General features: G+C 37.0%; 1 non-coding gene and 1 pseudogene across 1 annotated transcript; both read left to right on the top strand.

Moving 5' to 3' along the window:
* Window positions 1-5777: 5777 nt before the first annotated feature.
* LOC142521509 (small nucleolar RNA R71) lies at window positions 5778-5886 on the top strand. The gene has a single exon (XR_012814221.1). It is a non-coding gene; the product is annotated as a small nucleolar RNA R71 (small nucleolar RNA).
* Window positions 5887-22720: 16834 nt separating this feature from the next.
* LOC142507971 (uncharacterized) lies at window positions 22721-57960 on the top strand (annotated as a pseudogene).
* The last annotated feature ends 14129 nt before the right edge of the window (window positions 57961-72089 follow it).

Below are 72089 nucleotides of genomic sequence, written 5' to 3'. Positions count from 1 at the left end.
GAATTTTTCTCTCAGCCAATATCTTTCCAAGATTATTCGCTTCTTCTACAAACACTTCATTTTTTCAAGGACTCGACCCACAAAATACACAAATATTTTTCAATGTTTGTGCAGAGGATCCAGCCATGTTTTTACTTTCTTTTCTTTGTCTGCGAAAATAGAGAGAAAGATGAGAGATTTTGTAGGGGTAATATGTTATCATGACAAAACTATGGGTCACAGCTGTAAACAGAATAAATAGTAAAAACAATAATGATACACATGCATATAAACAGTAGTGTGATTGTGGCTCACAATTTTCCTCTGGTTTTACGTCCAGAAACGGCTTCAACGCCTTCTATGAGTCGAGGATATGCTTCCCATCCAATTTTCTTATAAATTGGCAAACAGAGTCTTTTTTAGTCGGATTCCCAAGACTATGCCGCTCATCTTGGAATTGTTTCCATAAACGGAGAAGTTCAATATGCACATGTCCACTAGAATGCGTCTCAAAAGTCAATAAGATGTTATCTAAAAACTCCTTACTCAGCCGATTCTTAATGAAACCAATTTTATCTTATCTGTTATTGGAAACACATCCCAAAGATCTGCATCGTTTGTCACAAGTCCATCTTGCACACTTATGACAAAACCCTAAACTTTTGGCCCTTCGTTTTTTCGCATAAGTGCTTTTTCCTAATCCAGGCAAATACCGAATGAGCAATGATTGTGGAACTTCTCCTCCTAAACGGACCTTAGCTTCTATTACAAGACGAATATCTTCTGGAATTCCTTTTTGCATTAGAAATCTCAATCTTTCACACCTTCCTGCATAAATTTTTCTTAGAACATTTTCAGAAATAGAGGGAAAATATTTTCAAATTTTTGAGAGAATTTCATCCATTTTGAAAAGAAAAGAAATGATTTTTTTATTTTTTTATTTTTGCATCAGCAATTGTGGGAAACTGATTTAACTGACGACGAGAGTCACGAAGTACCGTTATCCGCCATTTAACCGAGAAAATAAAAAGATTAAGGAAACCTGAAATAAAAACAAACAAAATTAAATTCAACATAAAAATTTAAGGATCAGAAAGGGAAATAAACTTTTCTTGAAAGATTTCATTTTTTAAAAGTGGTTTAAGCCTCTGTCCATTTACTTTAAAAATATCACCATTTTTAGGATTTTCAATATCCACAGCTCCATAAGTATACACATGCTTTACAACATATGGGCCTGTCCATCCTGATCGTAATTTTCCTAGGAATATGTGAAGTCGAGAATTATAAAGCAAAACTTTTTTACCAATCTCAAAAGATTTTCTAAGAATTGTTTTATCATGAAATGATTTGATTTTTGCTTTATAAATCCTTTAATTCTCATACGCGTCATTTCTGAGTTCATCAAGTTCATTAAGTTGCAATTTACGCAATTTGTTGGCATCATCCATGCTTGAATTTAAAGTTTTGATCGCCCAATCAGCTTTATGTTCCAATTCCATAGAAAAATGACAATGTTTTCCATAAACCAACCTATAGGGAGACATATTCAATGATGTTTTAAAAGCTGTTCAATATGCCCAAAGTGCATCATTAAGTCGCAGAGACCAATCTTTTCTATTTGAGTTAACAGTTTTTTCCAAATTTTGCTTTATCTCCCTATTAGCTAATTCAACTTGTCCATTTGTTTGAGGAAGATAAGGAGTAGTTACTTTATGAGTAATGCCATATTTTTTCATTAATGAAGCAAATGGTTTATTAACAAAGTGAGTTCCCTCATCACTTATCATGGCTCGAGGAATTCCAAATCTACTAAAAATATTTTCTTTTGAAAATTTGATGACGATTTTATGATCATTTGTTCGACATGGAATTACCTCTATCCATTTGGAAACATAATCAACTGCAACTAAAATATAAAAGTATCCAAACGACGGTGGAAAAGGTCCCATAAAATCAATTCCCCAACAGTCAAAGATTTCAATTTCAATGATAGGATTCAAAGGCATCATGTTTCTTTTTGAAATCGCACCCAATTTTTGACAATTTTCACAGATCTTGCAGATTTCGTGGGTGCTTTTAAACAAAGTGGGCCAATAAAATCCATACTGCAAGATTTTTGCAGCCGTTTTCTTTGAAGAAAAATGTCCTCCGCATGCTTCTGAATGACAAAATTTAATGACACTTATTACCTCATTGTCGGGTATGCAACGTCCAAAAATTTGATCCGGACAATACTTGAACAGATACAGATCATCCCAATAAAAGTTTTTTACCTCATTCAAAAATTTTCTTTTATCTTGAGAACTCCATTGCGGTGACATTTTTCCTGTCACAAGAAAATTTACTATGTTAGCAAACCAATGTGTAGTAGTAACTGAAAATAGATGTTCATCAGGAAAATTATCGTTAATTGGTGTCATTTCACAAGATGATCATGTTACTAGTCTCGATAAATGATCGGCTACGACATTCTCGGTTCCTTTTTTATCTTTGATCACAATGTCAAATTCTTGGAGCAACAAAATCCATCGTATCAGTCGTGGCTTTGCATCCTGTTTGGTCAACAAATATCTAATAGCAGAATGATCAGTAAACACAATAGTCGTTGATCCAATCAAATAAGAACGAAATTTATCTAATGCAAATATTACAGCTAGTAGTTCTTTTTCAGTTGTTGAGTAATTCATTTGAGCATTGTTTAAAGTTCTACTTGCATAATATATCACATAAGGCTTACCGTTTCTTCTTTGACCCAATACTGCACCGACTGCATAATCACTCGCATCGCACATGATTTCAAATGGTAAAGACCAATCAGGAGGTTGCATGATAGGAGCTGATGTTAAATGTCGAATGATTTTATCAAAAGCATTTTGACATTCTTGAGTCCACTCAAATGCAGTGTCTTTTGTTAAGAGGTTACAAATGGGTTTAGAGATTAAACTAAAGTCCTTTATAAACCTCCTATAAAATCCAGCATGTCCCAAAAATGAGCGAATTTCTTTAATGGTTTTTGGAGAGGGTAAATTGGCAATGACATCAACTTTTGCTTTATCAACTTCAATTCCATGAGATGACACGACATGTCCCAAAACAATTCCAGAAGTAATCATGTAATGACATTTTTCCCAATTTAAAATAAGACCTTTTTCCTCGCATCTTTTTAAAACTTTTTTCAAATTTTCAAGACAATTATCAAATGTATTCCCTAAGACAGTTAAATCATCCATGAAAATTTCCAAACAATTTTCAACCATGTCGCAAAAAATGCTTAGCATACATCTTTGAAATGTTGCTGGGGCATTGCATAATCCAAATGGAATCTTTCTAAATGTAAATGTTCTAAAAGGATATGTGAATGTAGTTTTATCTTGATCTTCGAGTGCAATGGGAATTTGATAATAACCTGAATATCCATCAAGAAAACAGTAGTATGGATGACTTGCTACTCTTTCTAAAATTTGATCCAAAAATGGTAATGGAAAATGATCTTTTCTAGTGGCGTCATTTAATTTTCTATAATCAATACACATCCGCCAACTAGATGAGACTCGACTTGTTAACAATTCACCTTTTTCATTTTTTATCATTGTGATGCCAGATTTTTTGGAACTACTTGTGTTGGGCTTACCCACTTACTATCAGAAATAGGGTAGATAATCCCAACATCAAGTAGTTTGAGAACTTCAGTTTTCACAACATCTTTCATGTGTGGATTTAATCTTCTTTGTGGTTGTTGAGATGTTTTAGCATTTTCTTCTAAATGAATTTTGTGTGTGCAAATTAGTGGATTAATGCCCTTGAGATCTTTTAGTGTCCAACCAATTGCATTTTTATGTCTTTTAAGCATATCAACTAATTTACCTTCTTGATCACTTTCTAGTTTGGAAGAAATTACCACCGGATATGTTTCATCTTCTCCAAGAAATGCATACTTCAATTCTTCTAGCAAGGGTTTTAACTCCAATATGGGTGGTTCGTCTTTGTTATCATATTTTGCATCAAATTCTTTCTCTGATCCTGGTAACGAGTGATACCTGATAAAATCATCAAGATCAATTTCAATATTTTTTTTAACAGTTTCAATTGAACAAATATCTAATTGATCACGAGTACTCCCTTCTTGAATGTTTTCTTCCACAAGAGTTTCAATAAGATTTTCATCTTCACTTTCATCGCCTTTGTCATTTAGTTGCTTACAAAGATTAAAAACATTGAGCTCCAAGGTCATGTTACCAAATGACAACTTTATTATTCCATTCCTGCAATTTATAAGAGCATTAGAAGTTGCTAAAAATGTACGACCCAGAATTACAGGAATTGCATTACAAGCTTCGATAGGTTGTGTATCTAAAACTATGAAATCGACAAGATATACAAAGTTATCAACTTGGACCAATACGTCTTCTACCATACCTCTTAGCACTTTAACAGATCTATCGGCAAGTAAAAGTGTTACAGAAGTAGATTTTAACTCACCTAGATTGAGTTCTTGATAAACTTAATATGGAAGTAAATTCACACTAGCTCCAAAATCAAGCAAGGCTTTTTTAATCTTTCGTTCTCCAATAATACATGAAATAGTAGGACAACCAGGGTCTTTGTATTTCAAAGTATTAATATTTTGAATGATTGCACTTACTTGTTCGGCTAAAAATGCTTTCTTTTTCACATTCAATTTTCTTTCACCGTGCACAAGTCTTTCAAAAATTTGGCATATGATGGTACCTGTTTTATTGCATCTAATAAAGGAATATTAACTTTTACTTGTTTAAAAATATCATATATATCAGAATTCAAATTTAATTTTTTTGTATTTTTCAATGCATGAAAGAATGGTGGTGACACTGTCTGTTGAACCTCCTCTTCGCAAGTTATGGGTTCCACTTCCTTACCCTTTGGAGTTGATTTATCATCATCTTCACAAGGTTCAAGAATGGATTTTTCCACAACCTTACCACTTCAAAGGGTAATAACAGATTTTACCTGATCCATCGATTGAGTTCCAGAAGTTCCAGTTTGTGAATGATGATCCTTGGGATTAGGCAGAGGTTGTGAAGGAAATTTACCTTTTTCATGAACATTAAATGCAGATGCAAATTTAGCAAGAGTATCTTTCAAATTTTTCATGGTTTGATCAGTTTGAATATTGATAGACTCTTGCTTTGCAATGAAAGAATTCAATGTATCTTCCAAATTTCTTTTAGGTGGAGGAACATAAGGTGCATAATTTTGAAAATTTTGTTGATTTTGGAAATGTGGTTGTGAAAATTGTGCAGCATTATCATTCCTTCAACTAATTTGGATGATTTCGCCAACCTGGATTGTAATTTTGAGAAAATCGTTCAAAATTTGGCCTTTTGAAATTGTTCAAAACATTGGCTTGTTCATGGAGACATTCTTTAAAAGAGGGCAAAGTGGGACAATCTTTTCTAAAATGATCAATTGTATCATAGATGTGACACACAATTTCTTGTACAGATTTTAATTGACCATTCTTTTTCAATTCAAGTGCCTCTACTTTTCTTGCCAAAGAAGTAAATCTAGCTTGGAGATCATGTTCATCTTTGAGAGTGTACATACCTCCACCAGATGTAGGAGATTGAATCTTGTTTGATGGTTCGATTGTACCTATAGTGTCCCAATTTTGAGCATTTTCAGCTAATGAATCGAGATACTCAATTGCCTCGTTTGGATCTTTATCTTCAAATGTTCCATTACACATAAATTCAACCATTTGCCTATCTTTAGGTGTTAAGCCTTCATAAAATTGAGAAACAACTCTCCAAATTTCAAAACCATGATGTGGACAAAGATTAAGCAATTCTTTGTATCTATCCCAACATTGATAAAAAGTTTCTCCTTGTTTTTGAGTGAAAGTGATGATTTTCCTTTTGAAAGAATTTGTTCTATGAGATGGAAAAAACTTTTTCAAAAATTGTTGTTGCAATTCATCCCAAGTTCGAATGGATCCCGATCTAAGATTTTGTAGCCAAGTTTTAGCTTTATTTTTTAAAGAAAAAGGAAAAAGCTTAAGTCGAATGGTGTTCATGCTACAATTTAGATCATTATATGTGTTGCACACTTCTTCAAACTCTCGTAAATGCATGTATGGATTTTCAGAATCTAAGCCATGAAAATTGGGTAAAAGTTGGATAGTACCAGGCTTAAAATTGAAATGAGATGCATCAGGGGAAAAACTAGACATGAAGGTGCACTAGTACGTGTAGGATTCATGTGATCTCTAAGTGTTCTTCGTATATCATGATCATGTTGAGATTGAATTTCATCTTCATTTTCTTGGATGGGTTCTTCCGCCATGTTTTGTAAAAATAAAGGGTTATTTCGAATGAGTCGACCACTAAGTGTACGTGACCAAATGCTCATGCAAATGCAAATGCAAGAGAATAAAAACACACAAAAGCAATAAAAATTCAAATAAAGAAAAATAAAATATAAACAAAATTAAATAGACTTGAAATTAAATTATGCTTCCCCGGCAACGGCGCCAAAAACTTGTTGCGACTTTGATTGTTGCACTCCCAAGAGCAGGTTGTCCACAAGTAGTATAATTCGATGAGTTCGTGTAGAACCCGTAAATCAGTAGACGTATAAGCCATGCATAATTCTAGATTTTTAAATTTAATTGACTTCATTGCATGATTATTTTAAATGCATTTGTTTGAAGTTAATTATTTATTATTTCAGTTCAGCAGTTTGATTTTTAGCATTTCAGTTATTTCAGTGAGGCCGGACTGGAGTTGGAGTTTTGAGATAGAATTTAAGATTTGAGAAATATTTCCAGAAGTTAATTTAGCTAGCAAGTAAGTTCATTTAAGTTAAAAAGAAGTTTAAGGAATTATTTAAGTTAGTTGAGGATTTTAATTTAATTATTTGAGGTGATTAAGAAATGAACTCATTTAAGTTATTAAATTAATGGGTTAGCTCACTAAATTAATTAAAGGATTAGTAAGGCTTTCAAGGATTATTAGTTGACTAGATAACAATATTTCCCCTTCATTTTATTGCAATTTTCGGCCCCCATAGTTGCTAGACAATTTAATTGCCAACTCATCAACCTTTTGACCATTTCTTTGCATGTAAGTTGTAGGATAATTCTAGGATTTTTGGGAGCACAATTTAATTAATTAATGGACATATCCTAGACTAGAAAATAAGCAAAATTTCGGCCACCACCTCCTAGAAGCATCCACCAACTCATTTGATATCAATTCAAAATTCAAATTCAAAAGGGGAGTGGACTTGGTCTTGATATGATCCTATTTTTGTGCACCCTTCTCCTCACCTTCATAACCACTCAATCCCTCTCCCTCTCCACCGAAATACCTCACCATTCAGATCCATTTTCAGTGTAAAAATCGTGAGTCTTAGCTAGAGGGAAGGCAAGAAAAAAATCGAGAACTAGAAAGAGCAAGAGAAGCGCTCCACCTCCTCCGTGCCGCGTCGTCGTTGTTTCGTTCGTTTTCTTTCAAAACGAAACCAGGCATGTCTAGATTTCTTTCAAACCTCAATCAAGTCATATTATCATTTATTTTTCAGTACATGATCATGTTTTAGCAAGCAAAAACCGAGATACATGTCAAAATATTTTGGAACACACATGCAGAATTTCGGCCCTTCCCTTGACAAGCTTCACGTTTTTCTGAGTTTTGATGGTTTCAGGTATTGGATCGACTCCAGGCTCCCAAGGCGGCTTGTATACATGTAGTAGGATGCATTAGGACCATGTTGGTCCATTCAAACCAGCCCCATGCTTGCTGGAAATTCAGAATGACAGCAAGTTCCCCATAAGTGCAGAAATGTGATTCGAAATTTCAGTTTTGTGTCAAGGGTTGTGGATCTGATCTTGGCTGCCCCAAGGGCCTTTAGCCATGGTTGGATCACTTCCCTAGCATTTCTAAGACGTGACTAAGTTGCCCTTTTGGTGGCTTGGTCCATGGCTCATCGGTTTTTAAATAATCAACAAGAACAGCCCCTTTCCCCATTCGGCCCTTCCATTTTTCAGCATTTGGTTTCGTTTCTTTTGTTGCTTGGTGTGGATCTTGGTTGGCCTATGGCCCTTAGCCACGGTTCATATCATGCTCCTAGATGTCTAGATCGTGCCATGGTCAATCAAATGGCCACTGGAACGACGCAAGACATCGATCATAGCATAAACACCACACACGCATGCATGTTGCTCTCGGTTGGACCCTTCGGGTAAGATATGGTGTGATGCGGATTGTGGCTGGCCTAGGGCCCTTAGCCATGGTTCAAATCATTCCTTGGGATGTTGGTAAGAGTCTCTGGTCGGTGGTTCACGCCCCAATGGCCGGTAGCCTCGAAAACGACACAAGGAAAAACAAGTGCGCAGCTGCTGTATTTTTGACAGCAAGTATGCTGCTGTTCAGAAGCGTCGTTTGAGTTCTTGGTTGGCTTTTAGCCCATGGCCTTGGACTGGACAGTGCCTCATTGAGTTGGGAAGGTCATGTTTTTGACCGTTCGTCATTTGGATCATTTTTGAGGTCGTACGAGAATTTACGGTGCAATGTGCCAAATTGACTCTCGAAAGAGCGTTTCGTGTTTTGGCCTCCATTTCACCTAGATTTCGACCCTATCATTTTAGGAGCATTATTTTATGATTTTTCAGCGTATTTTAATCATGACTATACGTCGGTTCAGTATCGGTTCAGGTTGGCTCGGAGTCATGATTAAATGCGAAGTCATTAGGCGTCATAGTCGCATCTTTTGAACGTAAATTGCATAGTTGGTCATGTTTAAGCATTTGCATATTTTTCATGGCACAGTTAGGTTGCAGCGAGCCTGGGAACGATCCAATCCAATCCAGTTGGTAAAATTACGGGACATTTTCATTACGCCAGTTAATTATTTTACGTGCATTAAACAGAAAATGATTATTTTTGAGATTTATGCGATATGGCTTGTGGTTCATTCACTATGTGGGAGTGTTATTTTATACGGTCGCCAGTGACCGATCAGTTCAGTATGGTACCACCCGGTCGCCAGTGACCGGCCAGCTCAGATCAGTTTCAGCCTCCCCGGTAGCCAGTTACCGATCAGTTCAGCTTAGTGCAGTGGCCACAGGCGTAGAACATAATCTCAACAGAAAATTTTATCAGTTATTTCAGTACAGGCTCCAAGGAGCAAATATTTTTACAGTGATTTCCAGTTCAGTTATGCACGTATTATAATTGCTCAGTACAGATTATTTTCAGTATGCCTCAGGACAGGATATTTTATCTCATGCATATTTTAAATTCAGAATTTTTACTCGTTACCTGCGATTTATGCATGCTGAGTCTTTAGGCTCACTAGACTTGATTGTTGTAGGTACTGATGAGGCCAGGGCCGAGGGCGGGGACCAGTGAGCCAGCTTGGGTCGGCAGTAGTGGCACCCGAGGACCTCAGAGCAGCAGTTGTTATTTTCTTCGCAAACAATTTTTATCAGTTGTTGGATATTTTTAAATCGTTGTTGTTGGCAAAACTTTGATTTTCTTCCGCTGCAATATTTTGAAATATTGAACTTGATTCACCAGTGATTTTATGAATGAGGCCATTTAAGTTCTTTTAAAAAGAAAATCTTTAATTTTCCGCAAATTTCCAAGCAAGTAGTTCGAGGGCCCTTCACAGTTCGAATATCGTATCCACGAGGAAGCTAAGGTAATTACAAGTCCACTACAATGTCTTTTTATTTATTTTTTCTTTTAGTTGTTTGAATCTTTAATTGGTAATTTTTAATTGTTTAAATTTTAATTAAGTAGTTGAGATTAAAGGATCCACTCTTGGTATTTTAATAAAGTTAATATTAACGAACATTATTGAAATTCACTTAATAAAATGGTTCCAATATATTAAATAATCATATTTATATTATGTTATATATTATTATCTTATAAGTATATAATATATACCAAAACTTATAAATGTTGTCAAGTATTTATTGTGCTATATATATATTTGTAAACACTAAATCAAGGTTCCCACTTTAAATGGTTGGTAAAACCAAACTAACATTTAAATGGTACCAAAAAATTAATATTATGATATATTTATATATAGTAAATCAAGGTTCCCACTTTAAATGGTTGGTAAAACCAAACAAACATTTAAATGGTTCCAAGTAATTTAATATTATGATATATTCATATATAGTAAATCAAGACATCCACTTTAAATGGTTAGTAATACCAAACTAACATTTAAATGGTTCCAAGAATTTAGTGTAACATATAGCAACAATAAATCAAAACTCCCACTTATAAGTAGGGTATAAAAATGCTTAAAGAAATAAATATAACATAAACAATAAATAATGATTAAATAATATAAAACATTGATTCTTACCTTTTCGTAACCTTATTATCATGCCAAGAGTTTCACCTTTTCATCTCAACTTTAGGAAGTTAGCTATTCATTATTCAAAGTGTAAAACTTTGAATATGAAATTAACATGCTAATTATATTTAAAAGAAGAAATAAAGGAAAAATATAGAAAGAAATATTATGAACTCAAAGGTTTGTTCATAGAATGAGGGATTATCTCAATACATTACAATGCACCCCTATTTATAGCTAAATTTGGGGAGACAACCACAAATAAAATATTATTTTTTTACACATAAGTCTTCATTGGTGTTCCAAGATATTATATTATATTACATATCACTTTTGAAAATCTTCTTCTCCGAATTTGCTTCTTCACATAAAAAGAAACATGTGGATAATTGAGTTGTCTAGTTGTGGTATTTTTTTCAAACCATTTGACCAAGTAATTTGAGAGATATGGTCAAAATACTAGAGCATGGTAAAACTGTCACTCCTTTGATAACTTTATTTGTTGCTAAATTTGATCCTAATTGTGAGAGGATTTTCATCTCATGCTTGCCACCAATATTGTAGATATTAACATCAACTTTCTACAGGTCCAAGAATCATCTTAATCCCATTTGCAACGCCAAGTTTATTCTTGTTTTATCGAACCTGTAAAAAATAGTAAAAACTTGTAATTACACAACAACTTATATTTTATACAATTTATTATAAAACATATAATATTTAAACATTTAATAAAACAAAAACTATATATTTATATTATAAAACATTTAATTAATGTACAATTTTTATGTTTATCAAACAACATATAATATCACAAGCACTAGAATTTGAGTTTTTACTTGTACCTTGATATTCATATTTGCTAGCTTCAACTCTCGACTCATTCTTTGGCCTAGCAATGATTTTCTCTCCCCGGTTGCTATACCCACTACTCTCCTCACATCCCCTATCATCATCACGATGCAAATACAACGATCTATTCCCTCCAAATCTTCTACGTCGCATATCCTCATCATATTGCCTATCATGTATTTCCTCTTCTTCACACCTCCTATATTTTTTTCGTAGAGGCTTAAACTCCTTCTCCCACATTTTATCCAACCCTCCTAACATTAATTGAAATTGACGATCGTCAATCATTATACCTACAAGAAAAGGTTAGTATAAAACAATAAAAGATAAGTTTTCTCACCACGAATCCACACTGATCACTCCAATGGAAATTCACTCGAATCTCTTTTTTTTTTTCTCTTTATTTTTTCTCACTACAAAATACTCACCGGTCACTCCAAAGAAATAACGCTCGCACTCAAGTGTTTTCACTCGAATTTAATAGTTCTTTCAAAATTTGTGCTCAAGCTTTGTACTTGTATGTCAAACTAACAAGATTCAACTCGTGGACACTTGCAACTGTCTCACTTGGACTGCACAAAACCAAGAACGCTAGAATAACGCAAATCTGATAACAGAACAAAGGATAACACGGATCTGAAAACAGAAACGAAAGTATAACACAAATCTGAAAACAGAACAAAATTTTAGGAAGATCTGAAAATAAAAAATGAAAGGATAACACAGATCTGATAATAGAACGGATTTTGTTTTTTTTTTTATTTTTAGACAGATCTGAAAATAGCAACGAAAGGATAACACATATCTGAGAACAAAACGAAATTTTAAACAGATCTGAAAATAGCAACGATAACTTACTTGAAACAAAAAGAACCAAAAGCTCTGATACCAAATGATGCGAATCCTCGTACGAATGAGAAGCAAACACGATTAATTAGAATCGCGCCCTCAATTCAATAACGAACAAGGATCGATTAGGTTGTCCCGATCTTTTGAAACAAACAACGATTTGTGATATTCACCTCTAAGCGATTAACACTTAGCAACAAATATCAACGATAATAACAATCGAATTTCATACGAACCTTCAAAGAACTTGTTTTTGACAATCCGTGCGAAAAAAATCGACAAACGCCACAAAGATGCAATCTTTGATAAGTTTGATTTTTTTTGGTGAATAACAAAGCTAAAATAGCCTTGGATATTTGAGAGAAATTTCAAGAAATCTTATACATCTGAATTATTTCGTTCATGGTTATTACAAGGCTTAAATAATCAACAAAAATCATAAAAAGTAGTGTAAAAAGTCATAAAGATAGCAAGTTTGACACGGCAGTGCGCACGGTGGCGCGTGAACTCGCGCAGCCGCGTGCAAGGTTCTGCACCCGGCCAGCGCGGGGCACGCAAACAGTTCTGCTCTACGCTAGCGCGTGAACTCGCGCAGCCGCGCGCAAGGTTCTGCACCCGGCCAGCGCGTCTGGCGCGCGAACAGTTCTGCTCTACGCTAGCGCGTGCTGCTGCTTCTGCACATATGCGCTAGCGCATGCTGCTGCTTCTGCACATCAGCGCTAGCGCGTGCTGCTGCACTGCTTCTCTCGGGCCATTTTGCACTCATATGCTTGGTTGTTCGGGACTCCTTCATTATATTCTTTGTTGAATTCCACCATTTGCTTGGATATGCTTGATTAATCATTATTGAGCTTGAAGGTCCGAAACAACGACGCTCCCTAAATCTCCTTCCAATCATTTGCACGCCACGCTCGGTCAGATTCGTATCATAAACTGATCATTCAAAATATTTGCAACTAAAGATCACAAATAAAGTTTGCTAAAAACAATTGTTTAAACATTGTAACCCAAATCATGAAATCAGAGTAATAAAATTTTTCGTGCGTGAAATCCTTAAAAACATGGGCGGTCCTCGGGTTTAGCCTCCCACACAGTCCAAGCCAGCTCACTGGTCTGTACCCCTTGTCTCCTAAAAGTCATCCTCACCTACATCGATCAAGTCTAGTGAGTCTAAAGACTCAACATGCATAAACTAGAAATAACGAGTAATACGTAATAAAATCACATGAATCTTTAAAGTATAGCATAGATACTTGAAACTTGAACATACGTGTAAAAGCTTGAACTTACATACATAACATAGACGTGCTATAACGTGAAGCTTTTCGGAATTATGCTTGCAACATACATACTTGAACACACATGAACTTCATCATTCTGCGTAGAGATATGTTTCAAAGCAAGTGACCCATACATAAATACGCCTGATCAGACTAAATCACAGTACTGGGCCGACAGGTAAGTTCCATTGCCACATACATGAGATCCCCGTTCATGCTTTAACGGGTTGATTGGTCCTTGATCATGCTTTACCGCTTTCCAATCCTGATCTAAACCCGGTCATGCTTTACCGGGGTGGATTGATCCCTGGTCAAGCTTTACCACTTTCCAATCCCATATATAGTATGGTCAAAAGACATTTAGCATATCTCAAAAACATGAAAATATTTTCTTTTGCACGTCGAACATATTTACTTGGCGTTGAGGAATTCGTTGGATCTCGCTTGGGGCCGCTACTGCATATACTAACATGAGATCAAACACTTATCTTTCATAGCTTAGACGTAGGTACTCGTGCTCACCACTGAAGTAAATAAATAGCTTTTGACATTCTAGATCACTCGGGACTTGACCTCGTTTAATCATCGTACTAAACCAAGACATCGAACTCCAAAACCATCAACATGTTTTTCCCAAAAAAGGAGTACACGGACCCTGTGCCCAGGTCTGGCTACGGGTCCATGTAGGCTCTGTAAACTATGCCCGAAAAGAATTGAGGACACGGACCCAGTGTCAGGGTCCGTCTAGGCTCTGTAAGTTGACAATTCGAAGGAAATAAGGGCACGAGCCCCGTGTAAGGGTCCGTGTACCTGCGGAAGAGGCAAACAAACGAGAATTTATGTGTTTGTGACTTAGTCTCCCCAACTCGATCATTCCGACCTTGAAACAACACCTCGAGACCCATCTTAGGATACTACAGCCTTGAATCAAGCCTATATAAATGCCCCAAAACAAATACGCATCACAAACAATGCAACAAGTCCGTGAACACGACAATTGACACCAAAAGCATTCCTACGACTTCTAATTCCACCCGGTGCCTAATGACACGAAACAAAACACCAACAATCATCCCAACATCATTCTCGACATACCTAAACGCAGCAGCACTCACCCATCGATCCCCAACAAAGCCTGCAACAATACAACTTCAAGAACGCATCAAGAACATATTTTTCGGAAAAACGCAGTTTGATCAGTCACACGAAAACGGCCATAACTCACTCAATTCCTATCCACATATTTCGAATTTTATATCAAATCAAAGGTATCAAAAATTTCTATGTTTCATATGTTGAAAGTTTTTCCATAACATCGACCGAAAAGTCGCAGTAATTAAAAGAACAGCAAATTTGAGTTTTGAGATCCAAAAACCGTTTCAAAAGTGATCCAACCATATTTACTCAAACTCTTACATAACATACACATGGTTTTCATACAATAAACATCAAAATATTTACTATGACAAGATCAATGCAGAAATGAAAGAATATACATGTCTTTTGATGATTTGAAATATCGAAACGATGATACCGAAGCGGTAACAGTGCGAGGATTGATTCGGGACGAACGTGGAACGATTTTCTTCGAAGAAAAACAACAAAAATTACTGAATTCCTTGAAGATGGAGAGATGGAGGGGCAGCTGCCACTTAGACTTAAAACCCTAATTTTCTCTCAAAATATGAAGTGGAACAAACATAATGAAGTGTGTGTATAGGTCGTGTATAGGTGTGTGTAAAAGTGTGTGTGTGCGTGAGTTTTGCGTGGGGAAAATAGCTTAATTAAAATAATTAATTGCCTAATTAGAGGAAATCATGCAAGAGTAAGTAATTAATAATAAAATAATGCTAATCTAATACTAACTTTTCTAACACCCCTGCTTTAAAATAAACAGCACAAGTGACACATCTTTAAAAGTTTAAAACTCATAAAATCACTCTTTGCGACCTCCTGTAACTGTTGCCCAATCAGTTTAACTCTACGTTCATCCGGGTACTCCAGGGAATCAAACAATATCTCTATATAATCCAGCCAATTCTCACAATCAACAGTCGTCTCAACACCCCTCAGAATCGACGGTGTCAATGACTGAAACCTCTTCAACTGTATTTTCATCTGATCAATCAAGATACTTCCCTGGTTCTTGGATTCTTCGAGGAGTTAATCTGATTATCATAAGGGTTAATACCCAGATACCACAATCTGTTTCAAGTTTCAGTCCTCCTCTGATCATATTACAGCTGATCAAGAGTCGGTTCTAATCCAACCTCAATAATGCATATTACTATATCAAATCAGATAAATCAAGTAATATGTATTAACAAAGCAGTAAATCATGCTAGCAATCACATGCAAGGAAAGAAAATTCATTCTACCCCGCTACTTAGCCTCTATCTTAGTCTCAATCTAATGGATCTATCGCTCTGATACCACCTGTTGTGAGGACCCGGACGCTAATCCAAATCTTAATCATCATTAGGATCAGTTTACTAATTCAAGTAATTTGGGTCATAAAAAAATTTCTTTAAATGCGGAACGTAATGGAATATAACTAATATACATATTCGTATAAAATAAAGTACAAGTCCTGTACAATCTACATTTAATAAAAATTAAGGTTTAACAACTAATTATCAAGTGTTCAAACCCTATCGTTAATCCAAGTCCGTAGTCTCCACTCTAATCATGATCTCTCTCTCTTCTTGTCTTGACCCTGATCCTGTCCGACCTGTTGTCATGCACACATACAAACAAGACAACAGCCGGATAACTCCGGTGAGAATTTTATTCCCAGTATAAATCATGTATACATGCATTTAATATAAACAATTATAAAAGCATGAAATAAACATTCATAACATGTATCAAAATCAGAAACATGAATCAAAATAAACTGGGAATATCACATGTATCCAATCCGACACATGAATCAACACAAACTCTGAATCACACTCAGTGAATCCTGGACTCTGACTCGACTCGTCCTAATCTAGGGATCCCGATCGGAATAAGAAAATACCCCCACCTACACTCCCGATCGGGGTGGTGGCATGTTCTTACGGACTTTGGCTCTTTCCATATCGAACACCAGTAATAGAAGAAACTCCAATCCTATCCACTCCGATATAGCCAAAGCTCCGGAGTCTTGGCGAATCCACCACAGACTGGGCCTATCGACCCTGGCGTCCATATCGAACATCAGTAATAGAAGAAACTCAAATTCTATCCACTTCGATACAGCCAAACCTCGATGACAATGTGCAATGGGCCAGTGACGATTCCATCACAGTCAGGCACCTCTGTCACGAGATCAAATGTGTACGACTAGGCACATCGGCCTATGACTCAACACATACATTGTCTATAAATCTACAGACCAAATATATCAATCATATTCAATAGCAAATAACAATGCAATAACATAAAGTATGTGATTTTGGGAAACTCAAGTCGAATCCAACTCGAGTTGTGCAATCCCGCATCAACATCAATTTATACCTTTCGTTTCGTTCTGTCGATCGGACTCTGTCGAAGTCTTGAACTCACTGCCTATCAATATCCATCTGGCAACAACAATATCAATATACTGTATCAAGGTATAACTCAAATCAAAACCTGTTCTGATCGATACCACTCTACTGATGTTTCAACGGCATAGTAATACAGTCTCGATAATCCCGTCAATTTCAATATCACAGATAAAATATCACGAGACATAATCGATATCGATACAACTCATAATTCCAGCAATAACAGATCATAATCTCAAATCTGTACAATCTCAGTCATATCATTTCAGAAAATCATAAAAATTACATAATCAGTATGTTCTTCGATCTGACTTTAATTATATACTGATCAGTATACCCAGAACACATAATATCAGTCAAATCACAATTCCCCCAATATCATAATTTCAAACGATATCAGAATTCAATAAAACTTACGTCTCGTTGTAGCTGTCGTCGCTAGAAACTCGGTACTGAATTCAGATTTCAAATCAGATGACCATATCGTAATTAGAACTTGAGCTTTCCTCGGCAGCTCGTTTCTCTTCCTTTTTCATTCTTAAAGCTAAGGATTGATATGTATAGATATATATATACACACGTTGCATGCAAGGGCAAGTGGCTTATCTTTTGTGCAACACGTCTCGCGCATATGCGCGACATCACTCGGCGCATATGCGCGAGACACAATTTCTCAGCGCGTGTCTCGGCAGCTCGCGCATATGTGCGCCTCCTCGCCGCACATATGCGCGAGACCTACTGTCTCGTGCAATGCAACGGCGCGTAAGCGCCAATTTCTCTGGAAATTTACTTTGGTTACTTGACACCTCGCGCATATGCGCGCCCTCACGCCGCGCATATGCGCTGGGTCTTCTGCCAAACCCGCGCATGTGTGCGCACTAGATCGCGCATGTGCGCGGATGGCATCTCCCTCGCACATATTTCGTGTCTTTTCTCGTCTTTCCCGCTCTGATTCATTCTGTCTATAATCACATCAATTAATCACTAAATCATTTCAGATTAACATGATAAATTTCTCGGGCCTTACATTTCTCCCCCCCTAAGATTCGATTCCGTCCTCGAAATCATAGGCAATCAGATCATATCACAGGTAATCATATCAACCTGGAAGAAATGTATACCGGAAGTTAATCAGAAAACTCACTTTAATGAACTACTTCCAGAATCTTTATTTCATTTCAGATTCCATTAAGCAAATAGTTTCTTCAATATCCTACCCATTCCTTTGAACTTCCAACAATAGAATAGTTTTATCCTGAATCATCTTTCTTCTGCTGATTCTGATTTCAATCTGGAATAATGCTTCAAGAAGTATAATCTCATAATACCATTCGAATAACTGATGATAGAATCAATCTTACAATACTGGCCAACTGATCACAGCCTCACTGTACTCAGCTCAACAGATATATCGTCTCCGAATGCCACATACTCTGAATACAATCTGTCTCAGTCCAGATTCACATCTCAACAGTTTCTGTATACAACATCTCAGTTCTCAGAATATTCAATACAATTCTCCGATATTCAACAAAATCAGTTGTATTTTTCAAATATATCAGAATATTACCGTTAACACAAGCCTAGCATCATCAAAATAGCTCTGAATACATAGTTTATCAACTTTCAAACATAGCTGATATATCATCAAAGAGAACTACTCAATCAGATGTAACTCTCGGCCAGTAATCTTCAACCTGGTATCAAGTCAAGGCGGACATCAATCTCCCTGACTGAAGGCAAACCCGAAATATCATCTGGAAACAATAGCAACACTCATGCCATTGGCAAATCAGCCAAACATAAATTTGATTTTAGTAAATCAACTGAATACATAAGGAGTCCCTCCACTCCTTCCGATAATCCTCGAGTCATAGCGAATACGGGTATCAAAGGAATTCTAAATCCAGAATCCTTACCGTATAAGGTTCATCCTTCGGCCATGTCGGGTCCGAATCTTACCATCTTCTGGAATCGATCTGTAATAGCTCTGTACTTGGTCAGCATATCATTATTCAAAATGTAGTCACAATCAGACAATACAAGTAAACATCAGCTAATTCAATTTCATTCTCATCTTACTGCAGTATACGATGTCTCACAGAATTCACTGATATACAAACTCTTCCCAAAAAGGTAAAGAGATAACAACTACCGCAGATACAGACTCAACAAATAAAGCATACATCAATGTAATTCATTCATAAATCATGTAGAAGATGTATGAGAATCTCCCAATACATATGGAACAAAATCATAAAAGAACAGATACATGTCACTACATCATCAAGTGCATCCTGGATCTGTTCCTCGGTCACTACCACCAGATGCCTCTGCTCCCTGGAATCTTCGGGAACTTCGCTGTGGACATACTCTCGCAAAATGTCCTGACTGTCGGCAGATACGGCAACTACCAAATACTCCTTGGCATTGCTCAGTGGGATGTCTCCCTCCGCAAGTGCTACAATAGACCCCGGTGTAACTCTGACTAAAACCACTGGAGCTAGAAAGACTGCTGTCTAACTTCTTAAACTACTTCTTTCGAGCTTTCAAATAGTCTTTCTTTTCACCACTACTACAACCAGTCTCAGGTGCCGAGAGGTGGTTGTTGTGGTCTCGATCCTAGAGGCGTAAACAAAGCTTATTTCTGTCTAGTCAGACTGGTTTCGGCTCTCTTGGCCCTACTCAGAGCATCAACAAAACTATAGGGTCGTCCTGTATTTACTAATGTCAATATCTCAGGTTTCAATCCCTTAACAAACTGATCAGTCACAGCTTCATCATTCCTAGCCACATGAGGAGCAAAACGTAGCAAGGTAGAAAATTGAGCAACATATTTTTCAATACTTAGCTGACCCTGTTTCAAATTCTCAAACTCCATTTTCTTATCCTCTCGGTACGAACTTGGGAAAAATCTTCGATAGAACTCAATTTTGAAGATCTTCCACGTAATCACTGTACCACACTGTTCCAAGACTCCTTTGGTTGTAATCCACCAGCTCTTTGCGACCTCCTGTAACTGATGCCCAATCAGTTTAACTCTACGTTCATCCGGGTACTCCATGGAATCAAACAATATCTCTATATCATCCAGCCAATTCTCACAATCAACAGTCGTCTCAGTACCCCTCAGAATCGGTGGTGTCAATGACTGAAACCTCTTCAACTGTATTTCCATCGGAGTTTCTGACACATCCATCTGATCAATCAAGATACTTCCCTGGTTCTAGGATTCTTCGAGGAGTTAATCTGATTATCATAAGGGTTAATACCCAGATACCACAATCTGTTTCAAGTTTCAGTCCTCTTCTGATCATCTTACAGCTGATCAAGAGTCGGTTCTAATCCAACCTCAATAATGCATATTACTATATCAAATCAGATAAATCAAGTAACATGTATTAACAAAGCAGTAAATCATGCTAGCAATCACATGCAAGGAAAGAAAATTCATTCTACCCCGCTCACTAGCCTCTATCTTAGTCTCAATCTAATGGATCTATCGCTCTGTTACCACCTGTTGTGGGCACCCGGACGCTAATCCAATTCTTAATCATCATTAGGATCAGTTTACTAATTCAAGTAATTTGGGTCAAAAAAAAATTTCTTTAAATGCAGAACGTAATGGAATATAACTAATATACATATTCGTATAAAATAAAGTACAAGTCCTGTAAAATCTACATTCAATAAAAATTAGGGTTTAACAACTAATTATCAAGTGTTCAAACCCTATCGTTAATCCAAGTCCGTAGTCTCCACTCTAATCATGATCTCTCTCTCTTCTTGTCTTGACCCTGATCTTGTCCCACCTGTTGTCATGCACACATACAAACAAGACAACAGTCGGATAACTCCTGGTGAGAATTTTATTCCCAGTATAAATCATGTATACATGCATTTAATATAAACAATTATAAAAGCATGAAATAAACATTCATAACATGTATCAAAATCAGAAACATGAATCAAAATAAACTGGGAATATCACATGTATCCAATCCGACACATGAATCAACACAAACTCTGAATCACACTCAGTGAATCCTGGACTCTGGCTCGACTCGTCCTAATCTAGGGATCCCGATCGGAATAAGAACATACCCCCACCTACACTCCCTATCGGGGTGGTGGCATGTTCTTATTCACGGACTTTGGCTCTTTCCATATCGAACACCAGTAATAGAAGAAACTCCAATCCTATCCACTCCGATATAGCCAAACGTCCGGCGTCTTGGCGAATCCATCACAGACTGGGCTTATCGACCCTGACATCCATATCGAACATCTGTAATAGAAGAAACTCCAATTCTATCCACTTCGATACAGCCAAACCTCGATGACAATGTGCAATGGGCAGTGACGATTCCATCACAGTCAGGCACCTCTGTCACGAGATCAAATGTGTACGACTAGGCACATCCGCCTATGACTCAACACATACATTGTCTATAAATCTATAGACCAAATATATCAATCATATTCAATTGCAAATAACAATGCAATAACATAAAGTATGTGATTTTGGGAAACTCAAGTCGAATCCAACTCGAGTTGTGCAATCCCGCATCAACATCAATTTATACCTTTCGTTTCGTTATGTCGATCAGACTCTGTCGAAGTCTCGAACTCACTGCCTATCAATATCCATCTGGCAACAACAATATCAATATACTGTATCAAGGTATAACTCAAATCAAAACCTGTTCTGATCGATACCACTCTACTGATGTTTCAACGGCATAGTAATACAGTCTCGATAATCTCGTCAATTTCAATATCACAGATAAAATATCACGAGACATAATCGATATCGATACAACTCATAATTCCAGCAATAACAGATCATAATCTCAAATATGTACAATCTCAATCATATCATTTCAGAAAATCATAACAATTACATAAACTGTATGTTCTTCGATCTAACTTCAATTATATACTGATCAGTATACCCAGAACACATAATATCAGTCAAATCACAATTCCCCCTATATCATAATTTCAAACGCTATCAGAATTCAATAAAACTTACGTCCCGTTGTAGCTGTCGTCGCTAGGAACTCGATACTGAAGTCAGATTTCAAATCAAATGACCAGATCATAAATTAGAACTTGAGCTTTCCTCGGCAGCTCGTTTCCCTTCCTTTTTCATTCTTAAGGCTAAGGATTGATATGTATAGATATATATATACACACATTGCATGCAAGGGAAAGTGGCTTATCTTTGGTGCAACACGTCTCGCGCATATGCGCGAGACACAATTTCTCAGCGCGTGTCTCGGCAGCTCGCGCATATGCGCGCCTCCTCGCCGCGCATATGCGCGCCTCCATCCAACTTCTCTGGACATTTACTTTGGTTACTTGACACCTCGCGCATATGTGCGCCCTCACGCCGCGCATATGCGCGGGGTCTTCTGCCAAACCCGCGCATGTGTGCGCACCAGATCGCGCATGTGCGCGGATGGCATCTCCCTAGCACATATTTCGCGTCTTTTCTCGTCTTTCTCGGTCTGATTCATTCCGTCTATAATCACATCAATTAATCACTAAATCATTTCAGATTAACAGGATAAATTTCTCGGGCCTTACATCTTTTTTCATACGTCTCCACCAGAATTGAGGTCTCAATATCAAATACATCTTTCGGTCTCCAGGGTGAATACTGTATGATAAAGATAAAAATTGTATATTAATTAAATGTTTTATAATATAATTATATAGTTTTTGTTTTATTAAATGTTTAAATATTATATGTTTTATAATAAATTGTACAAAATATAAGTTGTTGTGTAATTATAAGTTTTTACTATTTTTTTACAGGTTCGATAAAACAAGAATAAACTAGGCGTTGCAAATAGGATTAAGATGATTCTTGGACCTGTAGAAAGTTGATGTTAATATCTACAATATTGGTGGCAAGCATGAGATGAAAATCCTCTCACAATTAGGATCAAATTAAGCAACAAATAAAGTTATCAAAGGAGTGACAGTTTTACCATGCTCTAGTATTTTGACCATATCTCTCAAATTACTTGGTCAAATGGTTAAAAAAAATACCACAATTCAAACAACTCAGATATCTACATGTTTTATTTTATGTGGAAAAAAAAATTCAGATGGGAAGATTTTCAAAAGTGATGTGTATTAAAATATTAATTTCTTGGAACACCAATGAAGATTTATGTGTAAAAAATAATATTTTATTTGTGGTTGTCTCCCCAAATTTGGCTATAAATAGGGGTGCATTGTAATGTATTGAGATATCCCTCATTTTTATGAACAAACCTTTGAATTCATAATATTTCTCTCTTTGTTTTTCCTTTATTTCTTCATTTAAATATAATTAGCATGTTAAATTCATATTCAAAGTTTTACATTTTGAATAATGAGTAGCTAACTTCCCAAAGTTGAGATGAAAAGGTGAAACTATTGGCATGATAATAAGGTTATTAAAAGATAAGAATCTATGTTTTATATTATTTAATCATTATTTATTGTTTATGTTATATTTATTTCTTTAAGTATTATTATACCTACTTATAAGTGGGAGTTTTGATTTATTGTTGCTATATGTTACACTAAATTCTTGGAACAATTTAAATGTTAGTTTGGTATTACCAACCATTTAAAGTGGATGCCTTGATTTATTATATGATTATATCATAATATTAATTTCTTGGTACCATTCAAATGTTTGTTTGGTTTTACCAACCATTTAAAGTGGATGCCTTGATTTATTATTTATTATTATCATAGTATTAATTTCTTGGTACCATTTAAATGTTTGTTTGGTTTTACCAACCATTTAAAGTGGGAACCTTGATTTAATGTTTACAAATATATATATAGCACAATAAATACTTGACAACATTTACAAGTTTTGGTATATATTATATACTTATAAGATAATAATACATAACATAATAAAATATGATTATTTAATATATATTGGAACCATTTTATTAAGTGGATTTCAATAATGTTCATTAATGTTAACTTTATTAAAATACCAAGAGTGGATCCTTTAATCTCAACTACTTAAATTAAAATTTGAACAATTAAAAATTATCAATTAAAGATTCAAACCATTAAAGAAAAAAAAAAACAAAAACAAAAATAAAAAGACATTGTAGTGGACTTTTAATTACCTTAGCTTCCATGTGGATACGATATTCGGACTCACCGAATTATACTACTTGTTGACAACCTGCTCTTGGGAGTGCAACAATCAAAGTCGCAACAAGTTTTTGGCGCCGTTGCCGGGAAGTATAATTTAATTTCAATTCTATTTAATTTTGTTTATAGTTTATTTTTCTTTATTTGAATTTTTATTGCTTTTGTGTGTTTTTATTCTTTTGCATTTGCATTTGCATGAGCATTTGGTCACGTACACTTAGTGGTCGAATCATTCGAAATAACCCTTTATTTTTACAAAACATGGCGGAAGAACCCATCCAAGGAAATGAAGATGAAATTCAATCTCAACATGATCATGATAGACGAAGAACACTTAGAGATCACATGAATCCTACACGTACTAGTGCACCTTCATGTCTATTTTTCCCCCTGATGCATCTCATTTCAATTTTAAGCCTGGTATTATCCAACTTTTACCCAATTTTCATGGCTTAGATTCTGAAAATCCATACATGCATTTACGAGAGTTTGAAGAAGTGTGCAACACATATAATGATCTAAATTGTAGCATAAACACCATTCGACTTAAGCTTTTTCCTTTTTCTTTAAAAGATAAAGCTAAAACTTGGCTACAAAATCTTAGATCGGGATCCATTCGAACTTGGGATGAATTGCAACAACAATTTTTGAAAATGTTTTTTCCATCTCATAGAACAAATTCTTTCAAAAGGCAAATCATCACTTTCACTCAAAAACAAGGAGAAACTTTTTATCAGTGTTGGGATAGATACAAAGAATTGCTTAATCTTTGTCCACATCATTGTTATGAAATTTGGAGAGTTGTTTCTCAATTTTATGAAGGCTTAACACCTAAAGATAGGCAAATGGTTGAATTTATATGTAATGGAACATTTGAAGATAAAGATCCAAATGAGGCAATTGAGTATCTCAATTCATTAGCTGAAAATGCTCAAAATTGGGACACTATAGGTACAATCGAACCATCAAACATGATTCAATCTCCCACATATTGTGGAGGTATGTACACCCTCAAAGATGAACATGATCTCCAAGCTAGATTTACCTCTTTGGCAAGAAAAGTTGAGGCACTTCAATTGAAAAAAAATGGTCAATTAAAAGCTATTCAAGAAATTGCGTGTCACATCTGTGATACAAGTGATATTTTTACAGAAGATTGTCCCACTTTGCCCTCTTTTAAAGAATGTCTTCCATGAACAAGTCAATGTTTTGAACAATTTCAAAAGGCCAAATTTTGAACAATTTTCTCAAAATTACAATCCAGGTTGGCGAAATCATCCAAATTTTAGTTGGAGGAATGATAATGCTGCACAATTTCCGCAACCACATTTTCAAACTCAACAAAATTTTCAAAATTATGCACCTTATGTTCCTCCACCTAAAAGAAATTTGGAAGATTTAGTGAATTCTTTCATTGCAAAGCAAGAGTCTATCAATACTCAAACTGCACAAACCATGACAGATTTGAAAGATACTCTTGCTAAATTTGCATCTGCACTTAATGTTCATGAAAAAGGTAAATTTCCTTCACAACCACAGCCTAATCCCAAGGATCATCATTCACAAACTGGAACTTCTGGAACTCAACCGATGGATCAGGTAAAATTTGTTATTACCCTTCGAAGTAGTAAGGTTGTGGAAAAATCCATTCCTGAACCTTGTGAAGATGATGATAAATCAACTCCAAAGGGTAAGGATGTGGACCCCATAACTTGCGAAGAGGAGGTTCAACAGACAGTGTCACCACCATTCCCTCATGCATTGAAAAATACAAAAAAATCAAATTTGAATTCTGATATATATGATATTTTTAAACAAGTAAAAGTTAATATTCCTTTATTAGATGCAATAAAACAGGTACCATCATATGCCAAATTTTTGAAAGACTTGTGCACTGTGAAAAGAAAATTGAATGTGAAAAAGAAAGCATTTTTAGCCGAACAAGTAAGTGCAATTATTCAAAATAATAATATTTTGAAATACAAAGACCCTGGTTCTCCTACTATTTCATGTATTATTGGAGAACGAAAGATTAAAAAAGCCTTGCTTGATCTTGGAGCTAGTGTGAATTTACTTCCATATTCAGTTTATCAAGAACTTAATCTAGGCGAGTTAAAATCTACTTCGGTAACACTTTTACTTGCCGATAGATCTGTTAAAGTGCCAAGAGGTATGGTAGAAGACGTGTTGGTCCAAGTTGATAACTTTGTATATCCTATCGATTTCATAGTTTTAGATACATAACCTATCGAAGCTTGTAATGCAATTCCTGTAATTCTGGGTCGTCCATTTTTAGCAACTTCTAATGCTCTTATAAATTTCAGGAATGGAATAATGAAGTTGTCATTTGATAACATGACCTTGGAGCTCAATGTTTTAATCTTTGTAAGCAACCACATGACAAAGGAGATGAAAGTGAAGATGAAAATCTTATTGAAACTCTTGTGGAAGAAAACATTCAAGAAGGGAGTACTCGTGATCAATTAGATATTTGTTCAATTGAAACTGTTAAAGAAAATATTGAAATTGATCTTGATGATTTTATCAGGTATCACTCGTTACCAGGATCAGAGAAAGAATTTGAGGCAAAATATGAGAACAAAGACGAACCACCCATATTGGAGTTAAAACCCTTGCCAGAAGAATTGAAGTATGCATTTCTTGGAGAAGATGAAACATATCCGATAGTAATTTCTTCCAAACTAGCAAGTGATCAAGAAGGTAAATTAGTTGATATGCTTAAAAGACATAAAAATGCAATTGGTTGGACACTAAAGATCTCAAGGGCATTAATCCACTAATTTGCACTAACAAAATTCACTTAGAAGAAAATGCAAAAACATCTCAACAACCCCAAAGGAGATTAAATCCACACATGAAAGATGTTGTGAAAACTGAAGTTCTCAAACTACTTGATGTTGGGATTATCTACCCTATTTCTGATAGTAAGTGGGTAAGCCCAACACAAGTAGCTCCAAAAAAAATCTTGCATCACGGTGATAAAAAATGAAAAAGGTGAATTGTTAACAAGTCGAGTCTCATCTAGTTGGCGGATGTGTATTGATTATAGAAAATTAAATGACGCCACTAGAAAAGATCATTTTCCATTACCATTTTTGGATCAAATTTTAGAAAGAGTAGCAGGTCATCCATACTACTGTTTTCTTGATGGATATTCAGGTTATTATCAAATTCCCATTGCACTCGAAGATCAAGATAAAACTACATTCACATGTCCTTTTGGAACATTTGCATTTAGAAGGATGCCATTTGGATTATGCAATGCCCCAGCAACATTTCAAAGATGTATGCTAAGCATTTTTAGCGATATGGTTGAAAATTGTTTGGAGATTTTCATGGATGATTTAACTGTTTTTGGGAATACATTTGATAAATGTCTTGAAAATATGGAAAAAGTTTTAAAAAGATGCGAGGAAAAAGGTCTTATTTTAAATTGGGAAAAATGTCATTACATGATTACTTCTGGGATTGTTTTGGGACATGTCGTGTCATCTCATGAAATTGAAGTTGATAAAGCCAAAGTTGATGTCATTGCCAATTTACCCCCTCCAAAATCCATTAAAGAAATTCGCTCATTTTTGGGAGATGCTGGATTTTATAGGAGGTTTATAAAGGACTTTAGTTCAATCTGTAAACACATTTGTAACCTCTTAACAAAAGACACTGCATTTGAGTGGACTCAAGACTGTCAAAATGCTTTTGATAAAATCATTCGACATTTAGCATCAGCTCCTATCATGCAACCTCATGATTGGTCTTTACCATTTTAAATCATGTGCGATGCGAGTGATTATGCAGTAGGTGCAGTACTGGGTCAAAGAAGAAACTGTAAGCATTACGTGATATATTATGCAAGTAGAACTTTAAACAATGCTCAAATGAATTACTCCACAACTGAAAAAGAACTACTTGTTGTAATATTTGCATTAGATAAATTTCGTTCTTATTTGATTGGATCAACGACTATTGTGTTTACTGATCATTCTGCTATTAGATATTTGTTGACCAAATAGGATGCAAAGCCACGACTGATACGATGGATGTTGTTGCTCCAAGAATTTGACATTGTGATCAAAGATAAAAAAGGAACTGAGAATGTCGTAGCCGATCATTTATCGAGACTAGTAACAGGATCATCTTGTGAAATGACACCAATTAACGATAATTTTCCTGATGAACATCTATTTTCAGTTACTATTACACCTTGGTTCGCTAACATAGTAAATTTTCTTGTGACAGGAAAAATGCCACCGCAATGGAGTTCCCAAGATAAAAGAAAATTTTTGAATGAGGTAAAAAACTTTTATTGGGATGATCCGTATCTGTTCAAGTATTGTCCAGATCAAATTTTTCGACGTTGCATATCCGACAATGAGGTAAGTAGTGTCATTAAATTTTTTCATTCAGAAGCATGCGGAGGACATTTTTCTTCAAAGAAAACAGCTGCAAAAATCTTGCAGTATGGATTTTATTGGCCCACTTTGTTTAAAGACACCCACGAAATCTTTAAGATCTGTGAAAATTGTCAAAAATTGTGTGCGATTTCAAAAAAAACATGATGTCTTTGAATCCTATCATTGAAATTAAAATCTTTGACTGTTGGGGAATTGATTTTATGGGATCTTTTTCACCGTCGTTTGATACTTGTATATTTTAGTTGCAGTTGATTATGTTTCCAAATGGATAGAGGCAATTCCATGTCGAACAAATGATCATAAAATCGTCATCAAATTTTTGAAAGAAAATATTTTTAGTAGATTTGGAATTCCTCGAGCCATGATAAGTGATGGGGGAACTCACTTTGTTAATAAACCATTTGCTTCATTAATGAAAAAATAAGGTATTACTCACAAAGTAACTACTATTTATCATCCTCAAACAAATGGACAAGTTGAATTAGCTAATAGGGAGATAAAAAAAATTTTGGAAAAAACTGTTAACTCAAATAGAAAAGATTGGTCTCTGCGACTTAATGATGCACTTTCGGCATATCGAACAGCTTTTAAAACATCATTGAATATGTCTCCCTATAGGTTGGTTTACGGAAAACATTGTCATTTGCCTGTGGAATTGGAACATAAAGCTTATTGGACGATCAAAACTTTTAATTCAAGCATGGATGATTGCAACAAATTGCCCAAATTGCAACTTAATGAACTTGATGAACTAAGAAATGATGCGTATGAGAATTCAAGGATTTATAAAGCAAAAATCAAATCATTTCATGATAAAACAATTCTTAAAAAATCTTTTGAGATTGGTAAAAAAGTTTTGCTTTAAAATTCTCGACTTCACATATTCCCAGGAAAGTTACGATCAAGATGGACAGGCCCATATGTTGTAAAGCATGTGTATCCTTATGGAGCTGTGGATATTGAAAATCCTAAAAATGGTGATGTTTTTAAAGTGAATGGACAAAAACTTTAACCATTTTTGGAAAATGAAATCTTTCAGGAAGAGTTTATTTCCCTTTCTGATCCTTAAATTTTTATGTTGCATTTAATTTTGTTTGTTTTTATTTCAGGTTTCCTTAATCTTTTTATTTTCCCGGTTAAATGACGGATAACGGTACTCCGTGACTCTCATAGTCGGTTAAATCAGTTTCCCACAATTGCTGATACAAAATAAAAAAAAATAATTTCTCAAAAATTTGTAAATATTTTCCTTCTATTTCTGAAAATGTTCTAAGAAAAATTAATGCAGGTAGGTGTGAAAGATTGAGATTGTTAATGCAAAAAGGAATTCCAGAAGATATTCGTCTTGTAATAGAAGATAAGGTCCGATTAGGAGGAGAAGTTCCACAATCATTGCTCATTCGATATTTGTCTGGATTAGGAAAAAGCATTTATGCGAAAAAACAAAGGGCCAAAAGGTTAGGGGTTTGTCATAAGTGTGCAAGATGGACTTGTGACAAACGATGCAGATCTTTGGGATGTGTTTCCGATAACAGAGAAAATAAAATTGGTTTCATTAAAAATGGGCTGAGTAAGGAGTCTTTAGATAACATCTTATTGACTCTTGAGACGCATTCTAGTGGACATGTGCAAATTGAACTTCTTCGTTTATGGAAACTGTGACACCTCTGACCGATTTTAATAAAATAGCAGCGGAATGAATTTAAAATTTTTCTTTAAAGGGAGGAAGGATTCAAAATACATTTCCAATATATACACCATCAAAAGAATATACATGATCCAAAAAGTGTTGCGTCAAAATACAAAATATCATTTTGATCATGTATAACAAAATAATCTTCCACTTCCTTCCATCTCTATATGCATATGACCCCGGCTTCAATCAACGTCCTGGTTCGTCGCTCTTATCTGCATCACATGATTAATAGAAATGAGTGTAAAACTCAGCAAGTGGAACTCTTACATAGCAATGTACATAGCATACTCTGTAAAACATGGCTTAAAAAAAAACATTAAATATCATCAACTCTGAATCATGAATAACATAGCAATAATATAACAATAAGATGGTATCTTACTTTGCTCTGTTGGATTGATATCTAATATTGTATCTCTGTCTCTGTACCTATATCCCATCGATATAAACCGATAACTCTGAGGGATATAAGCCTATGGTCGTTGATCAACTAATTGCATGCAATCTATGACTATGTATCTATCAATCCATAAATCATTTTAAACTCTCTTTGGGGCATTTAATCAAACACTTTGTAAACTCTTTTCTCTTGTATTCTCTTTTACACAATTGAGACATTCAATTGTCTCAAATATACAATCAAGTAATTCAATACCTAATATGGATCAAATGGAAGGGAATAACATGTTAAAACCATTGAAACACAATACATATACTATCATGTGAGCACAAGAATGAGATTCCACTTACAACCAACAAGAACACCTTCAACATAAACCTTTGGTACACAACCTACACAATAAATCATATATAACACCATCACATCTCAATAATCCAACAACAATACCAATAAACCCATAAAATTAACACCATCACCAAACCCATATCATCTCCAACACCATAATAAAAAACAAACTAAACCAGAAGCTTACCTTAGCTCTTTGAACCCTCAAGAACCTTGCTCTCACCACAAACAACCAACAAGAAGCTAAAATCAAAGAGAACAAAAGAAAGAAATTAAGAACCCTAGGTCTCCCTTAGATGAAGAACCGAGAAGAAGAGAAAAAAAAATGAGAGAAATGAAGCCAACACTTCTATTAAAGCACTAAAAATCGACAAAACACGTTTATACTGTGCTGGGCGCTCGGGTGGTCATAAATTACCGCTCGGGCGCCGACGATTCTGCCCAAAACCCAAAGTTCCAGAAGTAGGGGCGCTCGGGCGGTCATAAATTACCGCTCGGGCGCCGCTCTGCGCTCCGCCACGCTAAAAATCAGCTTCAGAAACGCCTCTGCCCTTCCGAATTAGAAAAAGTTGTAAACTACAAAGTTGTAGCCCTATGTCCTTTCCTTGAATCTCTCCAAATTTCAGATCATTTAGAGGTCTGAGTAAAACGTTATGCTCAATCTCCCAACATGTGTCACTGGAGGAATGACGATACACACGACAAACTTCGGGGCGCTTTTAGCTTATCTTCCACAATGATTTGAACAAAACCCAAAACAAGAAAGTTACACCTCTATATCTTATCTAATCACTCCAATTGGCCTCATACCAATTGGCTCAACATACGAATTATCATGATTTTAATCGTAACGCCGCTACAATAGCAGTACACATAATCTATAACCAACCATACTATAAATCCTAAATCGAAACTCTGAACATCCAAACTTTACTTAAACTTGACCAAGTAGTCAATAAACATACGAAAACTTAAACCGTGCCGTACACCAAGTTTGGCTATTACAATCTCCCCTCCTTAAAGGAATTTCGTCCCCGAAATTAACGTCACTACGCAAACAACTCGGGATACTTCTCTTTCATCTCATCCTCTGGTTCCCACGTGGCTTCTTCGATCAAATGATTCCTCCAAAGGACTTTAACAATGCCAATCTCTTTGTTTCTCAACACTTTAACTTTGCGATCCAGAATCTGGACCGGAATCTCTTGGTATGTCAAATTCGGCAGTCAAATCCAATGGCTCGTGACGAAGAACATGGGAAGGATTCGCAATATACTTCCTGAGTATCGAAACATGAAAAGCATTATGAACTTTGTCAAGATCTGGCGGTAGGGCTAACCTGTAAACTTGATCACCAACTCTATCCAAGATTTCAAATGGGCCAATAAATCTCGGACTCAACTTTCCCTTCTTGCCAAACCGCATCACACCCTTGAGAGGTGCTATCTTCAAGAACACATGGTCGCCAACCTCAAACTGCAACGGTCTACGACGCACATCAGCATAACTCTTCTGTCTCGACTGCGCTGTCTTCATCCTCTCTCGAATAACAGCAACAACATCAGCTGTCTGTTGGACCAACTCTGGACCCAACATCTTCCTCTCACCAATCTCATCCCAATACAAGGGAGATCTACACTTCCTGCCATAAAGTGCTTCATACGGTGCCATGCCAATCGTCGCTTGGTAGCTATTATTGTACGTGAACTCAACCAGAGGCAATTTGGAATCCCAGCTACCTGAATAATCAATAGTACAAGCTCTGAGCATATCCTCTAAAATCTGAATAACTCTCTCTGATTGACCGTCGCTCTTGGGTGATATGTGTACTAAATGCTAACCGTGAACCCATAGCTCTGTGCAAACTCTTCCAAAACTCTGAAGTAAATCTAGGGTCACGATCAGACTCGATCGACACAGGTACACCATGAAGTCTAACAATCTCTGCTATGTACTCTTCGGCATACTGGTTCATAGAATACGTCGTCTTGACTGGAAGAAAATGCGCTGACTTGGTCAACCGATCAACAATAACCCAAATAGAGTTAAAATCTTTCTGCGTTCTGGGAAGACCAGTCACGAAGTCCATCGTAATATGCTCCCATTTCCATTGAGGAATCGGCAATGATAGCAATGTCCCAGCAGGTCTCTGGTGCTCGATCTTCACCTGCTGACAAGTTAGACACTGAGAAATAAACATGGCTATATATTTCTTCATACCTGGCCACCAATAGAGTCTACGAAGATCCTGATACATCTTGGTACCACCTGGATGTATCGAATATGGCGCGGTATGAGCCTCTGTCAAGACGTCTCTACGAATATCATCACCAGTAGGAACACAAAAACGGCCTCTAAAAGTCACTAAACCATCTCCATTCAACCCAAACTCTGAATTACCTCTCTCCTCTGTCAACTGTAAATCATTGACCTGCTCTCTACGGATCCTGTAAGTCAATGTAGCCCGAATAACCAACGCTGACAAACGAGCAATGGTCCCTGGAATCACCACTATCTTCTCTCTCTGCAATTCTAACAACAACGGCTTTTGAATCATAGAACTCAAAGAAGAACTCGACTTACGGCTCAATGCATCTGCTACAACATTTGCCTTTCCTGGGTGGTAACTAATAGTCACATCATAGTCTTTGACAAGCTCTAACCACCGCCTCTGTCGCATATTGAGTTCTTTCTGAGAAAAAAAATACTTCAAACTCTTGTGATCCGTGAAAATTTCACACTTTTCACCATATAAGTAATGTCTCCAGATTTTCAGGGCGAAAACCACAGCTGCCAGCACCAAATCGTGCGTAGGATAATTCTTCTCGTAGTCCTTCAACTGGCGAGAAGCATAGGCTATAACCTTTCCACGTTGCATCAGCACTGCACCAAGACCTTTCTTCGACGCGTCAGTATAAACAACAAAGTCCTCTGAACCACTGGGCAATACAAGTACCGGAGCTGTCGTCAATCTATCTTTCAACTCTTGAAATCCACTTTGGCAATCATTGGACCACTCAAACTTCACAGTCTTCCTCGTCAGATTGGTTAACGGCAGGGCAATCTTGGAGAAATCTGAAATAAAACGACGATAATAACCCGCCAAACCGAGAAAACCGCGTACCTCTGATACAGTGGTAGGGATAGGCCATTTCTGAATCGCCTCGATTTTCATTGGATCAACCGCTATACCATCCTTCGAGACAACATGGCCTAAGAAAGAAATCTGCTTCAACCAGAGCTCACATTTCTTCAACTTAGCATACAACCGCTTCTCTCTCAACAACTGAAGAACAACTCTGAGGTGCTCTGAATGAAGCTCTCTGGTCTTGGAATAAATCAATATGTCATCGATGAAAACAATGACAAAGCTATCCAAATACGGCTTGAACACTCGGTTCATCAGATCCATGAAGACTGAAGGAGCATTAGTCAGACCAAAAGACATCACAAGGAACTCATAATGACCGTACCTGGTCCGAAACGCCATCTTAGGGATATCAGACTCCCTAACCTTCAACTTATAATAGCCAGATCGCAGATCAATCTTCGAAAACACGGTAGCTCCTTGCAGCTGATCAAACAAGTCATCTATCCGTGGTAACGGATATTTATTCATGATAGTCACCTTGTTGATCTCTCTATAATCAATACACAGCCGCAAAGTCCCATCTTTCTTCTTGACAAATAGAACCGGAGCTCCCCAAGGCGAAGAACTCGGCCGAATGTAACCTTTATCCAAAAGATCCTGCAACTGCGTCTTCAACTCCTTCATCTCTGTAGGGGCCATTCTGTACGGAGCCTTGGAAATAGGAACCGTACCTGGAACTAGGTCAATCACAAACTCCACATCTCTGTCCGGCGGTAAACCTGGCACATCATCCTCAAAAACATCAGAGAACTCTCTCACAACATCAATATCATCAATATTCAACTTCACAATTTTATCCACATCAACAATCGAAGCCAAAACCCCATCACAACCTCTAAACAACAACTTCTTAGCCTCAAGACACGAAATAAAAGGAAGGACCAGCGAAGTACCTGCACTGCGAGCATACCTTCCTTATTGCCATCATTTGCAAATTTCACCGTCTTAGCAACGCAATCAATCACTGCACGATAGGTTGATAGCCAATCCATGCCAAGTATAATATCAAACGCAACCATCGGGATAACAATCAAGTCGGCATAAACCACTCGCTCATTAATTTGAACAGAGCACGCATACACAATAGATGTCGGGCACAACACATCCCCCGAAGGCAATACAACATTAAACTGGAGGGGAAGAACAGAAGGAACTATCCCAAAGATCTCGAAAATAGTTCAGACATAAAAGAATGAGTAGCACCTGTATCAATCAATGTCGTAGCTACTCTGCCTGAAATTAAAATAGTGCTAGAGATCACTGAAGAATCATGGTTTATACCTTCCTTCGTCATGGTGAAGATGCGTCCCTGCACCTTCTCTTTACTCGCTCCTCTTGGACAGTCTATGGCAATATGGCCTGCAGTGCCACATCGATAGCAAGTATGAGTACCAAATCTGCACTCTCCCCGATGATGTCTACTGCACTTGGGACACAAAGGCTTCTCGGGATCAAATGGAACTGCTGGTGGTTTAGGACTCGGCTCTAACTTGCCCTTCCCCTTGAAACGATCCTTTCCTCTTTGATTCGAACCCTGGCCTCTCTGAGCAATGACCTGCTGTCTCTCCTGTCTCTCTATTGCAATGTCTTTCTCATATTATTCGGCCAACAAGGCCTTAGCCACAATCTCCTTGAATGTCACGGCTTTCGACATGTTGATGTCTCTCCGGATCTCTGCTCGAAGGCCTCTAATGAAATGAGCACCTTTATCCTTGTCGTTGGAAGCAATATACGGGGCAAACAGACAGCCCTCCTCGAACTTCAGAATATACTCATCGACATTCAAACCTCCCTGTCGAAGCTCGAAGAACTCTGTCACCTTCCTAGCTCGAAGTGCAGTCTGGGAAGTACTTGTCATAGAAAAGATCAGTGAACTCTTGCCACTTCAATGCCGAAATATCCACACTAACCTTGGTAGCATTCCACCAAATGCGTGCTGCCTTGACTAACATGAACACTGCACAACTGATTCTGTCTTTGTCCCCATAGTTGAGATGATCAAAAATAGCCTCAAGTGCCTTGACCCATTCTACGGCCATCAACGGATCAGTGCTTCCTGCAAATTCCGGCGGATCCATTCTCTTGAAAGCAGTAAAGATCCCATCGGTTCCCACTACCTGAACCACTTGGCCTCTACCCTGTCCTCTACCTTGACATGTACTTTGCATACGTAGCAACTGTTGGATCTGCTCACTATGGACCTTGGCTTGCTCTTTCAACAACTTGCCGAACTCATCGACAACTCTAGAGGAAGAACTATCCTCACCCTCTGCAGCCTTTCTCTTAGGAGGCATCTATTCCTACAATGTGCTCACACAATACATATCAATAGATAACAATGAATAGATGTAGAAGAAGACATACCCGGACCGTTGAAAGTAGATGAAGTCATATGCATTGGTCAGAAGAACAGTGCTCTGATACAACTAAATGTGACACCTCTGACCGATTTTAATAAAATAGCAGCGGAATGAATTTAAAATTTTTCTTTAAAGAGAGGAAGGATTCAAAATACATTTCCAATATATATACCATCAAAAGAATATACATGATCCAAAAAGTGTTGCGTCAAAATACAAAATATCATTTTGATCATGTATAACAAAATAATCTTCCACTTCCTTCCATCTCTATATGCATGTGACCCCGGCTTCAATCAACGTCCTGGTTCGTCGCTCTTATCTGCATCACATGAATAACTGAAATGAGTGTAAAACTCAGCAAGTGGAACTCTTACATAGCAATGTACATAGCATACTCTGTAAAACATGGCTTTAAAAAAAACATTAAATACCATCAACTCTGAATCATGAATAACATAGCAAAAATATAACAATAAGATGGTATTTCTCTTTTTTCTGTTGGATTGATATCTATATAGTATCTCTGTCTCTGTACCTATATCCCATTGATATAAACCGATAACTCTGAGGGATATAAGCCTATGGTCGTTGATCAACTAATTGCATGCAATCTATGACTATGTATCTATCAATCCAAAAATCATTTTAAACTCTCTTTGGGGCATTTAATCAAACACTTTGTAAACTCTTTTCTCTTGTATTCCCTTTTTCACAATTGAGACATTCAATTGTCTCAAATATACAATCAAGTAATTCAATACCTAATATGGATCAAATGGAAGGGAATAACATGTTAAAACCATTGAAAAATAATACATATACTATCATGTGAGCACAAGAATGAGATTCCACTTACAACCCACAAGAACACCTTCAACATAAACCCTTGGTACACAACCTACACAATAAATCATATATAACACCATCAACAGCTCAATAATCCAACAACAATACCAATAAACCCATAAAATTAACACCATCACCAAACCCATATCATCTCCAACACCATAATCAAAAACAAACTAAACCAGAAGCTTACCTTAGCTCTTCGAACCCTCAAGAACCTTGCTCTCACCACAAACAACCAACAAGAAGCTAAAATCAAAGAGAACAAAAGAAAGAAATTAAGAACACTAGGTCTCCCTTAGATGAAGAACCGAAAAGAAGAGAAAAAAAATAAAAGAAATGAAGCCAACACTTCTATTAAAGCTCTAAAAATCGACAAAACACGTTTATACTGTGCTGGGCGCTCGGGCGGTCATAAATTACCGCTCGGGCGCCGACGATTCTGCCCAAAGCCCAAAGTTCCAGAAGTAGTGGTGCTCGGGCGGTCATAAATTACCGCTCGGGCGCCGCTCTGCGCTCCTCCACGCTAAAGATTGCTTCAGAAACGCCTCTTCCCTTCCGAATTAGAAAAAGTTGTAAATTACAAAGTCTATGGCTTTCCTTGAATCTCTCCAAATTTCAGATCATTTGGAGGTCTGAGTAAAAATTTATGCTCAATCTTCCAACATGTGTCACTGGAGGAACGACGATACACACGACAAACTTCGGGGCGCTTTTGGCTTATCTTCCACAATGATTTGAACAAAACCCAAAACAAGAAAGTTAAACCTCTATGTCTTATCTAATCACTCCAATTAGGCCTCATACAAATTGGCTCAACTTACGAATTATCATGAATTTAATCGTAACGCCGCTACAATATCACTACACATCATCTATAACCAACCATACTATAAATCCTAAATCGAAACTCTGAACATCCAAACTATACTTAAACTTGACCAAGTAGTCAATAAACATACGAAAACTTAAACCGTACCGTACACCAAGTTTGGCTATTACAGAAACAATTTCAAGATGAGCGTCATAGTCTTGGGAATCCGACTAAAAAAGACCATGTTTGCCAATTTATAAGAAAATTGGATGGGAAGCATATCCTCGACTCATAGAAGGCGTTGAAGCCGTTTCTGGACGTAAAATCAGAGGAAAATTGTGAGCCACAATCACACTACTGTTTATATGCATGTGTGTCATTATTATTTTTACTGTTTATTCTGATTATTCTGCTTACAGCTATGACCCATAATTTTGTCATGATAATATATTACCCCTATAAAATCTCTCATCTTTTTCTCTATTTTCGCAGACCAAAAAGAAAGTAAAAACATGGTTGGATCCTCTGCACAAACATTGAAAAATATTTGTGTATTTTGTAGGTCGATTTCTGGAAAAAATGAAGTATTTGTAGAAGCAGCGAATAATCTTGGAAAGATATTGGCTAAGAGAAAAATTCACTTGGTATATGGGAGAGGTAATATTGGGTTAATGGGATCTGTTTCAACATCTGCTCATCTTGGAGGTAGTCAGGTTTTAGGTATTATTCCTACAGCTTTAGCTGAAGGAAATATTACAGGTGTTACGATTGGGGAGGAATTAAAAGTTTCTTCTATGTATGAAAGAATCACCAAAATGATTGAAAATTTTGATGCTTTTATCGCACTACCAGGTGGTTTTGGTACATTAGAAGAAATTTTTCACACTGTTTCTTGGGCACAACTTAATATCCATGATAAACCTGTGGGCTTGTTGAATATCAATAATTATTATGACAGTTTGTTGACATTTCTTGATAAAGCTGTGGAACAGAATTTCATTTCAGAAAATTCACGACGGATGCTCATTTGTGCTTCGACTGCCGACCAATTAATTGATGATTTGGAAGCTTTTGTTCATAAGCCTGATCCGATGATAACAAATATCAATTGGTCGCAATCAAGCAGTAAGAAAAGAAAGTTGGATCATTGATTCAAAAATCGTGGATTGGTTTGCGTTTGTTTCAGTTTGTTATCTTCAATAAAATTCCAGGTGATATCTCTTTCATTATGTACTCTTTATTAATAGTTATTTTGACATTAGGGACAATGTCATATTCTTATTGGGGGAGAACAAACTTAAAAATTAAAAAAAAATAATTAAAAAAATTATTTTAAAATAAAATTATGTAAAATTATTTTAAAATAAAAACATGTTTATTGTTTGTATCTTAGTAATTTTTGCAAGAATATCATACATTACATGTTTAAAAGGTTTAGATTAGAAATTGTAATAATCTATCTAAGGATATTTAAATTTTTATTTGAAAAAAAAAGTCAATTTTAATATTTTGATCACTATAAAAATATGATTTATGAAATCTTTTTGAATGATTAACCATTGTAATAAAATCAGTTATTAAAGTATATGGCCCAAGATATACCTGATAAGAGTGCCTAAATTTTTTAAACTCACACATATTTTGTGAGCGAGTGGAGAGGATTGAGAAAACAGCTTGCGAGCCTTTATTGATCATCAGAGAGGCTATCTATTGTTTAGATCTTGTGTTCTTATTTTGAAAAAAAAAATTGATATTTCCTTAAAAAAAAAAATTTGAAGATTTATGTAATTTCTAAGTTATATGCTGCGACTCATTTATCTCTCATAAAAATACAAATAAAAAAAGGAAAAAAAAAGAAAGAAAGAGAGAAATACATTGTACAAATTAAATAAATATGTGGTCAAGAAGCATAAACTTAGTCTGATTCCATGATGTAAAAAAAATAAGGAAAAAAATATATAATAAGAACAACTGGATTTTGAATCTATGGATTTCCTATCTTTTGATTAGTTTGGCTCGTTTGTCTGTCTGCATTCTGTAAACCATTTTCCTGAGCATTTATCTGTATTCCAACACCATGAGAGAAATCATTCCCATAAATTGAAACACTTATTAACCTGTGAGGATATGGAGTTGAGACTCTTAGTAGGAATTTCTGAAGGCCATGTACATTTAACTACTTGAAAATAAGCTTTGAATTGATCAGTTCATATTATTTCATAAATTATAATTATAATGATCTTGATATTATTTTGACAATTTTTCAAATTTAATTTAAATACTTGGATAGTTCTGTTTACATTTCTATTTAAATTAATCAATATGTTTTGTGTTGCTATTAACGCTTAAATTGCTAGGAACTAGCAATAAGCTGGTTGGGAAGTGTGATAAAGATAAAAAAGTGTATATTAATTAAATGTTTTATAATATAAATATATAGTTTTTGTTTTATTAAATGTTTAAATATTATATGTTTTATAATAAATTGTATAAAATATAAGTTGTTGTGTAATTAGAATTTTTTACTATTTTTTACAGGTTCGATAAAACAAGAATAAACTTGGCGTTGCAAATGGGATTATCATGATTCTTGGACCTGTAGAAAGTTGACGTTAATATCTACAATATTGGTGGCAAGCATGAGATAAAAATCTTCTCACAAGTGGGATCAAATTAAGCAACAATTAAAGTTACCAAAGAAGTTGCAGTTTTACCATGCTCTAGTATTTTGACCATATCTCTCAATTTACTTAGTCAAATGGTTAAAAAAAAATACCCCAATTCAAACAACTCAGATATCTACATGTTTTATTTTATGTGGAGAAAGAAAATTCAGATGGGAAGATTTTCAAAAGTGATGTGTATTAAAATATTAATTTCTTGGAACACCAATGAAGATTTATGTGTAAAAAATAATATTTTATTTGTGGTTGTCTCCCCAAATTTGGCTATAAATAGGGGTGCATTGTAATGTATTGAGATATCCCTCATTTTTATGAACAAACCTTTGAGTTCATAATATTTCTCTCTTTGTTTTCCCTTTATTTCTTCATTTAAATATAATTAGCATGTTAAATTCATATTCAAAGTTTTACACTTTGAATAATGAGTAGCTAACTTCCCAAAGTTGAGATGAAAAGGTGAAACTCTTGGCATGATAATAAGGTTATTAAAAGGTAAGAGTCTATGTTTTATATTATTTAATCATTATTTATTGTTTATGTTATTTTTATTTCTTTAAGTATTATTATACCCAGCTTATAAGTGGGAGTTTTGATTTATTGTTGCTATATGTTACACTAAATTCTTGGAACCATTTAGATGTTAGTTTGGTATTACCAATCATTTAAAGTGGATGCCTTGATTTATTATATGATTATATCATAATATTAATATCTTGGTACCATTTAAATGTTTGTTTGGTTTTACCAACCATTTAAAGTGGATGCCTTGATTTATTATTTATTATTATCATAGTATTAATTTCTTGGTACCATTTAAATGTTTGTTTGGTTTTACCAACCATTTAAAGTGAAAACCTTGATTTAGTGTTTACAAATATATATATAGCACAATAAATACTTGACAACATTTACAAGTTTTGGTATATATTATATACTTATAGGATAATAATATATAACATAATAAAAGTATGATTATTTAATATATATTTGAACCTTTTTATTAAGTGGATTTCAATAATGTTCATTAATGTTAACTTTATTAAAATACCAAGAGTGGATCCTTTAATCTCAACTACTTAAATTAAAATTTGAACAATTAAAAATTACCAATTAAAGATTCAAACCATTAAAGAAAAAAAAACAAAAACAAAAACAAAAAGACATTGTAGTGGACTTGTAATTACCTTAGCTTCCCTGTGGATACGATATTCGGACTCACCGAATTATACTACTTGTTGACAACCTGCTCTTGGGAGTGAAACAATCAAAGTCGCAACACTGTATTTTTTACAATGTGCTTCTCGAAAAAGGGCAGATTTCAAATAAGAATTATCAGGAACTAATAACCGACCATTAAGTCGTAAGGAACCATCAAAGAAATCTGAAATCCAAACTGATTTCCTGCAGATACAAGTTCTTTTGACTTTTTGGATCTGAGCATCGCTTCGTTGGGTCTTTCGTATCTTTGATATCAAGTTCGGCTCAATTTGCAATGCTGAGACAATGACAGAATTCTAATTCTAGTGAAAAGTCCAACCAGAAGTACATATATCGCCGTGTACTTTGGCGACATTGACAGAAGCTAAAACAGAATCATGAATTTACGGCTAAGGGCATACGCAGTAACATTTCCGATCCAGGGTGATATTGAATATCACAATCAAAGTCCTTCAGGAGATCCATCCACCTGCGTTGCCTCATATTCAAATCAGATTGAGAAAAGAGATATTTCAGACTCTTATGGTCTGAATAAATAACAAACTTTTCTCCGTATAAATAATGGTGCCAAATCTTCAGTGCAAACACAATGGCGGCCAATTCAAGATCATGAACAGGATAACGTGTTTCATGAGATTTTAATTGATGAGACGCATAAGCAATCACCTTGCCATTTTGCATCAAAACACAGCCTAACCTCTCTACCAGATGCATCTGTACATACTACAAATCCTCCGGTTCCTGAGGGAATAGTAAGCATAGGTGATGTGGTCAATCTCGTCTTCAATTCAAGAAAACTAGATTTACATTCATCAGACCAAATGAATCTTTGATTCTTCTGTGTCAGTTGAGTAAAAGGTTTAGCTATCTTCGAAAACCCTTCAATAAAGCGACGATAATAACCAGCCAAACCCATGAAGCTACGTATCTCAGGAATATTTTTAGGTCTCGGCCAATTCAATACAACTTTGACCTTAGTAGGATTAACAGATATTCCATGTTTCGAAATAACATGGCCCAAAAATACTACTTTGTCCATCCAGAATTCGCATTTGGACAATTTAGCATATAAATGGCTAAGTATGAAGAGTATGAAGTACCAGTCTCAAATGTTCAGCATGCTCCTTTTTAGATTTCGAATATACAAGAATATCATCGATAAATACAATAACGAATCGGTCAAGAAAATCTTCGAAGACACGATTCATTAGATCCATAAAAACAGCAGGAGTATTTGTGAGACCGAAAGACAACCAAGAACTCAAAGTGGCCATACCTGGTACGAAAAGCAGTCTTAGGTACATCTTCTTCTCGAACTCGTACTTGATGATAACCAGAACGAAGATCAATCTTCCAGTATACAGAAGTACCCTGAAGCTGATCAAATAAATCATCAATACGAGGAAGTGGGTACTTGTTTTTCACAGTAGCCCGATTCAATTGTCTATAGTCAATACACATTCGCATAGTATCATCTTTTTTTCGAACAAATAAAACTGGTTATCCGCAAGGTGATACACTCGGTCGAATATATCCCTTATCGAGAATATCCTGTAATTATTCTTTTAGTTCTTTCAATTCTAATGGGGCCATGTGATAAGGAGCTTTAGAAATAGGCACAGTCCCCGGTACAAGATCAATACTAAACTCAACTTCTCGATGAGGAGGAAAATCAAGAATCTCATCGGGAAATACATCCGGGAAATCTTTCGCAACAAGAATATCAGATAAAGATGGCTCTTTTTTCGAGACATCAACGGTGTAGATAAGATAACCCTCATCTCCGCTAGTCAAAAGTCGAGACATTTCCAGAGAGGATACCAATGGAATTTTAGCTTGGGAACCCTTACCATAAAAATTTCACTTGGGTCCATCAACAGGTCGAAATCGAACCACTCCATGAAAACAATCAACAGTAGCTCGATTTGTTGTCAAGATATCCATGCCAACAATACAATCAATGTCGTGCATTGGGAGGACAATCAAATTCAGGAATATCACATTATCCTCGTATATCAATACACAATTATGCACAACTTTCTCAGACAGAATAATCTTTCCTACTGGCGTGGCTATCGATAACACATAATACAATGGAGTACACATAATGTCATGAGATGCAACAAATGCATGGGATATGAATGAGTGAGATGCTCCTGTATCAAATAAAACTCGTGCAGGATAATCGTAAAGCATGAGATACCTGCAATCACACCACCAGGAGCTTCTTTTGCCTGATCCTCCGTCATTGCATACACTCTCACTTGAGGAGGGACTTGAGCAGTCTGACCACCCAGTCCTCGATATCGTGGAACATCCAACTGCTGGAAAGAGGGAACAGGAACAACAGGTCTCATCATACTGGGGCCACCTCTTAATCCTGGCTGGTGTTGAGAAGAAGTCGTACCCCTGTTCGGACATACTCGAGAGAAATGGCCTTCCTGTCCACACTGATAACAAGTACCAAACATACCTCGACACTGCTCGATATTATGTTTGCCTCCACAATGGCTACAATAAAGAGCAATCACGGGACTCCCTCTCTTGGGATCCACTGGAACTCGAAGAAGATGAAGACACAAGAGAACCAGTCTTCTTAAATTTCCTATCTCTCAGACGCAAGGTAGGCTGCTGAGCTATCACTGGAGGTGGAGGAGTATACTGTGGACCTCCTCGCCTTAATCCAGCTTCGGCGGCCTTAGCTCGTTCAACTGCCTCTGCGTAGCTCGTAGGAAAACCAGATATGAAAAAAGTATAAATAGAAGGATGTAGACCATTTACAAACATGTTATATTTTGCTTTTGCATTCGCAGATACGTGAGGTGCATATTTCAACAACGTAGAGAATATCGAAGCATACTCTGCAACAGTCATCGTTCCTTGCTGTAGACTATTGAATTCATTCTTTTGGGAAGTATAATAAGAAGGAGTGGAATACTGGTCCAAAAACTGGGCCTTGAAGACATCCCAGTTGACTTCAATCCCGGCTTCTTTCAGTCCAATCTCAGCGGCTTCCCACCAAGATTTTGCTCGGTCCTTTAACTGATAAAGAGCAAGTTTCATTCGTCGAGCATTAGAGTATTCAACAATATTAAACAGGTGCCTTCAACTAGGCCTCTGCTTCTTCTGCACTCTCGGTGCCAAAGAACCTCGGTGGTTTCAAGTCCTGGAATCGAGCCATCACTAAATCCATGTACAATCCTTCAAATTGTCTAACTATCCTCTCAGTACTGCTACTCGCAGTTTCATTCGTGGGATCCATCTACAAATCAGAGGATGAATATCAGAAATCAATATCAATTTCACATCATCATCATCATCTCATATCATCAGTCTCATCAATAACTTACTCAAACTAAATCAAGTAGGAGCAAGTAATGCAAATAAATCAAACACAAACGCACAATTCATTTGTGCCTTTTCAAGAGTACATTAGACTCAATCCAGCATTCCCAGCTATGCTCTGATACCACTCTGTGTGGGGCCTTTAACTCCTAATCGTTATTACAATGCAATCTTATTAGAGTTAATTACATACAGCGGAAAACGAGTTTAAATTTTCTTTATAATGAGCCCAAAATATGTCAACTGTAATTATAATACTAAAAATAGTATATAATATACTCTCGTCTATCTCAATCACAATATAATACAAGCCCACAAGTAATCCAAAACAACTACACACAAACAAACTCATATCCTCGGGACATGCCTCGGTATATACATACATATACATATATACTGGGATAGACCACTAAACCTCAAATCAACCATGACTCCCTCCAGAAGTACCATCTCCGATCTCCTGATAACCTAAAGTACCTGTCATTGTCAACATACAAAGACAACAACAGCCCCCTCTAGGATGAGCAAAGATCAGTCTGAAGCAACCACACCATATACCACAGATATCTAAATAATGATATATGATATGCAATGCATGTATGTCGTGGAGGTATCAGGTCAAATGCCGATCCACTGAGCATATATCAGAATCAATAGAATCGATATCAAATCAATGCTTGAGCTGGCACACTGGCCTCAATAAGGGATACTCATATGATAACATCGACAAAGCGTCATCAAATCCCAAATCGCAATCAATCATCGGGGCCACAAATGACTATGCTCTAAGGTTCATGTAATACCAAACATAGCATCGTGTTCACAAACCCCAGAATCAAATCAAATCATATCAGGTATCCAATGATCATAGCTCAACGTGCATGTCATGTATGCCACATAAACTCAAAAAATAAAGCATATAGACATGTCATTACAAGAAAATTCAGAATCAACAACACACATACGACAACGGTTTTCACTAAAACCGTTGTTAAAAAACTTTTAACAACGGTTTTAACTAAAACTGTTGTCGTAGATAATTTTTTAAGCAAAAGACAACGAGTTTTATAAAACTGTTGTCTTTTGGGGGTCAAAGACAACGGTTTTTAGGTTCAATAACAACGGTTCTGTAAAATCGTTGTCTTTGAATGTTTATAACAACGGTTTCATGAACCGTTGTCTATTAGCGTGTTTTTTTGGACAACCGTTGTCGATTAGCGTGTGCGTAGAGTAAAACACAACGTTATTTAGCGACGAATTTCCTAAAACCGTCGCTAATGTTAGCGACTGTTTTACCTATATTGTCGCTTATTTCAAATTAGCGACAGTTACATTTAAACCGTCGCTAAAGTTAGCAACAATATCATGTAAAACCGTCGCTAATTTGATATTAGCTACAGTTTAAAATTTACCTGTCGCTAAAATTAGCGACTGTTTCGCTCAAACCGTTGCTAATATTCGCGACGGTTTTAATCTTATCCGACGCAAATTCAAAAATTCAATCCCGCCTAAACTTCCCTCCATTTTCTTCCATTCACTTCAAATTAGCGACGGTTACATTTGAACTGTCGCTAAAGTTAGCAACAGTATCATGTAAAACTGTCGCTAATTTGATATTAGCGACGGTTTTAAAAATAATGTCGCTAACGTTAGCGACAATTTAGCTTAAACCGTTGCTAATATTAGCGACGGTCCTAAGCCAACCGTCGCAAATTCAAAAATTCGATCCCGCCTAAACTTCCCTCCATTTTCTTCCACCACTCTCTATAAATACCTGCAAATTCGCTCCGTTTTCTTCCATTCACTTCACAACACTTAAAATTTTTCTCACTTACACGATTTTACAACTTTACAACACTTAAAATTTTTATCTCTTACACGATTTTACCACTTCACAACACTTAAAATTTATATCTCTTACACGATTTTTTTACCACTTCAAAACAATTAAAATTTTAATCGCTTACACGATTTTATCACTTCACGACACTTAAATTTTTTTATCTCTTACACGACTGTACCAATTCAAAACACAGATTTATTAAATTCTTAAATTTTTTTTTATTTTACCTAAAATATTAGCGACGGAATGTATAGACCGTCGCTAATTAGAGACGGTTTTGCACATGAATACACTCGCTACATTTAGCGACGATTAATAGTAAACCGTCGCTAAATTTAGCGACGGCGTAAAGAACAGTCACTAATTAGCGACGTTTGATATATGCTTTCCATCGCAAATATATTTTGCGACGGTTATCAAAACCGTCGCAAATTGTAGCTACGACAACAGTGAAAAACCGTTGTCTTTGAGCGGACCATTTAACAACACTGGCTTTAACAACAGTTTTAAAATGGCTACGACAACTGTTAAAAACCGTTGTCGTATGGCATTTTTCTTGTAGTGTGTATTCTCAATCCAATCAATCAAACATATATCATATAATACTGATACATGTCGTATGTTACCCGGTCGTAACATGCCTCAATTCTTTGTTCCAGTCGATGTAGCTTGAAGATATCAGTAAAATAATCTATCTACATCAATAACATATTCATTTCAATCAATAACATCATTCAAAATCAACAATATAAGTTTAAAATATCTTTTGAAACTTCAAAAATTCATATCAAATTGAAATTATAACATAATTCAATTCCGACTTTAAAACTTAGTTTCTTGTCGGTTAGTCTACCACATATATAATCAGAATTAATAATAACTGACAAACAATTCTTCAATCTCAATCCAATGATTAAAATTTTCTAATTATAATAAATTGAGAATAATTCAAAATAGCATCACTATAATCATCTCTTCTTCGTTAAAATCATACACTATTCAACAATCTTCAATTACTGTATGATTTAACAATTTATCAGATTTATTCCAAAAATCGACGAATTTCAAACATCACCAAAAATTTAAAATTTATACTTCAAATCGAAGACCTCGTTTCAACGATCCCAGAACTGAAGTCGGTTCATCGATTGGATAAACCGATAAGTCGCACGATCGAAAAGAAAATCAAAAACTCTATTCTCTATTTTCTCTCACCTATCTCTCGTTCTTCTCTACAAATGAATTCTATAGAATTCATCAACGTTACATTCATATTTATCTTTTCTTTTCCTTTTAATTTTTATATCTTAGATTTACGTTATATCCCAATCTCAAATCATTTGGACTTCATATGACAAAGATATGTCACTAATTATCATTTTGCCCTTAAAATTAATTCATTATTTTTCAACTTATTTACGAAAATGTCATCAAAATAAATTAAATATTTTTCAACTTATTTACAAAAATGCCATCAATTCTATTTTATTTTCGGGGTCTCACATACAGCTCCAACTGGAACTGAAGAAAACATTCAGTTGCCAACTGAAGCAGTTGCTGATATGGACGCAACAAATACTGAGCTAAGATGGAAGAAATCACATCCTCCAGAATTAATGATATGTGATCCATCTGATCCGCTATGAACTAGAAATCAAATGATTGATTTATTTATTCACTCAGCTTTCTTTTCACAATTGGAACCAAAGAAAATTGATGAAGCTCTTGCTGATCCTAACTGGATAAATGCTATGCAAGAACAGCTAAATCAGTTTACCCATAACAATGTCTGGAACTTAGTTCCAAGACCATTTTTCTAAAACTGTAATAGGTACAAAATGGCTATTCAGAAACAAACTGAACGAAGATTGTTCAGTTGTACGCAATAAAGCAAGACTTGTAGCTCAAGGATATAGGCAAGAAGAACGAATTGACTACGATGAAACTTATGCACCTGTTTCAAGGCTGGAAGCAATAAGAATGTTAATTGCTTGTGCATCATTCAAAAACTTTAAAGTCTACCAAATGGATGTGAAGAGTGACTTTCTGAATGGTCAGTTACAGGTATGCTGAACAACCACCAGGTTCTATCAATCACTCTTTCTCTGATCATGTCTATCATCTGAACAAAGTCTTATATGGTCTTTAAACAAGCTCCAAGAGCTTGGTATGAAACACTTTCAAAATTTCTAACTGATCATGATTGTACTGTTTGATCAGTTGATAAGACTTTGTTCAAATTTTCTAAGATCGATCACATTTTACTTGTGCAAATTTATGTTGATGATATTATATTTGGGTCAACTAACCCCAAATTATGTGATAAGTTTGCCAAGTTAATCCAAAACAAATTTGAGATGAGTATGATGGGTGAACTGACATTTTTCCTCGGTCTGAAGTGAAGTAACTGGAAACTGGTATTTTTATCAGTCAGACCAAATATACAAAGGAATTGCTCAAGAAATTGGCATGAAAACATGTTCAGCTGCAAGTACTGTAACGTATCGTACCTTTAACTACTTAAAATTTGCGGAAAAATTAAAAATTTTTATAAATGAATCGTGAACCTTCAACATTCGATAAAACAAACTGTTCATCCCCAAAGTAGTTGCATAAAATATCTCAAAGTAAAGTTTTCCAAAGGTATTCATTTAAAATCTCATAACCAGTAACATAAATCAGAGTATTTTTGAACATTAATAAAAACTTAAAACATGGCGGTCCTCGGATTTAGCCTCCCGCTCAGTCCAAGCCAATTCACTGGTCCACATCTCTCGTATCCTCAAATGCATCATCACCTGTATCGATCAAGTCTAGTGAGTCTAAATACTCAACAAGTATAAACTTGAAGTAACGAGTAATACGTAATAAAATCACACGCAACTTTAAAATAGAGTGTACGTACTTGAAACTTGAACTTGCATAATTAAAAGTTTGAACGTAACATACTTGAAACTTGTACATACATACATAAACATAGACAGTGCCATCATTATAAGACTTTTCTTAAACATGCTTGCATACTTGTACATACTTGCACATTCATAAACTTCATCATTTTGCGTAGAGGCATGTTTCAAAGCAAGTGACCCATACATAATGCACCTGATCAGACTAAACCACAGTACTAGGCTAACAGGAAATATCTACTGCCACATACATGAGATCCCCGTCCAAGCTTTACCGGGTGGATTGGTCCCGGGTCATGCTTTACTGCTTTCCAATCCTGATCTAAACTCGTTCATGCTTTAACGGGGTGGATTGGTCCCTGGTCATGCTTTACCGCTTTCCAATCTCATACATAAATTTGGTCACAAGACATTTAACATACCTCAAAACCTCGAAATATTTTCTTTTGCACGTCGAACATACTTACTTGGCGTTGAGGGATTCGTTGGATCTCGCTTGGAGCCACTGCTGCACTTACTAACATGAGTTTCAATACTTATCTTGCATAGCTTAGACGTATGGTCATGCTCACACACAAAAATGACAAATTTCCTTATGACATTATAAATTTCTCGGGACTCGACCTCGTTTAATCATCGTACTAAATCATAACATCAAACCCCCAAAACAAATCTCAAAGGAAAGCCTAAACTATTCCCAAACACGAAGTACACGGACCCTGTGCCCATGTCCGGCTCCGGGTCCGTGTAGGTACTTTGAAATTCATGTGAACGAAAGGGAAGACACGGACCCCGTGCCTAGGCCCGTGTAAAGGTCCGTGCAGACTCTTAAAAATGACATTTCGGAAGGAACAAAGGCATGGACCCCGTGCCAGAGTCCGTGTACGGGTCCGTGTAGGCTCGGTGAATGTAAACCAACGGGAAATCATATACCCAAGACTTATTTCTCCTAACTCTATCATCCCGACCATGAATCGACACCTCAAAACCCGGTCCTAGGATACCATAATATTGACTCAAGCCTATACATTTCCCCCAAAAAAACCACACATCACAAGCGACACCATAAACCCGTGAACCCGTCTTTTGACATCTAACGATTTTTACGACTACTCATTCTCTCAAATGCCTAACGACGCGAAACGAACCAACAATAATCATCCCAACCCCATTAACAATGTACCTTTACATAGAAGCGATCACCCGTCGATCCCCAACGAAGCCTGCAACCATAAAACTTCAAGAACATGTCAATAACATATTTTTCAGAAAAACGCAGTTTGAGCAGTCCCACGAAATACACCATAACTCACTCAATTTTTATCCAAATATTTCGAATTTTTTATCAAATCGAAGGTATCGAAACGTTCTATGTTTAATATGTTGAAAGTTTCCCAAAATTTAGAACGAAAAATCGCAGTATTTAAGAGATCAGTAAAATAGAGATTTGAGATCCCAAAAATGGTTTCAAAAGTGATCCAAACATGATTGCTCATACTCTTACATAACATACACATGGTTTTCATGCAATAAACATCAAAATATTTACTATGATAAGATCGATGCAGAAACGAAAGAATATACATGCCTTTAAATCTTCAACGTTACCGAAGCGACGACTCCGACGCGGGAAGGAAGCGAGGGTTGATCCGGGACGATTGTGCAACGATTTTCTGGCAACAAAACTTATGAAAAATTGCTGGAGAAATAAAAGGGGAGGGGCGGCTGCTCTTGCTCTCCAAGAGCCCTAATATTCTTCTCTCAAAATTTGAAATAGAGTGTAGGGAATTTTGTGTGTGTGAAGAGGTGTGTGTGCGTGTGTTTTTAATTTAATTAAGGGGAAGGATTGCTTAATTAGGAATTAATAATACTAATAAAAGTGCTAATCAAAATGCTAATAACATGCTAATTAAAATGTTAATTCTCACTACTTAGCAAAGTCCCATAATTTAAAATAAAATGAACTTTTGCTAAACTTAACTAATTAAAATGCTAACAAAAGTTAACTCACACTATATTTAAACAACTCCTCAATTAAAAATAAATACACACTAATTTTTTAAAATTCTCCTTTTTAACAAATAAAATGCACAAAGCCAACTTTAAAAGTTTCAAAATTCTAAACTCACTAATTACATAACTTTAGGCTTTAAAATGCTGAAACTTATTAAATTAATTAATATGCCCCAAACTTAACTTAACAATAAAATACCACATAAAAATATGCCAAAATCGTCACCGGTCTCTTTTTCTCGATCCCGCATCGAATGATCGCCTGAAACATGAAACTCGAGAAAACATTTTAATGTGCATCACCTAACATTAAAATAATGCAATTAAATAGTGTCGTGCATCACTCGAGAAAACATTTTAACGTGCATCACCTAACATTTTAACGTGCATCACTGGTGTGCCCCACGGTGAGAAACTAGGGCGGATAAATTCCTCGTCAAGGAGCTCCTGAATCTGCTGTTTGAGTTCTAGCATCTCGGCTGGAGCTAAACGGTACGGTGCCTTGGAGATTGGTGCAGTGCCTGGCATAAGATCGATTGCAAACTCCACATCTCTCTCTGGTGAAAGACCTGTGACGTCGTCAGGAAAGACGTCTGGGAAGTCTCTGACTACTGGCACATCTGGGAATGACGGAGTGGGTATGTCAGGTGTTGAAATGATGTTGGCCAAGAAAGCCTGACACCCCTTGGAAATAAGTTTCCGCGCCTGCATGCAAGAGATCATGCGAGGGAAACTTCTCCATCTGGCTGGTTCAAAAAGAAACTGCTCCATACCCAACGGTCTAACCAATACCGACCTCTTCTGAAAGTCAATTAGGACTCGGTTCTTCGTCAGCCAGTCCATACCCAAGATAATGTCAAATTCTGGCATCGGCAACACAATCAAATCTTCATACACTAGGTGGCCTTGCAGTTTGAGATCAATGTCTCTGACCACGCTAGTAGCTGAAAACTCTTCCCCTGACGGGACTGTCACGGAATAATTCACGTCAAGGCCGATGGTCTTGATATCCAAGTGGTTAGAAAACGTCTCCGAGATGAATGAATGAGTGGCCCCGGAATCTATCAAGGCCTTAGTAGCTAATCTCTTAATGAAAATATTTCCTGAGAGACGTTAGCACAACACAAAACTTATATCTCAGAAATTCTAATATTAACCTCATGCAACAAGAGACACCAAAAGTGACAACTAGCATCCTAATAGTCCCAAATCAAAACGAACATGCAAGGTGAAATTTAATACTGTACTGAATTAAATAATTTACCAATCAACAATGTCATGTCTGGGTTCGCCTCCTATGCATGCATGGCGAACACTCTGCCTTGAGTCAGCTGCCTCCACTGTGGGCACTCCTTCAACATGTAGTCACTGGCTCCACATTTAAAACAATTTCCTGACCAATACAAACATTGTCCCGGGTGCTGGCGGTTGCACTTAGGACACACCGGGAAATCAATGGGCTTCTGAGGCTGCCCTCTGCTGCTGAATTGAACCGTTGGCCTTTGGCGGTCCCTGATATGGCCTCTTCCATGGATGTCCCTGGAAAGGCTTCTTGAACGAAGGCCGCTGTTGTTGCTGCTGCTGTGGTGCCTGATAGGGCCTCTTGCCCTGCCTATCAACCTCGATATCTCTCTGGTCCTGCTCTGCTGCAAAGGCTCTAGATACTGCCACGGCATAGGTAGTCGGACCAGCAACCCTGACATCACGGTGCAAGATCGGCCGCAAGCCATCCATGAAATGCCTCAGCTTCCCCTGAGCATCATTAGCTATCAGGGGCACAAAGTGACACCCCCTCTCAAACTTCCTCACAAACTCCGCAACGCTGCTATCCCCCTGACGCGAAGTCATGAACTCCCTGGTTCCTCAGTAAAGTACTTGGAGTAAAAGATCTCCTTAAATCCATCCCACGTCAGTGTTTGCAAGTTAATTGACACTAACGCAATTTCCCACCACAGTCTGGCGTCCCTTGCCAGAAGGAAAGTGGCACACCTGACCCTGTCTGGGTATGTCAGCTCCATGAAATCGAAGATTACTTCGATGGACTTAATCCATCCTTCAGCTATCATCGGGTTAGTGGTCCCCGAGAACTCCTTTGGGCTCATCTGTCTGAACCTCTGGTATACTGCCTCTGGTCTGGGACTCGCTTCTGTATTTGCCGCAGCCTGGTTTCTTGCAAACTGTGCGAAGAACTGCGTCATAACTGCAAGCATCTGAGCTTGCATATCCGGCGGTGGAGGAGGAGGAGCGTCTCTCCCCTCCTCTCGAGCCTCTCTATCCTCCTCCCTAGCTTCACGGTCGATCAAATGTCTAGGAGGCATACTGTTCCAACAATTTACTCAACACGTAAGCCCCACATGCATGAACATGATATCAATAATATAAGATGCACGTACTTGAACTAAAAAAATGTGCACATGCTGAAATCAGAACTTCATGCTCACTACATAACATAAATTTAATACCTTAAAACTTACAAACTTGAGGTGTGACTTCGTGAGCTTCTTGCGACTGGCAGTAGGCATAACCCTTTACAAGAACTCTCAATTTTGATTTAAAATAAACTGTACGTCTCCAAAAGTGGTTGCAACCAAATATCTAAAAATAAAGTCCACCAAAAGCATCTGATTAAAATCTTATAACCAGTAACATAAATCAGAGTATTTTGATCATCTCAAAAAGCTTAAAACATGACGGTCCTCGGGTTTAGAATCCCGCTCAGTCCAAGCCAACTCTTTGGTTCCCACCCCTAGTCTCCTCCAAGTCATCCTCACCTGCATCGATCAAGTCTAGTGAGTCTAAATACTCAACACGTATAAACTGAAAGTAACGAGTAATACGTAATAAAATCACATAGAGCTTTAAAATAGAACATACATACGGGAATTTGAACTTGCATAAATAAACTTGAACATACGTACATACATACATAGACGTGCCATAACATGAAACTTTTCTTAAACGTGCTTGCATACTTGTACATACTTAAACATACTTAAACTTCATCATTTTGCGTAGAGGCATGTTTCAAAGCAAGTGACTCATAACATAAATCGCCTGATCAGACTAAACTACAGTACTGGGCTGACAGGGACGAATCCAGTGCCACATACATGAGATCCCTGTTCATGCTTTAACGGGTGGATTGGTCCCTTTTCATGCTTTAATGCTTTCCAATCCTGATCTAAACCCGTTCATGATTTAACGGGGTGGATTGGTCCCTGGTCATGCTTTATCTCTTTCCAATCCCATACATAAATTGGTCACAAGACATTTAGCATACCTCAAAAACTTGAAATATTTTCTTTGCACGTCAAACATCCTTACTTGGCGTTGACGGATTCGCTGGATCTCGCTTGGGGCCACTGCTGCACATACTAACATGAATTTCAACACTTAACTTGCATAACTTAGACGTAGGTATTCTTGCTCACCACCTGAATTAAATAGATAGCTTATGACATTCTAGATCATTCGGGACTTGCCCTCGTTAAATCGTCGTACTAACCCATGACATCGAACCCCGAACAATCTCTAAAATGATGTGTGGACATTTCCCAAAAATAAAAACATGAACTTACTATTAAAACTTTAAAAGAAGAAAGAACAAAATATTTGGACAGAAGGAGTGGCGCCCGAGCGAAAAAATAATTTCTTCGACAGTGAGGGTGGCGCTCGGGCGGTAAAATGTTACCGCTCGGGCGCCGAGTTTTCTGAAGCTCTACTCTCGGACAGAATGAGTGGTGCTCGGGTGGTAAGAAATTATCGCTCGGGCGCCGAGTGTACTGAACCCGCGATCTGCCTCTTAATACCCTTAACCAAAAAATACAATTCGTGAACCAATCCATCGAGACTCATCCTAGGACACTATGACACTGACTCGACTCCATAACACGTCCCAAACTTTCCAAAAGAAACGACGCACCACACGCAACGCAATAAAACCCATAAGCTCAAATTTTAACACCAAAATAGATTTTAAGACTACTCGTTCTCCCAAGTGCCTAACGACGCGAAACAAAACGTCAATGACCTTCCCAACATCATTAACCACATACCTAAACGCAGCAGTGATCACCCATCAATCCCCAATGAAGCCTGCAACCATAAAACTTCAAGAACGCATAAATAACATAAATTTCAGAAAACGTAGTTTGAGCAGTCCGACAAAAATACCATAACTCACTCAATTTTTATCCAATAATTCTAATTTTATCTCAAATCGAAGGTATCAAAAAATTCCAAGATTTTCATGTTGAAAGTTTTCTCAAAATCGTGACCGAAAAATCTCTGTTCTTAAAAGAACAGTAAAAACAAGATTTTCAGATCCAGAAACGTTCAAAATGCGATCTAAACAATTTCCGCTAAAACTTTACACATCACACATGTATTTTTACGCATAAACACAACGCAACACATACTATGACATGATCGGTGCAGAAATAACAGAATATACGTGCCTTTTGATATTGAAATTTACCGAACCGGCGATACCGAAGCGGAGACGAAGCGAAGGTTGATCCGAGACGATCGTGCAACGATTTCTTGCAAATAAAAATCACGAATTTCTGTTGGAACGCTGAAGGGAATGGGGCAGCTACTCTCCCTTCTAAGAACCCTAGTTTTCTCCTCTCAAAAATAAAATCTGAATAATGAAGTGTGTGTGTGTGTTTTAGCCGTGTATATAAGTGTGTTAGTGGTGTGTGTGCGTGTGTTAGGTGTGTGTAAAAGTGTGAGTGTGTGAGTTTAGTGGTTAATTAGGGGAATTAAATGCTAAATTAATAACTTAAAAATGTTAAATAAAAGTTAACTCACACTACTTCTACAATTCCCCTAAAAAAATAACAAGATGCAGACTCACTAACTTTAAAAGTTTTAAAATTTCTAAAATCACTAAATACATAATTTAGGCTTTTAAAAATGCTACAACTAAGTAAATCATTTAAAGTGTCCCAAACTTAATTTGAAATAAAATACCACGTTAAAATTGCCAAAATCGTCGCCGGTCTCTATTCCTCGGTCCCGCATCGAATAATCGTCCTGAAACATGAAACTCAAGAAAACATGTAACGTGCATCACATAAACGTAATTAATTTAAAATAATGCATTTAACTAAATCATGCACCACTAAAACTCATTTTAAATTAAATAAATGCTTTAATAATTAAATAAATGCATGGGTTATACGTGTACTGAATTTGGGCTCTACATCATGGCTCTTCGAGTATATAAGAATTTCGTCAATGAACACTATGACGAACTGGTCTAGGTAAGGTTGAAATACTCGGTTCATGAGGTCCATGAAAATTGCTGGGACATTCGTCAGTCCAAACGGCATCACCAAGAACTCGTAATGCCCATACCTGGTCCTGAAAGGTGTCTTATGAACATCTGCATCCTTTACCTTCAGTTGATGATACCCTGATCGAAGATCTATCTTAGAGAACACCTGTAGCTCCCTGCAACTGATCGAACAAGTCTTCGATCCTCAAAAGTGGGTATTTATTCTTGATCGTTACCTTATTCAGTTCTCGGTAATCGATACACAGCCTCATGCTCCCATCCTTCTTCACAAATAGCACTGGTGCGCCCCATGGTGAAAAACTAGGGCGGATTAATTCCTTGTCCAGAAGCTCATGAATCTGCTGTTTGAGTTCTAGCATCTCAGCTGGAGCTAATCAGTACGGTGCCTTGGAGATTGGTACAGTGCCTGGCATAAGGTCAATGGAAAACTCCACCTCCCTCTCTGGTTGAAGGCCTGTGACGTCACCTAGAAATACGTCAGGAAAATCTCTTACCACTGGTACGCCAGTTATTGACGGAGTGGATACGTCAGGTGTAGAAATAATGCTGGCCAAGAAAGCCTGACAACCCTTGTGCATAAGTCTCCACTCTTGCATGCAAGAGATCACGCGAGGGAAACTCCTCCATCTAGCTGGCTCGAAGAGAAACTGCTCCATGCCTAAAGGTCTTACTAACACTGACCTTTTCTGAAAATCAATCAGAACTCTGTTCTTCATCAGCCAGTCCATTCCCAAAATGATGTCAAATTTTGGCATTGGCAACACAATTAGATTACACTAAGTGGCTCTGTAGCTCGAGTTCGATGTATCTGACCACGCTAGTAGCTGACAATTCTTTCCCTGATGGGACTGTCACTGACTAGCTCACGTCGAGTCCAATAGACTTGATGTCCAGGTGACTAGAGAATGTCTCTGAAATAAAGGAGTGGGTGGCTCCTGAGTCTATCAAGACCTTCGTGGCTAGTCTCTTTATGAATATATTTCCTGAGAGATGTTAGCACACACAAACTTATATCCCAAGTTATAACATCAACCTCAATCATAGAAGAAATTATACCCGAAGTCACCAAAATATTAATTAGCACACTAAAATCCCAAATACAATTCAAAATATGCAAGGCAAAAATTTAATACTGTACTGAATTGAATAAGTTACCAATCAATAGTGTCGTGTCTGGGTTCGCCTCCTGTGCATGGATGGCGAACACTCTGCCCCGAGTTGGCTGCCTCCACTGTGGGCAGTCCTTTAGCATGTGATCACTGGCTCCACATTTAAAGCATTTGCCTGATCCATATAGACACTGTCCCGGGTGCTGGCGGTTGCACTTCAAGCGCACCGGGTGCTCACCCGGCCTCTGGGGCGCCCTCTGCTGTGGCATAGGACCCTTGCCTTTCTGTGGTCCCTGAAAAGGCTTTTTCCCTGGCTGCCCCTGGAATGGCCTCTTGAATTGAGGTCGCTGTTGCTGCTGCTGCTGCGGTGCCTGATAGGACTTCTTGCCCTGCCTATCACTCTTGATATCCCTTTGGTCTTGCTCTGCCGCCAAGGCTCTAGATACGGCAACGGCATAGGTTGTAGAACCAGCAACTCTCACATCGCGGCGCAAGATCGGCCGCAAACCGTCCATAAAATACCTCAGCTTTCCCTGGGCATCATTAGCTATCAGGGGCACAGAGTGACACCCCCTTTCGAACTTCCTGACAAAGTCCGCCCTGCTATTGTCTCCCTATAGCAGCGTCATAAACTCCCTTGTCAATCTGGCATCGTACTTCCTCAGTGAAGTACTTGGAGTAGAAGACCTCCTTGAAACCGTTACACGTTAGTGTCTGCAAGTTCACTGACAACAACGCACTATCCCACCAAAGTCTGGTGTCCCCTGTCAGAAAGAACGTGGCACATCTGACCCTGTCTGCGTCTGGCAGCTCCATAAATGCGAAAATCACCTCGATGGACTTAATCCATCCTTCAGCTATCATCGGGTCAGTAGTCCCCGAAAACTCCTTTGGGTTCATCCTCTTGAACCTCTCATACACCGCCTCTGGTCTGGGCCTAGCCCCCGTATCAACTGCAGCCTGGTTCCCCGCAAACTGTGCGAAGAACTGAGTCATTCCTGCAAGCATCTTTACCTGCATATCTGGCGGTGGTGGAGGAGTAACGTCTCTCACTTCCTCTTGAGCCTCCCTGTCCTCATCCCTTACTTCATGGTTAATTATGCGTCTAGGAGGCATACTGTTCCAACATTACCCAACACGTAAACCCAATATGCATGCATGAACATAATATCAATAGCATAAGATGCACGTAAATCGAACTTAAAACATGGACATGCTGAAATCATGGCTTAATGCTTAATAAATGGAATAATTCAAAACCTTAAACGTACAGACTTGAGGTGTGGCTTCGTGAGCTTCTCGTAACTAGCAGTAGGCGTAACCCTTTACAAGAACGCCGCTCTGATACCAACTGTAACGTACCGTACCTTTAACTACTTAAAATTTGCGGAAAAATTAAAAATTTTTATAAATGAATCGTGAACCTTCAACATTTGATAAAACAAACTGTTCATCCCCAAAGTAGTTGCATAAAAAATCTCAAAGTAAAGTTTGCCAAAGGTATTCGTTTAAAATCTCATAACCAGTAACATAAATCAGAGTATTTTTGAACATTAATAAAAACTTAAAACATAGCGATCCTCGGATTTAGCCTCCCGCTCAGTCCAAGCCAGTTCACTGGTCCACATCTCTAGTCTCCTCAAATGCATCATCACCTGCATCGATCAAGTCTAGTGAGTCTAAAGACTGAAGACGTATAAACTGGAAGTAACGAGTAATACGTAATAAAATCACATGCAACTTTAAAATAGAGTGTACGTACTTGAAACTTGAACTTGCACACTTAAAAGCTTGAACGTAACATACTTGAAACTTGTACATACATACATAAACATAGACGTGTCATCTTCATAAGACTTTTCTTAAACATGCTTGCATACTTGTACATACTTGCACATTCATAAACTTCATCATTTTGCGTAGAGGCATGTTTCAAAGCAAGTGACCCATACATAATGCGCCTGATCAGACTAAACCACAGTACTGGGCTGACAGAAAAGATACACTGCCACATACATGAGATCCCATTCATGCTTTAGCGGGTGGATTGGTCCCCGGTTATGCTTTACCGCTTTCCAATCCCATACATAAATTTGGTCACAAGACATTTAGCATACCTCAAAACTTGAAATATTTTCTTTTGCACGTCGAACATACTTACTTGACGTTAAGGGATTCGTTGGATTTCGCTTGAGGCCACTGCTGCACAAACTAACATGAGTTTCAATACTTATCTTGCATAGCTTAGACGTATGGTCATGCTCACACCAAAAAACGACAAATTTCCTTATGACATTCTAAATCTCTCGGGACTCGACCACGTTTAATCATCGTACTAAATCATAACATCAAACCCCCAAAAAAATCTCAAAGGGAAGCCTAAACTATTCCCAAACAGGAGGTACACAGACCCCGTGCTCAGGTCCGGCTCCGGGTCCGTGTAGGTACTATGAAATGCGTGTGAAGGAAAGGGAAGGCACGGACCCCATGCCTAGGTCCGTGCAAGGGTCCGTGTAGACTCTGCAAAATGACTATTTCGGAAGGAACAAAGGCACGGACCCCGTGCCAGGGTCCGTGTAGGCTCGGTGAATGTAAACCAACGAGAAATCATATACTCAAGGCTTATTTCTCCTAACTCTATCATCCCGACCATGAATCGACACCTCAAAACCCGGTCCTAGGATACCATAATATTGACTCAAGCCTATACAGTTTCCCCCAAAAAAACCACACATCACAAGAGACACCATAAACCCGTGAACCCGTCTTTTGACATCTAACGATTTTTACGACTACTCATTCTCTCAAATGCCTAACGACGTGAAACGAATCAACAATAATCATCCCAACCCCATTAACAATGTACCTTTACATAGAAGTGATCACCCGTCGATCCCCAACGAAGCCTGCAACCATAAAACTTCAAGAACATGTCAATAACATATTTTTCAGAAAAACGCAGTTTGAGCAATCCCATGAAAAACACCATAACTCACTCAAGTTTTATCAAAATTTTTTGAATTTTATATCAAATCGAAGGTATCAAAATGTTATATGTTTAAAATGTGAAAGTTTTCCCAAAATCTCGACCGAAAAATCGCAGTATTTAAGAGATCATAAAAACGAGATTTGAGATCCCAAAAATGGATTCAAAAGTGATCCAAACATGATTGCTCAAACTTTTACATAACATACACATGGTTTTCATACAATAAACATCAAAATATTTACTATGGCAAGATCGATGCAGAAACGAAAGAATATACATGCCTTCAAATCTTCAACGTTATCGAAACGATGATTCCGACGCAGGGAAGGAAGCGAGGGTTGATCTGGGACGATCGTGCAACGATTTTCTGGCAACAAAACTTACGAAAAATTGCTGGAGAAATAAAATGGGAGGGGCGGCTTCTCTTGCTCTCCAAGAACCCTAATATTCTTCTCTCAAAATTTGAAACAGAGTGTAGGGAATTTTGTGTGTGTTAAGATGTGTGTGTGTTTTTTTTAATTTAATTAAGGGGAAGGATTGCTTAATTAGGAATTAATAATGCTAATAAAAGTGCTAATCAAAATGTTAATAACAAGCTAATTAAAATGTTAATTCTCACTACTAAGCAAAGTCCCCTAATTTAAAATAAAATGAACTTTTGCTAAACTTAACTAATTAAAATGCTAACAAAAGTTAACTCACACTAATTTTAAACAACTCCTCAATTAAAAATAAATACTCACTAATTTAATAAATTTCTCCTTTTTAACAAATAAAATGCACAAAGCCAACTTTAAAAGTTTCAAAATTCTAAACTCACTAATTACATAACTTTAGGCTTTAAAATGCTGAAACTTATTAATTAATTAATATACCCCAAACTTAACTTAAAAATAAAATACCACATAAAAATATGTCAAAATCATCACCGATCTCTTTTTCTCGATCCCGCATCGAATGATCGCCTGAAACATGAAACTCGAGAAAACATTTTAACGTGCATCACCTAACATTAAAATAATGCAATTAAATAAATCATGCATCACTAAAAATCATTTTAATTTAAATAAATGATTTAACAATTTAAATAAATGCATTGGTTTTACGTGTACTGATTTTGGGCTCTACAAGTACTCCCATGAGTTCATCAGTCAAACTAGACAATGATCAAGGGAGAATATCAGTTGAGACGACACTCTACAGAGGTTTAATAGGTTCATTATTGTACCTAACTGCTAGTCGTCCTGATATTGTATTTTTTGTTTGTATGTGTGCTAGATTTCAGGCAAATCCTAAGCAATCGCATTTTTCAGCTGTCAAACGTATTTTAAAATATCTTAAAGGCACACAAAATGTGGAATTATGGTATGCTAAAGACTCTTTTTCAATTTAGTTGGATATTCAGATGCAAATTATGCAGGATGTAAGCTAGATCGTAAAAGCACCCGTGGATCTTGTCACTTTCTAGGAGACAGACTGATCTCATGGGTTAGCAAGAAGCAAACATCCATGGGTACTTCCACAACTGAAGCAGAATATCTTGCTGTTGGAAGCTGGTGTGCCCAACTACTCTGGATTCAGCAAAAACTGAAAGATTATGGAGTCGATGCAAAAGAATCTCCAATATTTTGTGATAATACAAGCACAATTGTGATCAAATACAATCCGGTTCTGCACTCAAGGACCAAGCACATTGATGTCATGCATCATTTTCATCAGAGATCATGCTCTGAAGAAAGCAATCGGACTGGGATATGTGCCAACTTAACAACAAACATCTGACATCTTCACCAAACCTTTACCAGAGACTAAGTTTTCTCACTTTCGCAATATTCTTGGTTTAATTGACTTGTCTTAATTATATCAGTTTATTGTTGATATGTCAGTTGCTGTTTATTCAGTTAGATAATTGTTTATCAATTGATGTCAGTTAATCATTTATCAGTTACCTCATTCAGTTAGTTCTCTGTTTGTCAACTGATGACAGTTAGTTTTGATGATAAGAAAAAAAACAACAACAATGAATCGGAACAAAATTTTATTGATAATAAAATCGAAACCAAGTTACACGATCCATGTATACTACAGTGGCATCTTGCCAAACAGTCAACCAATTATTCAAATCATGAATCCTGATACTCATGAAAGTGTTTTTGTAGTAGAAATACTTTCAAGCAAGTACCACTCTGATAGGATCGAGTACTAGGTTAAAAAGTGTTTAGAAGGGGGGTTGAATAAACACTCACTACTTATATAAGTTTTTCGAAAGTTGAGTTCAGTTCAGTGATAAACTGATACTCAGAATCTTGTCAGTCAATACCAATCAGTTAACATTTAAGTGCGGAATAAAACTGACTAATAGATAGAATAAAAACTTAGATAAGAACACGAGACTTTACGGATGTTCGGAGATTTCAAACACTCCTACGTAACCCCTTCTATCACAAGGATAGGATATTCACTAAAAGACTTTGATCAATACAAAGGTTTGTACAGACCCACTTCAGTTTGGACTTAACACTGTCAAAACTGAAACTTTTAGTTTACAAATTGCTTCACAGTATACAACTGAATTTAGCACAACTGATCTCTTACAAGATCGAGTTCTACAATGATAACAATGTGCTTGAAAGCTCGAAAGTGTAGCCTTGATTGCTACGAATATATGTGATAAGCGTGAGCTTTTATTTCAGAAGAGTAACAGCGTATATTTTAGAGAATAGATGAGTTTAGATGTTCAGAATTTTGATGTATTATCTCTTGTTTCTCAGATGCTCTTCTCTGCTATATATAGGGTTTTATTCAACGGTAACATTTAATATTTGAATCTTTTTATCAGTTGGTTTGCCATATCAACATTCTACTGACATTCGTACACTGCAGCTGAATTGCGGCGTTCTCACTATCTGTTGCAGTCTGCTTTTGTACTATTGTCGGTTGAATGTCCTTTTCTTGATGGGTACAGGTTAAGGATCAGCTGATAGGCAATATAGCAACTGATTAGTTGGAAACTGATCAGTCAGTTGTCTTCGAAAGTTCAGTTCAGCTGGTTTCAGTTGCCTTTAGAAAATCTGCGCGTTATTCTTCAGTTTCAGGCAACTATCAGTTAGAGTAAATGTTCAGTAACTTTCGAATCAGTTACGAACATTAATAATTTATTTTGTCAAACAACCGAAACTTATTTTCCAACAATTTTCTCCCTTTTAGGTGTTTGACAAAACATAGTAAATTCAACTGAACTTTATGTAGATAAAATAATTCGACTCAATGTAGATAAAATAACTCTTCTAATGTACAGATTTGTACAAAGAATAAAGAATTAAATAATCTTCAAGAATCTTCAGAAATCTGCCAAAATTTTATCAATGTCCTCTTGTCCTTGTTGATCTTTTCCTTCTTTCTCTTCTCCTTTTCCCCCCTTTTTGTCAAACGCATCAACCTTTCTGGATATCATGCGAACACTTGAGGTGATGTCTGACAATGCATTCAGCACAATTTCTTGAAGCAAATCTATTCTTTTAGTGACAGTCTTCTCCAGAAATTCAAAGCGTCTTCCGACTGAGGCTTGAGTCTGGAAGTGAGCTTTAGTTTACACTCTGTCTTTTCTGATTTCTTCCATCTGAAGAAAGAGTGAAGTCACATTCTCTTGGATTTGCTGAAATTTTTGTGTAGTAAACTCATATGAAGAGTTGATCTTTATGGTGTGCGCAAGCTGAGTTGACTTGATTTCAGAAATAGCATGCATCATACTGAGTAGATTGTTCTGAACAGATTGGATTTCGTTGAATAAGGATTCAGTATCCATTTATATTCCAGGAGATGTATCTCCAGGACTCTCTGGTATCTGCTCCCTTTCATCTTGATTAAACATTACCAAAGCTCTGCCAGTTGGATCTGTCTCAAGCAATACCATTTCTGGAACATCTTCATGTTGGACGACTGAAGCTACAACTAGCTCTTCAGCTGACACTTGTTCAGTTTCATCTGAGTGCAGCTGAGCTTCTTCAGTTTCTTCAATAAATGCATGTTCAGTCATGGCAGCTGACTGAACTAGCTCTTGAACTACTTCAAAAATCGCCTGATTGGCTGGTTCTTCAATTGAAATAACAGTTGAATCGATTGGTTCTTTAGTAACAAAAATTCCTTCAACTGTTGTGGTTGAATCCAGCTGAATATCAGAGGTCACTGATTTGATAACCTCGTCAAGATTTGCCAATGATAACTTATCATTAGAATAAAATTGGAGTTCAGCAGTTGAAGAAGAAGGTGATGGTGGTGCATCAGTTGTATGAGGAGCAGTTGGTTGCTAAGAAGATTCAGCAACTGGGTCCTTGGTTTGTTCTTGTTGAGCTGACTGTTTAGTTGGCTCTTCGGATGAAAGATCTGGGGAACCTGCTTGAACAGTCAGTTCGTGGTCCAGTTCCCAGTGTTTGATTTCCATCTGTAGCGTGATAAGATCCATTTCCAGTTGATTGTAGACAAATTTGTCATTGATAGTTGGGCTGGCAGGATCATAGTTCAAGCGTAACTGAGCCACCATCTTTGATAACTTCTTGGCTCGAATATGATCAAAGAAATACTTCTCACACTCCAAAGCTTTTACAACTGAAGCAGCTTTGACCACCTTCAGAACATCCTTTTCAAGGTCAACAAATTTCTTCAGAACTGATTTCTTCTGGAGTTGCTTAGCAAACACTTTAGTTCTCAATCTAACCCATTTTTTGAAAATTTTGAGCTTGTTCGTGGAAAATTCAATTATTTCTTTCCAAATGAGATCAATGTGAGTTTGGACTGTATTGGTTGGTCGGGGCTCTTCTTGCAACTTGCCCTTTCCTTTAGGATCAGTCAGAACATAAGGAATACTCAATCCTGAAGAGGTTGCGTCGATTCTTTCGGTAATCACGACCCCTTTGGGTATAGCAGCTGGTAGAGCAGAGAAGGCAGAAATAGAGATGAAGGGAGCCTTGACTCCAGTTGATTTTTTCTGATCACTAGATTCAGTGATCTTCTTCTTTGATTGGTCGTCATGAAGAGGTAATTGAACCTCAGTTGATGGTTCAGCTGGTACAATTCTCAGAGGAGTAGCCTGGATAGGCTGTTGGGCTCCTAACTGAATTAGCCTTTCAATTGGAATGGTTCCAACTGCTGCAGCAGGCTTTGTTTTTAGAGTCCTGGGTTTCTTGACGATTTTTGGTGAAGGAGTCTTCTCAGAATCTGAGTCAGTGACAATCAGTTTTCTTTTGGTTATCTTTTTCCTGATTGTCTTTTTTTTTTGGACTGATTTGGGAGCATCCTGCGTCCCTATCTCCTTCTTCACCTTCAGAAATTGTTCAGGAGACATGTCCAGTTTGGGCTTGGGCGGTTGGACATTCTTAGCATTGAAAACTTTGAGCTTAGATGATTTCTCAGCATCATCACCCACCAACCCTTTTACTTTCAGCAAATAGCTTAGCTGCACTGCATATCCCTTAGATTGATTTTACGACTGAAACATATTCCTCAAAATGTTGAAAATGATGTTCCTCAAGTTCAGTCTCCTATCAGCCATGATAGCAGACATAGCCTGAAATTTTTCCAATGTGAGTGCAGCAAAGACCCTGCCTTCGCTAATAGCCCTTTGGCTACAATATCAGCCAGCAACTGAGCCTCTGGCTTGAGTTCTTTCTTTGGATCGGAAACTTTAATTTTTTGTCCATCAGCAGAGAGTAGAGATTGCATTTATTCAACATCATATGCCTTTAACTCCAATATATGTGCTAGCCCATCAGAAGGCAGCTAAAATAGGTTGTAGAAGGATTCCTGATCAATGATCAATAACTGACCATTGAAAATAGCGGCGATGATGCCAAAAGTAGTGACATAGCCAGTTGCATAGAGATCATAAATTTCTTTGGGGGAGATCTCCTGGGAAGATAAACTCAAAAACTGTTTGGGACCAGCTGCTTCCAGTTTTAGAAAGATGTTCTTCACGGCTTCGTCTGGAATAGTCATGATTGAGGCAAATTTTATTGCCATAACATTTAGAACATGGGCTGGGACTTGATTTTCCATTATAGGAAATGATTTTCTGTGAGATAGAATGCTTGGAATTTGAATTTTCTCTGTAAATTCGAAATAAGCATAAAGGAAAACTGAATGGGAGCGGGTATAGTACATATGTATGTGACTGTTCAAATTTTGGACACGTGTTAATCCAGGAAAAATTTGGAGAAAACGTGTGTACGTGTGCTGAAACGTGTGTGTGAAATTTAAATGGTCTACGTGAGGCCACGTTTCAAAACACTATTTATTGAAAGATAGTAATTAATGAGTAAACAATCAGTCACATCAGTTAATATGGAATAATTATTGATTAATCAGTTAATGTACTGGAAAAGATCAGTTGGAGCAATCAACTGAGTGGTCACTTGTGAGCTGAGCCACATCAACTGAAGACCATCTGACTATTTTCTTCTTAGTTAACTGATTGAAGATATTCCACCTTTATAAATGCATATTTTAAATTTTGGAAATATAAACGACGGTTAAAATGACGTGTATTTAAAGAAAAATAAATCTTATGCTCAGAAGATGAGTCGTCCAGTGTAATGATCGCGTCTCTTCAGATGCCTTGAGCCTTGACTATAAATAAGAATATCATGGTTAATCACAATTTATCAGCAAGTAGATATCAGTCTCACACAATAATGGTAGGAGCAAGTGGTTCAAAATTTCAGACATGGCTGTTACGTTTATGCTGTCAGCTGTAGAAGCACAGAAGCCAGTAATGAAAAACGAAGTTTATGAGAAGATTCTGCATTTCAAGCTAAAGCTTCAAGACTTCCAATCCTTCCAGCAGGGAGGATCAGTTGCTACCCCCAAGCAGGTAGCAACGATGAGGAAGTATCGGTGGCGCCTTCACATTACTGATGAGGTGGACATCTTTTCACTGATGAAGATGTCCACCTTCTGATGCTTAAAAAGGAGAGGAGGTGATACGAATCTGACCGAGCGTGGCGTGCAAATGATTGGAAGGAGATTTAGGGAGCGTCGTTGTTTCGGACCTTCAAGCTCAATAATGATCAATCAAGCATATCCAAGCAAGTGGCGGAGTTCAACAAATAACATAATGAAGAAGTCCCGAACAACCAAGCATATGAGTGCAAAACGGCCCGAGAGAAGCAGTGCAGCAGCACGCGCTAGCACAGATGTGCAGAAGCAGCAGCCTGTACAAGCGCAGATGTGCATAACTGTGCGAACGCCAGAAGCAATGCAGCAGCACGCACTAGCGCAGAGCAGAACTGCGCGCGCGCCTGCGCCAGAAGCAGCGCAGCCGCCAGCTCGCGTGCGCGCCAGAACCGGCACGACCGCGCGCCTAGCGCGCCTGCGCCCGTGATTCGGCGCTGTCGCGCGCCCCGGGCTGGTGCAATGCAGTATGACGCGCACCACCGCATGAGATCATGCGCAGCCGCGCGCACTTCTATGTAGAAATTGTTCACAACTTTCTTTATGACTTTTTACACTACTTTTTGCATGTTTTATTGGTTATATAATGATTGTAATAGACATGAACGAATTAATTCAGATTGATAAAAATATTTTGAGGAGTTTCTCTCAATTCTCAAGGCTTTTAAAGCTTTCTTCAAAATCAAATCAAACTTATCAAAGATTGCATCTTTGTGGCGTTTGTCGATTGTTTTTCGCACGGATTGTCAAAACAAGTTCTTTGAAGGTTCGTTTGAAATTCGATTGTTATTATCGTTGATATTTGTTGCTTAGTTTTAATCACTTAGAGGTGAATATCACAAATCGTTACTTGTTTCAAAAGATCGGGAAAACATAATCGATCCTTGTTCGTTATTGAATTGAGGGCGCGATTCTAATTAATCGTGTTTGCTTTCATTCGTACAAGGATTCGTATCATTTGGTATCAGAGCATTTGGTTCTCTTTGATTCAAGTAAGTTATCGTTGCTATTTTCAGATCTGTTTAAAATTTCGTTCTGTTCTCAGATCTGTGTTATTCTTTCGTTGCTATTTTCAGATCTGTCTAAAAATAAAAAAAAATTTGTTCTGTTATCAGATCTGTGTTATCCTTTCGTTTCTATTTTCAGATCTTTCTAAAATTTTGTTCTGTTTTCAGATATGTGTTATACTTTCGTTTTTGTTTTCAGAACCAGTGTTATCCTTTGTATTGTTGTAAGATCTGCGTTATTCTAGCGTTCTTTGTTTTGCGCCGTCCAAGTGAGACAGTTGCGAGTGTCCAGGAGTTGAATCTTGTTAGTTTGATATACAAGTACAAAGCTTGAGCACATCTTAAAGAGAACTATCAAATTCGAGTGAAAACACTTGAGTGCGAGCGTTATTTCTTTGGAGTGACCGGTGAGTATTTTGTAGTGAGAAAAAAAAAGAGGAGAGTCGAGTGAATTTTCACTGGAGTGACTAGTGAGGATTCGTGGTGAGAAAACTTATCTTTTATTGTTTTATACTAACCTTTTCTTGCAGGTATAATGGTTGACGATCGTCAATTTCAAACAATGTTGAGAGGGTTGGATAGAATATGGGAGAAGGAGTTTAAGCCTCTACGAAAAAAATATAGGAGGTGTGAAGAAGAGGAAATACTGATAGGCAATATGATGAGGATAGGCGACGTAGAAGATTTGAAAGGAATAGATCGTTGTCTTTGCATCGTGATGATGATAGGGGATGTGAGGAGAGTAGTGGGTGTAGCAACCGGGGAGAGAAAATCATTGCTAGGCCAAAGAATGAGTCGAGAGTTGAAGCTAGCAAATATGAATATCAAGGTACAAGTAAAAACTCAAATTCTAGTACTTGTGATATTATATGTTGTTGGTGTTTAGAAATTGGTCATGATATCAATCAATGTCCACGTGATAAGGTGACCATAGTAGATTCATCTGTTGAGCCTGAATCTGATGTAGTTGCTGAACTTGAATATGAAGTTGAGGTTGGGGAGATTGAGGATGATAATACTACGCTGGTTCTTGACACGAGTGTTGAGCAGTATGTGGTGGAAGGTGAATTGATAGATGATGGTACTTCACTGGTTGATGATACGAGTACTGTTAAACAAAACCTTGTGGACAGTGAATTCATTGAGTGGTGAAGAAGTTTCTATTTTGTCTATCATGGGAGAAGGAGAGTAGGCAAGAAAAAGTTATTATACATAAATTCGTTGAGCAACGAAATACTTCATTTGTTCAATTAAATCCAATTGTTGTTCCTGAGAATCAATTGAAATTCCTTGAATTGTGCGAAAAAGAAATTAAAATGGCCGAAACAAAGAGAGAACAAAAGAGTGAGATGGCCATAGAAAAGAAAGAAAAGATAAAAGAACAAGAAAAAGAGGCCAAAGAAAATAAAAAGAAAAAAAACTTTATGGCCCAAAAGAGTGAGATGGAGAGATATTTATTTTCGCATAAACCATTTCATGTACCTTTGTACAAAGTGGTTTATTGTTATGGTGATGATATAGCCAGTTCAATCCCGAGCATTGCTATTTCTTATTTGCAGGTTCTTGGGGTTGTCATACCAAGGAGACAAGTGAGTTTTACTAAAGGGAGAACCCAAGGGTCCGAGCCTCTAGAATACAAGTACCATCGCGATGAGGTAAGTTTAGTTGCCAACAAAAAAACTATGTGGTATGACTTTCTTCCTTACTTTAAAGTTGTGTTGCTTTGTTTTCATGAATTTGTAGAACGGGTTGCAAGTTTGGTGGTTAGAGGACTGGGTGTCAGTTTGTCTTTATTCCTTGGTTGTTATGGATGTGAGACTATTGATGAAATGCATGTATTTTTTATGAACTTTGATTTTTCACGAGTTACTAAGTTAGTAGGATTTGTTTGCTACAAGGGTTTATATGCATTAGACTTAAATTTTTTTGATGAGATAAGATATTGCATTGATAGTACACGTGACGTGTCTTATTTCCATGATTTATACTTGATTAGTGATGATTGTAAAGATTACATGGATAGTACATTTAATGTGTTCTATTTGCATGATTTATGTTGGTTTGATGATGGTTTTGAGGGGGGCAAGGATGAACATGACTGTTTCTTTGTTCATGATGAAAACATGTTTAACAAGAATAAATTTTTCATCCTACACTCATTGCATGAGTGTTTGCATGATATGGAGGCACGTGATATTTGTTTGAGTGGTAGCTATGAAGTAATTAGAGCCATAGATAGGATGCATGAATTTTTACTATGGTCGCATATGAAGAAGTATGTTAAGTGGTGTAGTCAAGGGTGCATTGGATATAGGGAAAGGGCATCTAAGCTAGGTTCTTATATGTTGCATCAATTATATCTTATTCCTAGTGAGCTATGGTCGTACACGTGTATGGATTTCACTTGTGTGTTAACTAGGTCTAAGAAGGGGAGAAATCTGATCTTTGTGATAGTTAATGATATCTTATCATTTGGTGTCACTCGTCAATTGGTGTATGTTGAGGTTGTTATATTGACAGTGAAGTCAACCATGGAGTTAGGGCTCAAAGCATTGAAGAAGCACGTGGGCAATAGCACCTACAAACTTGAACCTGAAGGTAAGCATGTTGGTCATATAAATTTTGTTATTACTAACTTGCTTC

Source organism: Primulina tabacum, chromosome 1 (assembly GCF_025594145.1).
Source record: "Primulina tabacum isolate GXHZ01 chromosome 1, ASM2559414v2, whole genome shotgun sequence".
Lineage (NCBI taxonomy): Eukaryota > Viridiplantae > Streptophyta > Magnoliopsida > Lamiales > Gesneriaceae > Primulina > Primulina tabacum.
The sequence above is the reverse complement of the archived record's forward strand: the minus strand, read 5'-3'. Positions and strand labels throughout refer to the sequence as shown.